Source organism: Musca domestica, unplaced genomic scaffold, assembly GCF_030504385.1.
Source record: "Musca domestica strain aabys unplaced genomic scaffold, Musca_domestica.polishedcontigs.V.1.1 18, whole genome shotgun sequence".
NCBI classification, from domain to species: Eukaryota; Metazoa; Arthropoda; class Insecta; order Diptera; family Muscidae; genus Musca; species Musca domestica.
The window spans coordinates 12,942,731-13,009,702 of record NW_026712238.1 but is presented as its reverse complement, the minus strand read 5'-3'; the positions used below and the strand labels follow the sequence as shown (position 1 = coordinate 13,009,702).

Below are 66,972 nucleotides of genomic sequence, written 5' to 3'. Positions count from 1 at the left end.
AAACGTGGATTTCTTAAAGAAAAATTTTTCAAGGACCTACGGACCAATAAACGTGGATTTTCTAAAGAATATTTTTTTTTGTGAAGGACCTACGGACCACTAAACTTGGATTTTCAAAGAATATTTTTTTCAAGGAAATACGGACCAATAAACGTGGATTTTTAAAGAATATTTTTTCAAGGACCTACAGACCAATAAACGTGGGTTTTTAAAGAATATTTTTTCAAGGACCTACAGACCAATAAAAGTGGATTTTCAAAGAATATTTTTTTCAAGGACCTACGGACCAATAAACGTGGATTTTTAAAGAAAATTTTTTTCAAGGACCTACGGACCAATAAACGTGGATTTTTAAAGAATATTTTTTAAAGGACCTACATAATCGCCGATTTTTTAAAAAATATTTTTTCAAGGACCTGCAGACCAATAAACGTGGATTTGTTAAAAAATATATTTTCAAGGAACGTGGATTTTTTAAAGAATATTTTTTCAAGGACGTGTATGCCAAGAAACGTGAACTTTTTAAAGAATATTTTTTCAAGGACGTGTATGCCAAGAAACGTGAACTTTTTAAAGAATATTTAAAGAATACAGGCCAATAATCGGCAATTTTTTGAAAAATATTTTTCAAGGACATATAGACCAATAATCGCCGATTTTATAAAGAATATTTTTTCAAGGACCTGCAGACCAATAATCGTGGATTTCTTAAAGAAAATTTTTTCAAGGACCTGGAGACCAATAAACGTGGATTTTCTAAAGAATATTTTTTCAAGGACCTGCAGACAAATAAACGTGGATTTTTTAATGATATTTTTTCAAGGACCTGCAGACAAATAAACGTGGATTTTTTTAGTGACATTTTTTCAAGGACCTGCAGACTAATAAACGTGGATTTCTTAAAGAAAATTTTTTCAAGGACCTGGAGACCAATAAACGTGGATTTTCTAAAGAATATTTTTTCAAGGACCTGCAGACTAATAAACGTGGATTTTTTAAAGAATATTTTTTCAAGGACCTGCAGACAAATAAACGTGGATTTTTTAATGATATTTTTTCAAGGACCTGCAGACCAATAATCGTGGATTTCTTAAAGAAAATTTTTTCAAGGACCTGGAGACCAATAAACGTGGATTTTCTAAAGAATATTTTTTCAAGGACCTGCAGACTAATAAACGTGGATTTTTTAAAGAATATTTTTTTCAAGGACTTACAGACCAATAAACGTGGATTTTTTAAAGAATTTTTTTTTCAAGGACTTACAGACCAATAAAATTGGATTTAAAAAAAAATCAAGGAACTTGAGGCTAATAAATTTGGATTTAAAAAAAAATATATCAAGAACCTTGAGGCTAATAAATTTGGATTTTTTTTTAAGAATATTTTTTCAAGGACCAATTGATAAATAATCTTGGATTTTTTATAGAATATTTTTTCACTACCTCCAGACCAATTATCGTGAATTTTTAAAAAAATATTTTTCAAGAAACTTGAGGCTAATAAATTTGGATTTTTTAAGGATATTTTTCAAGGACCAATTGACAAATAATCTTGGATTTTTTATAGGATATTTTTTCACTACCTCCAGACCATTTATCCTGATTTTTTTTAAAGAATATTTTCCCGAAGACCTACAGGCCAATAAACGTGGATGTCTTCTATAACCTCTTCAAAATACATATGTATCTCCTTACCTTGTAAACAGTTGGGCATAATGTCTCACATCGATGTCGGTTAAAGTTATGTCATGACTCAACATGGTTTCTGCAATAAAATAAAACCCTAAAATATTACAAACAAATAATCACATTTCAAATCCTACCACTTGCAATTTTCACCGTAAATTCCCGACATAATCCCAGAATATAGTAGGCATTTTCCATATGATGCAATTTGTCCATATCCACAAATATGGTATTCACTTGCTTGTTGAAAATTGGCAGAAACGTGAGTTGATTGGATAATTTGAAGGGTTCATTCAATAGCTTTCGGTGTTGTATCCATTCATTTCCTAGAATGATGAGATTTATCACAGAGTTTATATAGATATTAGCCATTGATCGTTGCTCACCCTCCAGGTTTATCAGACCTCTGCCACAGGCATTGTTCACACCCTGGTATGTCAATTCACTTTTATTGATGCACAATTTCGAGTTAAGTACATCCTTGATAATGACCGGATCTGCGGTTACTAACGACGGGTACGGTCCCATATAGACCAAAGCATTAAGACCAATTTCCTGGTGAACTCTGACGCCTTGTTCGATGATGGCTAAAATCGAGAAGAAAACATTAATAGTTTTTGAATATTTCTCAGAAAACATTCTAATCTTTTATGGTAGCATGTGCCAGCTACTTCGTCGGGGAAAAGCCCACAGACAAATTTTAATTTTTTTTTAAACGTCGAACCAAATTTTCAAATTTTAAGGTTTTATATATTATTCAAGTTTTTTTGTTTTGTCGGAATTACATTTAATACCAAAAAGTGACATTTAGTACGCATATCCAATCTACAGATCTCGATTCCATATACTAAGAGTGACCATAAAATTTCGGTAGACCATAGACCATACAAATTTCGGTATTCCAGCTCCATTCAATACCAAATTAAGTAACATTTAGTACTTTTCGTATAATTTTAGTACTCATTTTTCAAACCGTTCCATATCTCAAATCTAGGCAGAATCTATTAAGGCAATAAAAAAATTTAACGTTTATAGCTTTATCCCTTCATCCAAGCAGCTCCTTCTCTCAATCACAAACACCTACAGTGAAATCCATAGTAAATTTCAGGATTCTAGCTCTGTTCCTTTATTCAATAGAAAATTTGGTACTTTTCGTACGGATATAGTAAATCTTGTCAGAGCTATCTACATACCTCAATTCCAGGTACCACAGAGACCTCAATATCGAATTTCAGGATTCCACCTCTATTCCTTCATACAATACCAAATTTAGTACTTTCTTTTCGTACAATTATAGTACCCATTTCCTAAATGAACTCCACATCCGAGTTTCAAATACGAATAAGGACCTCAATAGCAAATTTCAGGTTTTCAGCTCTGTTCCTTCATTCGATACCAAATTTAGTACTATTTAGTACTTTTCGTACAATTATAGGACACATTTCCAAAACCATCTTTATCTCTTAAACCCAGACACCAACATGTATATAAAATTTCGTGATTTCGGCTCTATCCCATGACTTAATACCAACTTTAGTACAATTTCGTATTTTTCGTACAATTATAGTACATATTTGCAAAACACAGCTCCATTTCGCAATTCCAGAAATCCCTAGAGACTTCATTATCAAATTTGAAGATTTCAGCTATATTCCTTTACCCAATACTAAATTTAGTACCATTTAGTACCTTTCGTACAAATATAGGACGCCTTTCCAAACCACCGCCAAAACCTAAACACAAATACCATGGGTAATTCAGGATTTTATCTTTGTACCATTACGTACTTTTCGTACAATTAAAGTACTCATTTCCAAAAGTAACTCAGGCTACACAAGAACAGCGACCCTAATTCCAAATCTCAGATTTCAAGCACTATCTGTTCGCACAATGCCAAATAGTACTGAATATAGTACTATTTAGTACTTTTCGTGCATTTGTGGTACACACTCCCAAAAACCACTTCTTTATCACACACCTACCACCAAATAGTCACTCCAATATAAAATTTCACAATTTCAGCTTCATCCGTTCACCCTAAACCGCACTGTTCCATATTTAGTACCTTTTAGTACGATTCGCACACTTAGTACACATTTTCAAAACAATTTTCATCTATAAACCCTATTTTCCAAACTTGGTGGGTGCTCATACCAAATTTTAAATTTTTATGCTCTGTCCGCTCAAATAATACCAAATGGTAACTTCTTTAGAACTTCTGTACCATTCTAGAACTTTCCGTAACCTTAAAGTTGGAATTTTCAATTTATACCTTTCGGTATACCTGTCCCGCGCTCCATCGGTGACTGTCATTGTCAAATTTCACAATTCTAGATTATTTCGTTTGTGCAGTGCAATTTTTAATTCGATTTTTAGTACATTTTAGTACTTTTCATACACTTTTAGCACGAATTGAACTTGAGACTAAATTTCAAGATTCTGTAATTCTGAAAGTATATATGGATCTTCCTAGTCGATCTAGTCCGCCTGTCCGTCTGTCCGTCGGTCCAGGTTAATTTGTAATGACTCGATCTTCACGAAATTTAGAATGGAGGTGAGGCTAGAGCCAGAATAAAAGAATATTTCTTTTGGAGATGATCGCATAATTTTTAGGGGTTGAAATGGACCAAAAACTAAAAAATCCCTGACTTTGCAGTTGTTCTACATGTCACAATTATAGACCAATCGACGCGGAAATTAGCATGGGACTAGAGCCTATAGCTGGGCAGAAGCCTTCCAAATTTGGTCATCGGGCAATATTCAGTGGGTGAAATAGGCCATAACATTTGTGTTAAATAAAAGTCAAATTTTCCATTAAACCGCGAATATTTTTAATCCCGGCGAAATCACAAATAGACGAACATGTTAATTCCGACCGTTACGTATATATATATATATATATATATATATATATATATATATATATATATATATATATATATATATATATATAGCGAAATATATACAATGTGTACATACAAAGGAAGGGGATGTTAGCTAGAATGGCTGGACCGATTTTGACAAATTTTATAAATGCTCTCTTGGCATAAAACCGCGAATATTTTTTTTTCATCCAGGCGAAAACATAGTTCAATTCTGACCGTTATGTGGATGCCGATGGTAAATATATCGGATATATATAGCGAAATAGCCTTGCAATCCTTACGAAAATTTTCATAAGGGCAGGATTAGGCTCAGAAGGCCTAGGCCTATTTCAAAGATGACCGCAATATATTAAGGGGCACCAGCAACTAAAAGTTATAATTTGGACAGCGGATAGAATGGACCACTACCTTTGTGTGAAAGAAAACGGACTTTACTTACAGGCGATATTTGGTATACACATAAGCCAACTTCTGGCTTTTTGGTCTTGATTTCGTTGTCGAATATAGCCAAATATCGTAGACAAGCAAATAACATAGATGAGTTTAAATTGGGAGATACAGAGAGGCCTCTTGCTTTTAGGGGAGATCACAAAATATTTAGGGGTTCAAATGAAATAAAAACAGAAAAAATTTCCTGATCACACAATTGAAGGGTTAAGGACAGGGAAGAATTCTAGCATTTTGGATGACCATTGAATTATATGACCACAACGGAGTGCATAAATATTGGGCAAATGTCCCTGGTCAAAATGCTAAGGCCAATATCTGGGCAGTGCTCCATGACATAATTTCAAAAGCGAAATCTTCCAAAATGGATTTGGACATAAGGGGGCTTCTAACATATTATGGTGTTGTAGGGTATCAAATGGTCGGCTCCGCACGAATATAGCCGTTGCTTAATTGTTAAAAAAAAAAAAAAAAAAAAAAAAACAATTTCGAGATATTTCAAAATATTTTTTTTCCTTAATTTTTTTCAATTGTGATTTCCATTATCAACGTTGGTAACTTGGAAAATATTTTTTTAAAAAAATTTGTTCTACTTACTTTTTTGCGTCACCACATCTCCGAATCCGAATAGCATGTGATTTTTAACGCTTGGAAAGTATCTGGCCAATAATAGAAATCTTCGGTCGCGCCAACGAAGATACAGCCATGAGAGTATCAAACAAATTATTACCGAAACAAACAAGTGCATCGCGGTGAGTGAGCAAGTATGAAATGTTTTTTAAATTCGACAGCGTCGACATTACTTATATAATAAAATATTTTGTGACAGTTGTGATTTAAAAAAAAAAAAAAAAAAAAAAAAAAAAAAAAAAAAAAAAAAAACACTTTAAATTTAATTTTCATTTCATTGCATTAATTTAAAATTTATCGAAAGGCAATAAACTTTTTCAAAAGTTTAATTTTCGTTTAGTTATATATTCTTTTCATACCCTACACCACATAGTGGTAAGGGTATTATGTTATTATCCGATTAAGATGAAATTTTCCAAACACCATTTGTTTGGCCCAAGGAAAAGCGGAGATAATCGGTAAAAAATTAGATATACCTCCCATATATATCTTTGTCCGATTTGCCTTTTATTGTGCACCAAACGTGTAACGTCTACATACAACCAAATTAGGCCAGAAAATAAGTATGCCAAATTTAATCGAAATCGGTTCAGATATAGCTATAGCTCCCATATATATTGTTCATCCGATTTGTTATTTTTGTCCTCCGCAGCCGTACTATGCACTCTTTAACAACAATATTTGGGGAAATAAATCAAATGCAGCTCAGAAATACCTTTGCTAAATTTTATCGTGATCGGTTCAGATTTGGATATAGCTCCCATATATAACTTCGTCCGATTTACCTTTTATTGGTGCACAATAAACGTCTAATATTTGCCCAAATGGGATGGAATTTGGCACATACGACCGAATTAAGTCTAGAAGCTAGTATGTCTAATTTGGTGAAAATCGGTTCAGATATAGCTATAGCTCCCATATATATTGTTCATCCGATTTGTTATATTTGTTACCCACGGCCGTAATATGTACTCCGTAACAACGATATTCAGGGAAATATATCAAATACAGCTCAGAAATATCTTTGCCAAATTTTAGCGAGATCGGTTTAAATTTGGATATAGCTCCCATGTATATATTCATCTGATTTCAAATTAATTTTGCACCAAATGGTCAATAGAATTCCGAATTTAAAAGACACAAATGCTTCGGCATATTTAGTCCTTTGAAGTTTAAATTATAATTATAATCATAGCGTGTATGATTGAATTCTCCCATAACAACTTTAAATTGTTATGTGGAGCTCAACTAAATTAGCAAAGTGGTGTAGGGCATCATAAAGTCGGCCCGGCCCGACATTAGGACTTTCTTTACTGTTTTTTTTGAGATATCGTTTTTGTGCCCTCCACCATAGTATGGAGGGTATATAAAGTTTGTCATTCCCTTGGTGGCATTGTTGAAATAAGCATTTTATAGCCCACAAAGTATATACAGGGTGAGATAAAAAACTGCAACAATATCAAAAGCCATAATTTGTATATATTTTTTTAAATGTTATTGACTGAAAGCAAAAAAATGTGGGAAACAGCATCAAATTTTAGAATAAGTTCAGATTTGTTCGAATTGACCACCTTTGGCATGAATTATGGCCTTCAACCGACCAATAAAACCATCACACGCTCCCCAATTGTTGCTCTGCGGTATTTTGTCCCATTCCCTGGGAAGTGCTTGCTTAAGGTGATCGATACTTTGGTGTATTTTAATGCCAACCTTACTTTCAAAAATACTCCAGACACAAAAGTCCAACGGATTGGTATCCAGAGATTTTGGTGCTCATTTTGCGCTGGAAATGAAGCGAGGAACCTCATTTTGTAACCATTCTTGGCTGGCGCGTGCTGAGTGCAATGGTGCTGAGTTCTGTTGCAATGTCCAAGGTCTGCGGCCAAAATGTTTGTGTGCCCAAGGCTTTAATACACCCTCCAGAATATTTTCGCGATAATATTCGGCATTTATTCTGATGTCACGGTTGATTAGTACGAGCGGAAAGCGACCATCAGCCGCCCACACCATCACCATAACCGGCGCTTGAGTTCTGGTGGCCAACCGAAGGTGCACATTTTCAGCTGACCTCTCAATTTGTTTGTTTACAAACTGCTGGACAACGAATGTTTTCTCATCGAAAAAAACCAACTTCGGTTTGTGTTGTAGGGTATTTTATGGTTGGCCCGCACGACTTTAGCCTTTGTTTATTTGTTTTAAAGTACGGTTATGTTTCATTCACCCCTTGACGCGTTCTTTATGTCCTCTTATTTGCAATAATTTTTTTTTCAAAATTATGCCTTTTAAAAAATCAAATCAAAATAAAAAAATCATTTAAGTATAAATTAGATTGCATAATTGCTTAATGTATGCAGATCTGTCAATTTTTAAAATATTGAAATCAAACTGGAGGTATTGTACCCCATACGATGTAATGAAACAAATTCGGCATATAGACCAATAATCGTGGACTTTTTAAAGAAAATTTATTTTCAAGGACCTGCAGACCAATAAACGTGGATTTTTCAAGGAATATTATTTTCAAGGACCTACTGACCAATAAATGTGGATTTTTAAAGAATATTTTTTCAAGGATCTACGGACCAATAAACGTGAATTTTTAAAGAATATTTTTTTCAAGGACCTACGGACCAATAAACGTGGATTTTTAAAGAATATTTTTTTCAAGGACTGACGGACCAAAAAACGTGGATTTTTAAAGAATATTTTTTTCAAGGACCTACGGACCAAAAAACGTGGATTTTCAAAGAATATTTTTTCAAGGACTTACGGACCAAAAAACTTGGATTTTCAAAGAATATTTTTTTCAAGGACCTACGGACCAAAAAACGTGGATTTTCAAAGAATATTTTTTCAAGGACTTACGGACCAAAAAACGTGGATTTTCAAAGAATATTTTTTCAAGGACCTACGGACCAATAAACGTGGATTTTTAAAGAATATTTTTTTCAAGGACCTTCGGAACAATAAATGTGGATTTTTAAAGAATATTTTTTTCAAGGACCTACGGGCCAATAAACGTGGATTTTTAAAGAATATTTTTTCAAGGACCTACAGAAAATCATTTAAGTATAAATTAGATTGCATAATTGCTTAATGTATGCAGATCTGTCAATTTTTAAAATATTGAAATCAAACTGGAGGTTGTTGTACCCCATACGATGTAATGAAACAAATTCGGCATATAGACCAATAATCGTGGACTTTTTAAAGAAAATTTATTTTCAAGGACCTGCAGACCAATAAACGTGGATTTTTCAAGGAATATTATTTTCAAGAACCTACTGACCAATAAATGTGGATTTTTAAAGAATATTTTTTCAAGGATCTACGGACCAATAAACGTGAATTTTTAAAGAATATTTTTTTCAAGGACCTACGGACCAATAAACGTGAATTTTTAAAGAATATTTTTTTCAAGGACCTACGGACCAAAAAACGTGGATTTTTAAAGAATATTTTTTTCAAGGACTGACGGACCAAAAAACGTGGATTTTTAAAGAATATTTTTTTTTTTTGTCAAGGACCTACGGACCAATAAACGTGGATTTTTAAAGAATATTTTTTTCAAGGACCTACGGACCAATAAACGTGGATTTTTAAAGAATATTTTTTTCAAGGACCTTCGTACCAATATACGTGGATTTTTAAAGAATATTTTTTTCAAGGACCTACGGACCAATAAACGTGGATTTTTAAAGAATATTTTTTTTGTCAAGGACCTACGGACCAATAAACGTGGATTTTTAAAGAATATTTTTTTCAAGGACTTTCGTACCAATATACGTGGATTTTTAAAGAATATTTTTTTCAAGGACCTACGGACCAATAAACGTGGATTTTTAAAGAATATTTTTTAAAGGACCTATGGACCAATAAATGTGGATTTTTAAAGAATATTTTTTTTGTCAAGGACCTACGGACCAATAAACGTGGATTTTTAAAGAATATTTTTTCAAGGATGTGCAGACCAATGATCGTGGATTTTCAAAGAATATTTTTTTCAAGGACCTATGGACCAATAAACTTGGATTTTTAAAGAATATTTTTTTTAAGGACCTACGGACTAATAAACGTGGATTTTTAAAGAATATTTTTTTCAAGGACCTACGGACCAATAAACGTGGATTTTTAAAGAATATTTTTTTCAAGGACCTACGGACCAATAAACGTGGATTTTTAAAGAATATTTTTTCAAGGACCTACGGACCAATAAACGTGGATTTTTAAAGAATATTTTTTTCAAGGACCTACGGACCAATAAACGTGGATTTTTAAAGAATATTTTTTTCAAAGACCTACGGACCAATAAACGTGGATTTTTAAAGAATATTTTTTTCAAGGACCTACGGACCAATAAACGTGGATTTTTAAAGAATATTTTTTTCAAGGACCTACGGACCAATAAACGTGGATTTTTAAAGAATATTTTTTTCAAGGACCTACGGACCAATAAACGTGGATTTTTAAAGAATATTTTTTTCAAGGACCTACGGACCAATAAACGTGGATTTTTAAAGAATATTTTTTTCAAGGACCTACGGACCAATAAACGTGGATTTTTAAAGAATATTTTTTTCAAGGACCTACGGACCAATAAACGTGGATTTTTAAAGAATATTTTTTTCAAGGACCTACGGACCAATAAACGTGGATTTTTAAAGAATATTTTTTTCAAGGACCTACGGACCAATAAACGTGGATTTTTAAAGAATATTTTTTTCAAGGACCTACGGACCAATAAACGTGGATTTTTAAAGAATATTTTTTTCAAGGACCTACGGACCAATAAACGTGGATTTTTAAAGAATATTTTTTTCAAGGACCTACGGACCAATAAACGTGGATTTTTAAAGAATATTTTTTTCAAGGACCTACGGACCAATAAACGTGGATTTTTAAAGAATATTTTTTTCAAGGACCTACGGACCAATAAACGTGGATTTTTAAAGAATATTTTTTTCAAGGACCTACGGACCAATAAACGTGGATTTTTAAAGAATATTTTTTTCAAGGACCTACGGACCAATAAACGTGGATTTTTAAAGAATATTTTTTTCAAGGACCTACGGACCAATAAACGTGGATTTTTAAAGAATATTTTTTCAAGGACCTACGGACCAATAAACGTGGATTTTTAAAGAATATTTTTTTCAAGGACCTACGGACCAATAAACGTGGATTTTTAAAGAATATTTTTTCAAGGACCTACGGACCAATAAACGTGGATTTTTAAAGAATATTTTTTTCAAGGACCTACGGACCAATAAACGTGGATTTTTAAAGAATATTTTTTTCAAGGACCTACGGACCAATAAACGTGGATTTTTAAAGAATATTTTTTTCAAGGACCTACGGACCAATAAACGTGGATTTTTAAAGAATATTTTTTTCAAGGACCTACGGACCAATAAACGTGGATTTTTAAAGAATATTTTTTTCAAGGACCTACGGACCAATAAACGTGGATTTTTAAAGAATATTTTTTTCAAGGACCTACGGACCAATAAACGTGGATTTTTAAAGAATATTTTTTTCAAGGACCTACGGACCAATAAACGGGGATTTTTAAAGAATATTTTTTTCAAGGACCTACGGACCAATAAACGTGGATTTTTAAAGAATATTTTTTTCAAGGACCTACGGACCAATAAACGTGGATTTTTAAAGAATATTTTTTTCAAGGACCTACGGACCAATAAACGTGGATTTTTAAAGAATATTTTTTTCAAGGACCTACGGACCAATAAACGTGGATTTTTAAAGAATATTTTTTTCAAGGACCTACGGACCAATAAACCTGGATTTTTAAAGAATATTTTTTTCAAGGACCTACGGACCAATAAACGTGGATTTTTAAAGAATATTTTTTTCAAGGACCTACGGACCAATAAACGTGGATTTTTAAAGAATATTTTTTTCAAGGACCTACGGACCAATAAACCTGGATTTTTAAAGAATATTTTTTTCAAGGACCTACGGACCAATAAACGTGGATTTTTAAAGAATATTTTTTTCAAGGACCTACGGACCAATAAACGTGGATTTTTAAAGAATATTTTTTTCAAGGACCTACGGACCAATAAACCTGGATTTTTAAAGAATATTTTTTTCAAGGACCTACGGACCAATAAACGTGAATTTTTAAAGAATATTTTTTTTAAGGACCTACGGACCAATAAACGTGGATTTTTAAAGAATATTTTTTTCAAGGACCTACGGACCAATAAACGTGGATTTTTAAAGAATATTTTTTTCAAGGACCTACGGACCAATAAACGTGGATTTTTAAAGAATATTTTTTTCAAGGACCTACGGACCAATAATGGCGGATTTTTTTAAGGAATATATTTTTAAGGACCTACAGACCAATAAACATGGATTTTTTAAAGAATATATTTTTATGGACCTACAGACCAATAATCGCGGATTTTTTTAAGAATATATTTTTTAGGACCTACAGACCAATAATCCTGGATTTATTAAATATGTTTTTAAAGGACCAACATCGTGGATTTTTTTAAGAATATTTTTTTTCAAGGTCAAACATCGTGGATTTTTTTAAGAATATTTTGTTCAAGGTCAAACATCGTGGATTGTTTAAGAATATTTTTTTCAAGGACCAACCAACCAATAATCTTGGATTTTTGATGAAAATTGTTTCAGGATCAACATAATAGATTTTTTAAGAATATTTCTTTCAAGGACCAACATTGTGGATTTTTTTTTTAAGAATAGTATTTTCAATGATCAACTTCGTCCAATAATCTTGGATTTTTGATGAATATTGTTTCAAGGATCAATATATTAGATTTTTTAAAGAATATTTTTTCAAGGACCAACTTCGTAGATTTCTTAAAAAATATTTTTTTAAGAACACAGTGTGGCGCAGAGACTCCCAACATTAAAGGAGAATTATTAACCGAACGCAATGAGATATGATTTTTCAAAAAAAAAAATTCCATTTTGGCTGTGAAATTTTAAACCTCTCCATCATCGCGTCTCGCCATTACCGCTTCAAATCGTTACGGTGAAACGTATACATTATTAGTTGAATTAGTATCGAAAAAATAGTTTAATTTAATTCCAAATAAAAAGATATTATTTTAAAAATTCCAAAGCTCTTCTATGGCCGTTAAAAAACCTCCACCACTTCTATGGTCGATCGAAGGCCAGCAGATCTTCTATGGACGATATAATACCACCAGCTCTTCTATGGCCGATATAATACCACCAACTCTTCTGTGGCCGATAGAAGACCATCAGCTCTTCTGTGGCCGATAGAAGACCATAAGCTCTTCTGTGGCCGATAGAAGACCATCAGCTCTTCTGCGGCCGATAGAAGACCATCAGCTCTTCTGTGGCCGATAGAAGACCATCAGCTCTTCTGTGGCCGATAGAAGACCACCAGCTCTTCTTTGGCCGATATACGATTTTTAGTTCTTCTATGACCCATAGAGGACCCACAACAAAACAACACGCTCTTCTATAGCCGATAGAAGACCTCCACCTCAACAACAATTATTTATTTTTCATATTTAGTTTTCCTGATCAGTTTCTTCTTATTTTAATAAATTGGAAAAAGAATTGGTTCTCCACACCCGTCTTAAATCCCTGGCTTGATGGTAACGCAGAATATGTCAACTTAGTAAAATATCATATAGTATTGATTGATTAGCCTCCTGGGAGAATATTTCCCCGCACATTTGTGTCGGGTATTATTTTGTAAATCACCTCCTCTCAACAGTTAGTGGTGGATTATTAACCAAATGCAACGAAATATGATTTTCCCATTCAAAGTCTTCTATCTTGGCAGTTGTTGAAAACTTGTACCGCTTGATTATTTTAGCCATTGTTACTTTAAGACTCATTTCAGCGTAACGCATACCTGGAAAGAAAATATTATTTTTTACATATATTCTTCATCAAATTACACTTAAGTTATCTAAAAAAAGAAATCTTATTTCCATTTTATATAAAAAAAAAACCAAAAATTTGAATCAATGCTCAAAAAAAAAAAAAAAAAATTGTTCAAGTTGACGCCTAAAAGTAATATAATAAAGCCTTGGGCCCGCAAACATTTTTGCCACAGACCTTGGACATTCCAACAGAACTCAGCACCATCGCACTCAGCACGCGCCTCCCAAGAATGGTTACAAAATGAGGTTCCTCGCTTCATTTCCAGCGCACAATGGCCACCAAAACCTCCGGATACCAATCCGGTGAACTATTGTGTCTGGAGCATTTTGGAAAGCAAAATAATACCAACGTCGATCACAAAATGAGGTTCCTCGCTTCATTTCCAGCGCACAATGGCCACCAAAACCTCCGGATACCAATCCGGTGAACTATTGTGTCTGGAGCATTTTGGAAAGCAAAATAATACCAACGTGTCGATCACCTGAAGCAACCGCTTCGCCGGGAATGGGCCAAAATACCGCGTGGCAGCGTGTGAGGGTTTCATTGGCCGTTTGAAGGCCATAATTCGTGCCAAAGGTGACCAATTCGAACAAATCTAAGTTTATTCTAAAATGTGATGCTATTTCCAACATTTTTTGCTTTCATTTATTAAAATTAAAAAAAAAAAAAAAATAAAAATGTATATACCCTGTATACTTTTTAGTAGAGACCTACAGGCGTCAACTAAGAAATAAAACTAACCGAAACAATCCTGGTCATGTCTACCCATCTCTTTGCATGAATTTCCCTGAAAGCCTCGTCATACTTACCAATACAAGATCTCGTTCCTTTTGAAAACGGCATGTAGGTATATGGATGACGTTGCTCCACATTGCAGGGTAAAAAATTATCCGGATTAAAGGTATTGGCCTTTGGACCCCATATCTGCGGATCACGGTGTAGAAGAAAAATATTCAACATAACATTAAGTCCCTCGGGCAAAACAACCCCATTACTCAATCGTACGTTTCCACCAGAAACTTGTCGTGCAATTTGTGGTACTACAGGAAACAAGCGTAATGTCTCCTTGAGGACCATATCCAAATAGGGTAGCTGTGACAAATGTTCATAGGTCACTTCCATGTTTCCATCATCATTCTCGGGAAATCTTTCACAGATTTCGGAGAAGAGTTTCGACTGAACTTCCGGATGCATGGCCAGCATGAGGACTGTAAAATATATTGAAGATGAGGTGGTTTCAAATGCCTGGAATGAGGGGAATAATGTTTTCTTAATTGCGAATTTATGATTTTGGACGTCTCATACCCCACTAAATAAATGTATCATGCCCGAAATGATTATTTCGCGAGGGGTCTCATTATTTTCGAGGCTCTCATATAAACAATGGATGGCAGTGTACAAGTTTTCCAAATAGCCCGCATCATGTTGGCCAGTAGAAAAAGATTTCAATATCTGAAATGTATTGCAATTAAAACAAGTAAAAAAACTGTAAATTCGGCCGGGCCGAACTTTGAATACCCTCTACCATTTGGAATTTTGCAAATTTTCCAAAAAATAAAATCCGTGAAAAATTCTGCTAAAATTTTAAAAAGTGTATACGATGACGTGGAACTACATAGGCAACTTTTGCCACAAGCCATTACAATACTCAAATGCGAAACTTGGAAAAAATCGGTGAATAATGTAGCCGAATACCGGGAGTTACCATTATATGAGGGCTATACGAAGACGTGCGCCTTGGACGGACAATTTTCTGTAATAGGCTGTAGTATCCATTACGAACTTCAAATACCAAATTTGAAACAATTCCGGTGAAATATTTCGCTAAAATCATCTAAATACCGAATATCGGGAGGTGCCGTTCTATGGGGGCTATATGAAGACGTGGACCTGCACAGACAATTTTCTGTCATAGGCTGTAGTACCCATTACGAACTTCAAATACCAAACTTGAAAGAGTTCCGGTAAATAATGTCTTTAAAATCATCAAAATACCGAATATCGGGAGATGCCGTTATATGGGGGCTATACGAAGACGTGGACCAACATGGCCCATTTTCTGGGCCATGGTTTATACCCTCCAGGGTATAAAAAACATTTTTTTTTGAGTGAAGTTCTACTCACCTTGTCAATTTCGCCCTTTACATATTCAATGGTCTCCCGACATTCCCTGAATATGGTGCGGTGAGCCAAATTGAGCACCAATGGATTGAAATAAAAAAATTTAAATGTTATTTCACTTATATACTCCGTGATGCTATAATGGGGAGTAAACTATGTCTTAGCAATTGCAGATGAAATTGGAAATGTGGACTTTACTTACTGCGTTACAAGCTTGGCAATATGTTTTGTATCGATATTTTTCGCCCTGGCATTGTGACCCAACATTGTCTCTGCAATTGTTGAGTGTTGAGCAAAAAAATCATCATCGAAAAATTCTAGCCCCAAAAACTTACCAAATGTAATGTTAAGCGTAAATTCCCGACAAAATTTCAAAATATCACGGGAATTTTCCATATAGCCACACTGATCCATAGCCGCAAATAAACCGTTAACTTTTTGATTAAATATCGGTAGAAATGTAATTTGATTGGAAACTTTAAAAGGTGGATTCAGCAGTTTTCGATGCGGTATCCATTCCGAGCCTAAATGGAAATTATATTGAAAATATCATAGGTAACATTTGGCTAAAAAAAATCAAAAGTAAAAGTCAAGAAGCAAGACATCTGTAACGAAGTTTTGAAAGTTGTCATCGCAAAGTAACCTAAATAAAGGAGGCAAGTTCCCCACTCTTCTACATGTTTTTCTCTTTTTTTTTTTCAAATTTTCGGATTAGGGTTCCTTGGAGTCCAAGGATTCATTGTATATTGCAATTAAAGATACGACGATTATTATGAGTTATATTATTTTAAGTAGTTATGGACAATATTAAAATATTTAATAATTCATGCCTACAAAAACTGATCACAAATAGTAGCTAAAACGCCGATAACTACATATTTAAGGAGTTATGGCCATTCTGAAGGAGAAGGAAACGAGATAGACCCTTAGTTCCTTGTGTTAATATAAACATTTTATAAGAGTTGTAACTATTCAAAATGTTGACCCTTTTTGGGGGAGGTACGTGATGGAGTGGACCTATATTGTTCATTTTCCCACCTGTCCTAGCACTGACGCAAATATTAGGATTTGCAAAGTTGGAGCAAATTCGGATTATTATACCCTACACCACTAGGTGGTCAGGGTGTTATGTCTTTGTACATTTGTTTGTAACACGCAAAAGGAAACGAGATTGACCCATAGTTCCTTTTGATGATCTGCATAGAATCACATTCTGAGTCGTCCGTCCGTCTGTCCATGTATTTTTGTAAACAAAGTAGAGTTTGCATTTATTGCCCTATCCAGATGAAATTTTGCACAAATCATATGTTTGGCCCAAGGACGAACCCTATTGAAATTGGAGATAATCGGTAAAACTTTATATATAGCTCCCATATATACCTTCGTCCGATTTGCCTTATTGTGCACCAAACGTGTAATATCAGTCCGAATGGTATGGAATTTTTCACGTACGATCAGATTAGACTTGAAAATAAGTATGCCAAATTTGATCGAAATCGGTTCAGATATAGCTATAGCTCCCATATATATTATTCATCCGATTTGTTATTTTTGTCCTCCGCAGCCGTGATATGCACTCTGTAAGAACAATATTTCGGGAAATATATAAAATACAGCTCAGAAATACCTTTGCTAAATTTTATCGAGATCAGTTCAGATTTGGATATAGCTGCCGATTTACCTTTCATTGTGCACCAAACCTCTAATATTTGTCCAAATGGGATGGAATTTGGCACTTACGAACGAAATGAGTCTAGAAGCTAGTATGTCAAATTTGGTGAAGATCGGTTCAAATATAGCTATAGCTCCCATATATATTGTTCATCCGATTTGTTATTTTTGTCTTCCGCAACCGTAATATGCACTCTGTAACAACAATATTTGGGGAAATTTATCAAACACAGCTCAGAAATACATTTGCCAAATTTTATCGAAATCGGTTCAGATTTGTATATAGCTCCAATATATAACTTCGTCCGATTTACCTTTTATTGTGCACCAAATGTCTAATATTTGCCCAAATTGGATGAAATTTGGCACTTACGACCGAATTGAGTCTAGAAGCTAGTATGTCAAATTTGGTGAAGATCGGTTCAGATATAGCTATATCTGCCATATATATTGTTCATCCGATTTGTCATATTTGTTACCCACAGCCGTAATATGCACTCCGTAACAACGATATTCAGGGAAATATATCCAATACAGCTCAGAAATATCTTTGCCAAATTTTATCGAGATCGGTTCCGATTTGGATATAATTTGGATATTAATTGTGCACCAAATGGGCTTCGGCATATTTAGTCCTTTGAACTTTAAATTATAATTATAATCATAGCGTGTATGATTGAATTCTCCCATAAAAACTTTTAATTGTTATGCGCAGCTCTACTAAATTAGCAAAGTGGTGTGTGTAGGGTGGTGTGTGTAGGGTCTTTAAGACTTTCTTTACTGGTTCTTTCTGTTTCTGTGCAGAAAATATATTTTCTGATGATTTCGACCTTTGGTGGAAGATGTAGCAGAAAGAGTGGAGCGATAATGCCTATCTCCGAACTCGATCTAAGTTTGACAAAAATATTACGATGTGCCAAGTTTGGACCAAATCGGATGCTCCCTTCGAGAGTTATCGTGCGCACCAGCCAGACAGACGGATGAACGGACGGACAACGCGAGATTGACCTCATATATTCTGAAACGGATTTGCTCCAAAGAGACCTAGAGTATAACAAGTGATAACAAATTATACATGAAAACGCCTAAAACTAAATATTTAAGGAGTTATGGCCATTTTCGAATATTCAATAATTGATTTAGTAGAGTTTTACGATGTATAATTTTGAAGAAATTTTTGACTTGATACAATCACGTATTTCGGAAAAAAATCGCAAATAAGACTCCTTTGTGTACTGAATTTCTTGGAATTTTCTATTAAAATCATCCTCGCATTGCCAGATACGCCTTAGGTTACTTTGCGATGAAAACATTCAAAATGCCAATACACTTGTCTCCAGTTTTTACTCCACTTTTATAAACTACTTCATTTTCCGATAACTTATTTTTAGTGTAGCACAGTGTAATTGACAGCGATAGACATCACTTACCCTTCATGGTTATTAATCCTTTGCCAAGGGCATTTATGACACCAGTGTACGTTAAATCACTTTTATCGCGACATAGTTTTGAGTTCAAAATATCCTTAATAATAACGGGATCTATTGTGAAATAACACGGAAACGGTCCCATATACATCAGCATATTTCGACCAAGTTTCTGGTGGCCGGTGATACTCTCACTAATGATGGCTGGAATAGAGAAAAAACAGGTAAAAAAACATAAAGTTCCACCGGGCCGAACTTTTAATACCCACCACCCTAGGGTAAAGGAAACATTTTATTATGAATTTGTCAACTATCAAATCTTCTAAAATACAAAATTTGAAACAACTATTTGGGTAGATGTGACTAGGATTATCAAAATACCGAATATCGGTGGGTATCGTTTTATGTTCGCTATAGGAAAACGTTGAACTAAATATACAATGTTCTGCCACCGGGCTAGAACCCATTATGAACTAAAAATACCAACTTTTATCAAAACATCGAGTATCGGTAGGTACCGTTATATGGGGGCTATACCAGAACGTGGACCTACACGCACACTGTTTCGCCACACGAACTACAACCCATTACGAACTACAAAAACACCAATTTTTGGACAAATCCGTTAAAAAATGTGAAATAATCACTAAAACACCGAATATTGGGATGTACCCTTGTATGGGGACCTATACATACAATGTTTCGCTATACGAGCTAGAATCCATTATGACCTATATCGAAAGGTATAATTTGTTTTTCTCCGAAGGCAAAACATTCGTTGTTCAGCAATTTGTAAACAAACAAAATGATCGTGTTTTCTTACCAAAGAGGTCAGCTGAAAATGAGCACCTTCGTTTGGCCTTCAGTATTCTAGAGAGGGTATTAAAGCTGGGCGCGCAAACATTTTGTCAGCAGACCTTGGACATTCCGACAGGACTCAGCACCATCGCACCCAGCTCGCGCCACCAAAGAATGGTTAAAATGAGTTTCCTCGCTTCAATTCCAGCGCACAATGGCCACCAAAATCTCCGATTACCAATCCGTTGGACTATTGTGTCTGGAGTATTTTGGAAAGCATGGAGGGCACTACAAAATACCAACGTGTCGATCACCTCAAGCAAGCGATTCGCCGGGAATGGGCCAAAATACCGCAGGGCAACATTCGTTCGTGCCATAATTCGTGCCAAAAATGACCAATTCGAACAAATCGAAACGTATTCTAAAATTTGATGCTATTTCCGATATTTTTTTGCTTTCATTCAATAAAATGTGAAAATTATGGTGTTTGACATTGTTCCAGGTTTTTTATCTATGACTTTTCGGTTTTAGGTCCATTTGGGGCAAATCCGTTTCAGGACATGTGGAGTTGAACCAAAGATGTTCATCTGTCCGTCTGACTGGTGAGCACGATAACTCTGATGGGAGTATCCGATTTGGTCCAAACTTGATACATCGTAATATTATAATTAAACTTAGATAAAGTTCGGAAATGGGCAATATCGGCCCAGTCCTTTTGGTACCTCCCTCACAAAACGTCGAAATTTCAAATGAAAAAAATTTTACTGCTTAGAATAAGAAAAGTAATCCGATTTTGCTTCAACTTTGCAAATCTTAATATTTTCAGGTGCTAGGTCAGGTGCGAAAATGGACAATATCGGTCCACACCATAAAGTATCTCCCCCCAAAAAGTGTCAAAATTTTGAATAATTATACTCCTGTGATATGTGATGTAAGAATCCGATTGTCTTCAAATTACACAAATCACAATATTTTTATTATCCCAGGGTCTGATGTGAAGATTGGATATATCGGTCCACTCCTTCTGGTACCTCCCACATAAAGGGTCAAAATTTTGAGTACCTTTAAAACCCATAAAACGCAAAATTAACATCCGATTTCATTCAGACTTGGATCTAGCCGAAACATTAGACCGAGTTTAACCTCTGAACAATACGTTGAATTTGTTTAAAATCGGTTCAGATATAACTATAAATCCCACAGATGTGTTTCACCGAATTTTAATTCAAGTCCTCTCAAATTCACAATAGGTACTATACAGCAATAATATTTATAATAGTAGTCATATGTTGATTCCATCCGATTTTAAATTCAAACCGCTTTAAGGAAGTAACAAAATTTTCAAGGTAAACGTCTATTCCCCTTCATTCTTAAACGTATCTTACTTGGTCCATAGTGGTGTAGGGGTGCCAAATAGTCGGTCCATCCAGACTTTTGATCTTTCTTCATAGGGTCATTACTTACATTTCTGTGTCGTTATAGGTCCGAATCCCAGCAGCATCTGCAATTTATACGACGGAACTTTTGTGGCCAACGAAATAACTTTTCGATCATTCCAACGATGTAACAGCCATAAAAATATTGGACAAAATATCACGACAATTAAAAACAAGTGCATTATGACAAGTATTGAAATGAAATGCTTCGATATGAGAGCATTTACATCATTTATATAGGCAAGACAGTGTTTGAATACATGATAATAGATTAAAAGTTGACCGCAACAAGATGTGCAACGTAACGAGTTGCATTTCGTAAAAAAATCAAGTAAAGGAGAAGCTAAGTTCGGCCGGAGCGAACTTTTAGTACCCTCTATCATTTAAAACGAATTTGGAATTTTTCAAAAAATAAAATGCTTAAAAAAATTCTGTTAAAATTTTAAAAATATTGAATATAGCCATTTTATTGGGGTCTATACGACGTGGACCCCAACATATATAGGCATTGTTTGTCATAAGACATATCCAAATTCGAAACTTGAAATAAACGGTGAATAATATAGCTAAAATCATCAAAATATCGTATATAGGGAGGTATCGTTATATCGGAACTCTGCGAAGACCTGGACCAGCATAGATAATTTTCTGTCAAAGGCTGTAGGATCCATTATGAACTTCAAATACGGCATCTCAAACAATTTCGGTAGGTATTATACCTAAACTGTCAAAATACCGAATTTAGGGAGGTACTGTTATATGAGCCCTAGATGAAGACCTGGATCTGCATAGACAATTTTCAGTCACAGACTGTAGTTCCCATTACGAACTCTAAATACGTAATTTGAAACAATTCCGGTGAAAAATTACGCTAATATCATCAAAATACCAAATATTGGGAGGTACCGTTATATGGTGGCTATACGAAGTCGTGGTCCTGCACAGATGCACAATTTTCTGTCTTAGGCTGTAGTATCCATTACGAACTTTAAATACCAAATTTGAAACAATTCCGGTGAATAATGTCGCTAAAATCATCAAAATACCGAGTATTGGGAGGTATTATTATATGGGAGCTATACGAAGACGTGGACCTGCACAGATAATTTTCTGTCTTAGGCTGTAGTATCCATTTCAAACTTCAAATACTAAATTTGAAACAATTCCTGTGAATAATGTCACTAAAATCATCAAAATACCGAATATTGGGAGGTACCGTTATATGGGGGCTATACGAAGACGTGGTCCTGCACAGACAATTTTCTGTCTTAGGCTGAAGTATCCATTTCGAACTTCAAATACTAAATTTGAAACAATTCCAGTGAATAATGTCGCTAAAATCATCAAAATACTGAATATCGGGAGTTACCGTTATATGGGGGCTATATGAAAACGTGGACCTACATAGCCTATTTACGAACTTAACCTGCCTACTGGTAAACTATGCATGCACGAAAAATTTATATATTTTCGAAAGATAGTGTGATTACAATAGACAGCCGAACATCCATACATCGTCTTAGAATTTTACACTGTTTCAGAATATATACTTTGTAGGGTCTATTATGAATATTTCGAGGAGTTACAAATGGAATGACAAAGCTAATATACCCTCCATAGAATGGTAGAGGGTATAAAAATTATTTAATTAAAAGACTTAGTTTTGTGCATATTTTGCTTTCAGAGACAGAGCAATGAGAAATGTTTATACCCTACACCACATAGTGATAGGGGTATTATGTCTTTGTGCATTTGTTTGTAACATGGAGAAGGAAGCGAGGTAGACCCATAGTTCCTTTTGGTGATCTATATAGAATCACATTCTGAGTCGATTTATGCATGTTCGTCCGTCCGTTTGTCCATGTATTTTTGTGAACGAAATGCAGGTCGCATTTATTATCCGATTGAGATGAAATTTTGCAAACAACATTTGTTTGGCCCAAGGAAGAACCCTATAAATTGGAGATAATCGGTAAAAAATTAGATATAGCTCCCATATATATCTTCGTCCGATTTGCATTTTATTGTGCACCAAACGTGTAATATCATCCCGAACAATATGGAATTTTGCACATACAACCAAATTAGGCCTGAAAATAAGTATGAGAAATTTGATCGAAATGGGTTCAGCTATAGCTATAGCTCCCATATATATTGTTCATCCGATTTGTTATTTTTGTCCTCCGTAGCCGTAATATGCACTCTGTAACAACAATGTTTGGGGAAAGATATCAAATACAGCTCAGAAATACCTTTGCTAAATTTTATCGAGATCGGTTCGGATTTGGATATATCTCTGATATATAACTTCGTCCGATTTACCTTTTATTGTGCACCAAACGCCTAATATTTTTTCAAATGGGATGCAATTTGGCACTTACGACCGAATTGAGTCTAGAAGCTAGTATGTCAAATTTGGTGAAGATCGGTTCAGATATAGCTATAGCTCCCACATACATTGTTCATCCGATTTGTTATATTTGTTACCCACAGCCGTAATAGGCACTTCGTAACAACGATATTCAGAGAAATATATGAAATACAGCTCAGAAATATCTTTGCCAAATTTTATCAAGATCGGTTCAGATTTTAATATAGCTCCAATATATATCATATATCCAAATGCTTCGGCATATTTAGTCCTTTGAACTTTAAATTACAATTATAATCATAGCAAGTATGAATGAATTCTCCTATAAAAACTTTTAATTTTTATATGAAGCTCTACTAAAATAGCAAAGTGGTGTAGGGTATCATCAAGTCGGCCCCGCCCGACTTGAAGACTTTCTGTACTGTTTTTTTTTTTTTTAATTCAGTTAATTTGCAAATAAATTAGACGACAGGAATAATGAAGAAGAAAATAAAATCGTTTTGAAATGTTTTCAAAACGTCACAGAACCTAATACAGGTCTCTCTTCACCGAAAACGATAATTACAAGTACCGGCAAATACCGACGAAAATGTTTAAATAATTTTTTCGTCCAGCTAAATACAGTCGAACTTAATTAAAAACACATGAGATTTTATTAGAGTTATAATTATTCAGAATTTTGACCCTTTGTGGGGGAGATAGACCGATATTGGAGTAGACCGATATTTTCAATGTTCGCACTTGACCTAGCACTGATGCAAATATTAGGATTTGCAAAATTGGAGCAAAATTGGATTATCCTTACTCTCTCTGTGCAGTAAAATATTTTCTTTAAAATGTTGACATTTTGTGGGGGAGGTACCACAAGGTGAAGACCGATATTGCCCATCTCTTAAATCGATTTAAGTTTGACAATAATATTACAATGTACGAAGTTTGGATCAAATCAAAATCTACCTTCGAGAGTTATCGTGTGCACCAGACAGACGGACGGGGGGACGCACGGACATCGCTAGATAGAAAGACAGATGGACGGACGGCCATTGCTAGATCGACTCCAAATGTCTTCAAATAGATTTGGTCCAATGAGACCTAGGGTCTAAAACCAATATTTCAATGAGGCACGTTTCCTCTCTAGCCATATGGCTGGGGGTGGAAAATGTTTCTCTATTCCTTATGGTCTTTTCTGAAATTGCTAAGGCTTGGGAATTCTAGAAGTTATATTAATTTTTTATGGAACCGCTCCATTGAATTTAAATGTAAAATTTTGTAATCTTCGAAATTCTGGCAACCACCATTAAGTGATGCCCACTGTACACTGACGCAACAGGTATGTAATTACATTACAAAGTTTCAATTAATTAACAGGTATGTAAATTAATCTTTACTTCATAACGTTGATTGTTGGACCTGCGAGTTAATTACTTAATTATTTCAAATTACATATATTTTTCATGAAGAAGGTGTGAATATTATATCTGAAAAAAAACTAGCTGATCCCGTTCGCTTTGCTGGCGTATAGTTTTAGTGTTTAATGCTAATTACATTACAAAGTTTCAATTAATTAACAGGTATGTAAATTAATCTTTACTTCATAACGTTGATTGTTGCACCCGCGAGTTAATTACTTAATTAATTTGAATTTCAAATTACATATATTTTTCATGAGGAAGGTGTGAATATTATATCTGAAAAAAAACTAGCTGATCCCGTTCGCTTTGCTGGCGTATAGTTTTAGTGTTTAATGCTAATTACATTACAAACTTTCAATTAATTATTATATCTGTTAGCATTCTTTCAAAAGGAGTGATTCGAAAAATCACATCGCCATGTGTGATCTGATGCTGTTTAATTAGGATATTAGGAAAAATCGGATACTGATTTCACATTTTAAAAGGGTTAATTTTAGGCCCTAAGTCTCTTTGAACCAAATCAGTTTCAGGAGATTTGGAGTAGATCCAGAGATATCCGTCCGTCCGTCTGTCTGGCTGGCAGGTGCGCACGATAACTCTCGAAGGGAGTATCCGATTTGGTCTGAGCTTGTTAAATCGTATTATTATTATCAAACTTAGATCGAGTTCGGAGATGGACCATATCGGTCCACTCAATCTGGTGCCTTCCCCACAAAGCGTTGGAAATGTCACAGCAAATAATTTATTGCACAGAAAGAGAAAGGATAATCCGATTTTACTCCAACTGTGCAAATCCTAATATTTGCACTCAGTGCTAGGTCAGCTGCGAAAATGGACTATATCGGTATACTCCATCAAGTACATCCCCCACAAATGGTCAAAAATTTAACACTTATAAATTTTGGAATAATTGTCCGATTGTCTTCGAATTTTACATATTCTTATATTTTCATTAACACAAAATCGGGTGTCAAGATCGGTCCACTACTTCTGGTACCTCCCCCAAAACGGGTCACAATTTTGAATAATTATGTCTATCATAAAATCCGAAATAAGCATCCAGTTCTCTTTATATTTCACACATACAAACATTTTTGCTAACACAAGATCTGTTGTGAAGATGGTATATCTCGGTACACAACTTCTGGTACCTCCTCCACTAAGGGTCAAAAGACTAATATACATAAAATTCATAAAGCGATTCTATTCAGACTTGGTACATCTCAATATTTCCATCAACACAAGATGTATAATAAAGATGGTAGAGATCCCATTCATAATTCCTTCTCGTACCTCCCCCACAAAGAGTCAATTTTTTGAATAAACAAAGCGATTATAGAATTCGAAATCAACATCCGGCTCTCTTCATATTTCACACATACCAATATTTCTACTAACACAAATACGGTGTGAAGGTGGGATATATCGGTTCACTCCTTCTGGTACTTCTTCACCCTCAAAGGGTCAACATTTTGAATAATTATAACTCTAATAAAATGTGATGTAAGAGTCCGATTATCTTCAAATTAGACACATCACTATATTTTTATTAATCTAAGGTCGGGTGTGAAGATGGAATGTATCGGCCCACTCCCATGAAGCTCATAAAACGCGAAATAAATATCCGATTCCATTCAGATTTGATACATCTCAATATTTCCATGAACACAGGATTTGTTATAAAGATGGTAGAGTTCGGATCATGTCTCCTGGTACCTCCCCCACATAGGGTTCAAGATTTTGAAAAAAAAAAAAAAAAACGCTGAAAGAATGCGAAATAAGCATCCAAATTTCTTCAAATTTCACACATTCAAACATTTTTATTTACACGAACCCTTTCTGGTACCTCACCCCCAAAGTATCACAATTCTCAATACTTGAGAAACGAATCAGCGATTTTTTACAACTTGCTTCATCTAAATATTTCAACCAGAAACCTGAGATGAATATGGAATTGTTGAATTCTCATAAAATTGGATACACATGTTCGATTTTCTTGTAATTTTGCCCATACCAATATTCTTATCTGTATTAAATGAAGTATGGAAATGGAATACTTCGGTCGACTATAACAGGTTCCTTTTGCACATTTCAATATTTTCTAAAAATTATCACATATTTCATTTAAATTGAAGGAAGTAGTCGATATAGTCCACTCTTGTAACGTCGCAATCAGAAAAATACCGAATACGGGGATGTACCGATATTTAGGAGCTATACGAAGTCGTGGACCTGCATACGAACATTTTTGGCATAGGCTGTAGTACTCATTACAAACTTCAAATATGAAAGTTATCAAATAACGAATATCGGAAGGGAGCGTTATATGGGGGCTATACGAAGACCATAGACAATTTTCTGTCATAGACTGTAGTATCCATTAGGAACTTTGAATACAAAATTTGAAACAATTCCGGTGAATAATATCGCTAAAATCTCTCGAAATACCGAATATCGGGAGATATAGGGGCTATACCAAAAGTCCTGTAGACCAAAGACATGTCTGCGTAAAATTATCAACCTACTTCAATTCGCTTGGAAGCTAGAGTGATTTCCACAGACGGACATCGCAAATTCGACATAGAATTTAATGCTGATCAAGAATATATAGACTTTGTAGTGTCTAAAATGTATATTTCGAGGTTTTACAAACGGAATGAGAAACTTAATGTACCCTCCATACTAGGATGATGGGTATAAAAATGCGTCTTATTGGCATTCGCCTTCAAAACCGCCAATTTCAAACTCATCCTTCCGCAACTTCCAATTTATTGAAACAAATGCATGAGGAAGGTATCCTTCCTTCAAGGAATTTCGAAACAATTACAGTCTATGTTATACAGAAAAAAATTGGGTTCAGCGATACGAAATAATCGAAAAACTTATATAAAAACATTGTTTTTAATATTACATATATATGAGAGATTAATAAATGACCAAAGATTAACAACAACATTTACTTTAAATTATTTTGCAATGTTTCTCCTCTCCACATTAAGTGGAGGACATTTGGCCAATTGCATTGATATGTGATTGTATAGAACTAAATCTTCCATCTTGGCTGTCGTTGAGAATTTATAACGTTTAATTATTTTGCTCATTGCAAATTTCAAATTCATTTCGGCGTAACGCATGCCTGGAAAGAAAAAGAGTACGAATTTAAATATCAGAGAATGTTTATATATCCATCTCTAGCTCCCTCTCTCTTACCGATACAAAACCGTATTCCCTTGGAGAATGGTATGAATGCATATGGATGTCTTGTTTCGACTTTGGATGGCAGGAAATTATCTGGATCGAAGATATCCGCCCGGGGACCCCACACATCCTTGTTACGATGTAAATTATAAGTATTCACCGTTAACTCCAGACCTTCTGGTATTATTACACCATTACTCAGTTTTAGATCTCCCCCCACGACAAGACGTCCAAAATGTGGGACTGTGGGAAATAGACGCATTGTCTCCTTTATAAACATATCCAAATAGGAAAGTTGCGCCAGATGTTCATAGGTCATCTCGAACTCGCCATCATCGTTGTCAGGAAACATTTCACAGATTTCGGCGTAGGCTTTTTCCTGATACTCCGGATGCATGGCCAACATGAGCATGACGAAATACAATGTTGATGAGGTGGTCTCAAAGCCCTGCAATGAAAATTGGGGTTTGTTTTAGGGTTTATAGATTATTTTTTACAGTACATACCGCTCCGAATAAATGTATCATACTTGAGATGGCAAGATCCTGTGTAATGTCATTTCGATTTAGGGCATCGAGTAAATTTTCGGCAACCGTATCAACGCCATCTACATAATGTGGGTCATTTCCAAGTTCTCCTGAGTAGTATTTGAATGTCTGCAATACAGATAATGTTAGTGATATTTAAGGTCATAACTATAATAACAATCTATATATCTATATTAAAACAAGTAAGCAAAGGCTACAGTCGTGCGGGCCGACCATGTGATACCCTACAACCCTACAATATATTAAAAGGTCCCTTATGTCCAAATCCATTTTGGAAAATTTCGCTTTTGAAATTATGTCACGGAACACTATCCTGATATTACCCTTAGCATTTTCACCAGGGACATTTGCCCAATATTTACGCACTCCGTCATACTGTTAGTTGTTGTGGTCCATTTTACAGCTAAATATAATCCATTGGTCATCCAAAATGCTTGAACTCTTCCCTGCCTTTACCTCTCTTCTCAGATGTGTCGACTGGCTTCAATTGTGTGATCAGGAAATTTTTTGTGTTTTTTTTTTTTTGATTCATTTGAACCGCAAAAATTTTGCTATCATCTCCAAAAGCAAGAGGCCCTCTGTACCTCCAAATTTAGACTCACCTACATGATTTGTTTGTATACGGTATTTGGCTATATTCGTCAACGAAAACAGCATAAAAATGCCAGAAGTTTGCCTTTTGTGTATTTTGGATATTGCCTGTAAGTTATTTTCAGCGTTTCGGTAGAATGGAAATGTTAGTATTTTTTCACACAAAAGTAGTGGTCCATTTAACCCGCTGTGATAAACTCTAACCTCATACGAGATTTCGTGTCCTTTGGTTTATATTTGTCACCTTTATAACGCCTGCAAAATCAGGAAAATTTTTAGTTGTTGGTCCATTTTAAACCCTAAATATATCATTGAAAACAATAGACCTTGCCCTTCTGAGCCCTATCCTTGGGAAAATTTTCGTGAGGAACAGACGATAATTGGCTTTCTGAATTGAAAAAATTTGTCAAAATCGGTCCAGCCGTACTTGGATTATAAGCATTCTATCTAAAATCCCCTTTCCTTGTATATACATATTGTATATATTGCTCTATATATATCCGATATATTTACTATCGGCATCTACGTAACAGTCAGAATTGAACTGTCCGTATATTTGTGATTTCGCCGGGATTAAAAATATTCGCGGTTTAATGGAAAATTTTACATTTATTTATCATAAATGTTATGTTATATTTCACCCACTAAATATTATCCGATGACCATCCAAATTGGGAGGCTTCTGCCGAGCCCTAAGCTCTGGCCCCATGCTAACTTCTGCGTCGATTGGTCCACAATTGCGACCTATAGAGCAACTGAAATATCAGGAAATTTCAGTTTTTGGTCCATTTCAACCCCTAAGTATTATGCGATCATCTCCAAAAGCAATAGGCTTCTGTTCTGGGCCCAGCCCCACCACCATTCTAAATTTCGTGAAGATCGGGAAACCAATATTTCGAGGTGTTACATAATTTCTGGCCCAATCAAACTTATAATACCCACAACACATAGTGTTGTAGGGTATAAAAATTGTAAAGTAAATGACTGATTGACTGACCTAACGCTTCATCAACGTCCAAAAAAAATCACATGAAGATATAATCTTGAATTTTTGTTTGAGGGCACTTTTGTTCCAAATGGGTCAGATAAGACTGTGTTATTGAGAAATTCGTACTAAAACTTCACGAAAAATATTAAAAGGTACTAAATATGGTATTGTATTTGAGGAGGCAGTAGAGCTAGAAATCATAGATTTGGAAAAAGGGTCAGTGATGGAGTTTACGATGGATGGGGTTTTTGGAAATTCGCACTATGAGTGTACGAAAAGTTCTTAAATGTACTACATTTGCTACCATTTTGTATCATGTGAACTGTTAGAGCTAGAAACTTAAAATTTGGAATAGAAGTCAGGGTGAGGAGTAGCTTCGATATAAGAAGTGTGTACTCATGTATACATGTTGAGATGAAAAAGTAAGTGGACGTAAGAAAACAGCTACATCAGCAGAAATGGTTCGAAAAGTAAATAGCGAAGCGATCTCGTCGCAGTGGCCGAAAATGGCTTGTGAGCTGAATATATCGCTATATTCCATTCGGCAAATATTGAATGAAAAATGAGCTCGCAACAGAAAGAAGATAGACTCAAAAGATCTAAAGAGTTGCTTCGCTTGGCCGAAAGTGGTGAATTGCCGATGAGAAAACATTCGTTGTCCAGCAGTTTGTAAACAAACTGAATTGGTCACTAGAACTCAAGCGTCGTCCATGGTGATAGTGTGGGCCGCCATAAGAGCCGCTCCGCTCGTATTTATCGACTGTGGCATCAGAATAAATGCCGAACATTATCGCGAAAATATTCTGGAGGGTGTATTATAGCCTTGGGCACGCAAACATTTTGGTCGCAGACCTTGGGCATTCCAACAGGACTCAGCACGAGCCACCCAATTTGGTTACAAAATGAGGTTTCTCGCTTCATTTCCAGCGCACAATGGCCACGAAAATGTAATAAATCCAGAAATGTGATATTGAGGTCTCTGCTGGTATTTGGAATTGAAATATGGAGGAGGTTTTGGAAATGTGTACTTTAATTGTACGAAAAGTACAAAATTGTACTAAGTTTGTTATTGGGCGAAGTGATTGTGCTGTAATCTTCAAATGTGGAATGTAGGTCCCTTTTAGTATGTGGAATTGAAATTTGGCTGTTGTTTGGAACTGCTTCCTATACTTGTACGAAAAGTACTAAATAGTACTATATTTTGTGTTAGGTGAGCTAATAGAGCTGAAAGCCTGAAATTTGATATGGATGTCACTGTTGGTGCCTGTGGTTCAGAGAAGGCCCTGGTTTTGGAATGCGTACAATAATTGCACTAAATGGTACTACATTTGACAATGGGGAAATTGCAGAGGTGAAATTCTGAAATTTGATATTAAGGTTGATATTGATTTTGAGATATGGAGATTGTCTTGAAAATTCATACTACAATTGTTCGAAAAGTACTAAATAGTTATACCCTACAACACTATGTGTTGGGGGTATTATAAGTTTGATTGGGCCAAAAATTATGTAACACCACGAAATATTGGTTTCCCATATAGGAAGGTATATATGGATCATCCTAGCTCGCCGAGCTGAGTCGATCTAGCTATGTATGTCCGTCTGTCCGTCTGTCTGTCCGTCTGCCCATGTTAATTTGTAATCACTCTACAGGTCGCAATTATGGCCCGATCTTCACGAAATTTGGAAGGGCGGTCGGGGTTGGGGCAGAATAGAACCCTATTTCTTTTTGAGATGATCGCCAAATGTTTAAGAGTTGAAATGAACCAAATACTGAAAAAATGTCGGATTTTGCAGTAGCTATACAGGTCGAAATTATATACCAATCGACGCGGAATTTCGCATGTAGCTAGAGTTTAGGACGGGGAAGAAGCCTACCAATTTGGGTGGTCATCGGATAATATTTAGCGGGTAAAATAGACTATATATTTTGTGTTGAAAAAATTCAAAATTTTTCATCAAACCGCGAATATTTTAAATCCCGGCGAAATCCCAAAGCCATGACAAGCTTACTTCTGACCTTTACATCGATGTTAACATCCAACAAATCGGATATATAGCAAAATATGTGCGATATATATGTCTATCAAAGAAGATATGCTTGAAAGATCGCTTATATGTCGATAACGGCTGAACTGATTTCGACAGTTCTCATTAATTCAGAATGGCCTCTTGGCAGGAAAAAAAAAAAACGTCAAAAAATCGCATACAAATATCTCTCTAAAGATGAAAATATTCATTTTGTAAAATTTTCTCATATTTTTTCAATTTTGTCATATTTTTGGCATATTTTCATTTTTTTGAATTAAACATTTGGTAATATTTCTACAGCTAACAAAACTAAGTAGTTAGGATATCAGGATATCATATACAGATCGCATTTATGGCCCGATCCTTACGAAATTTTGTATGGGGATAAGATGAGGGTCAGAATTGAAGCCTACTCTTTTTGGAGATGATTGCCATATATTTAGGGGTTGAAATTGACCAAAAAACTGCAAAATTGTCGGCAGGTCGTAATTATCGCCCGACCATCACGCACATTTGAAAGGGGGTTACCGGACATTGCAAAAGCCAAGCAGTTTTGGATGGCCATCCAAAAATATTCAATGTGTGAAATAGTTTGCCAACTTTTGTAGACGAAATACGAAAATGTCGATTCCAGTGACTTTTTGGAGAATTCACAAATACAGGAAAGACGCACTTCTGACTATTTCGTTGAAGAATATAGTCAAATGTCTGTATCTCATATAGATGCGTTTCAGTCAAAAACCAATAATAAATGTTAATCTTTTGCCACTTCTAAGAAATTATAGGTCTTTGGGAAATATTGGTTCCAGATCTAGGAAGACCATTTAAGTGCAACATCTACCAATAAATTGGAAATGAGCAAATTAGTTTAAGTTCCTATTATTCGAAAATTAGAGAACGAAACCTGATGGTTTTCTTTTATAATTTGTCACAATATCTTGTGGAATTCTTTCGAGTATCTCGCCTATATAAACTGTATCGTTTATTATAGTGTTGTAGGGTATTCAACGGTCGGCCCCGCTCGACTGTAGCCTTTGCTTACTTGTTTTAAATTGGGGTTTGGGTGAAGGAATAGAGCTGAAATCCTGAAATTTGACATCTGTCGGTGTCTGTGGTTTAGATATAGAGGTGATATTGGAAATATCTACTACGATTGTTAAAAAAGTACTAAGTGGTACTTAATTCGGTATTGGGTGAAGAGATAGAAGTGGAATAAGGAATTTTGATATTGAGGTCTCTTTTGTTGATGGAATTGAGATATGGAGGTGGTATTGGAAAATGTGCTATAATTGCACAAAAAGTACAAAATGGTACTAGATTTGGTATTGGGTGAAGATATAGAGCTTAAATCCCGAAATTTGATAGGTTGGAATCTGTGGTTAAGATATAGACGTAATTTTAGAAATGTGTATTCTAATTGTACGAAAAGTTCTAAGTGGTACCAAATTTTGGCATTGGGTGAAGGGATAGAGCTGGTATCCTAAAATTTGATATTCAGGTTTCTATTGGTATCTTATGTTGAGATATGGAAATTGTATTGAAAATGCGTACTTTAACTTTACGAGAAGAACTAAATGTTACAAGATTGGTATTGGGTGTAGGGATAGAGCTGAAATCCCGATATTTGATGTGGACTTCACTGTTGGTGTCTGTAGTTGAGAGAAAGAGGTGGCTTTTAAAATGGTTACAATGAACGTGCGAAGAGTGCAAAACGCCACAAAAGGTGTGTTATGTGCTGGAATAAATATGAAATTCTGAAATTGGGTATCGAGGTCACTGTTGGTGTTTAGGGTGGAGAGAAGGATATATATTTGTACATGCGTATTCTATAACTGTACGAAAAGTGTAATAATAAACCAGTGATTGGGTGTTAGGATAGGGTTCTTCAGCCAAATGTTGTTATGTTGTGACCATATACAAAGGGAATCTTATACACAGTTTGAAAGATATTTTTATACCCTCCACCTTGGAAAGGAGGGTATATTAACTTTGTCATTCCGTTTGTAACATCCTTAAATATTCGTTGTAGACCCCATAAAGTATATATATTCATAATCAGCATAAAATTCTAAGTCGATTTAACGATGTCCGTCTGTCTGTCCGTCTGTCGGTCCGTCCGTCTATTGAAATCACGATACAGCCCACATTATTTGATGTAGAGCAGAGCAATTTGTATTGTATCTAGGATGGTTGGTATTGAAAATCAGATATATCGGTCCACGTTCTGGTATAGTCTTCATATAACGGTACCTCCCAATATTCGGTATTTTGATGATTTATGCCACATTTTTTCACGGATTTGTCTGAAAATTGGTATTTGAAGGTCATAGGGTCCCTGTACGTGTGGCAAAACATTGCATGTATAGGTCCACAATTTGGTATAGCCCTCATATAAAGGTACCTCCCGATATTCGGTATTTTGATTATTTTTGCCACATTTTTTCACTGATTTGTCTAAAAATTGGTATTTGTTGGTCATAGTGGGTTCCAGCTCCGGTAGCGAAACATTGCATGTATGGGTCCACGATTTGGTATAGCCTCCATATAACGGTACCTCCCGATATTCGGTATTTTGATAGTTTTTGTCACATTTTTTTTTCACAGATTTGTCTAAAAATTGGTATTTGTGGGTCATAATGGGTCCCAGTTCGAGTGGCGAGTCATTGTAATTACAGGTCCACGTTTTGGTATAGCCCCCATATAACGGTACCTCCCGATACTCGGTAATTTGATGATTTTTGCCACATTTTTTCACGTATTTGTCTGAAAATCGGTATTTGTAGGTCATAATGGGTTCTAGCTCCGTTGGCGAAACATTGCATGTGCAGGTCCACGATTTGGTATAGCCCCCATATAACGTTACCTCCCAATATTCGGCATTTTAATGGTTTTTGCCACATTTCTTCTAATGTTTCCTTTAGCCTAAGGTGGAGGGTATTAAAAGTTTGGCCCGGCCGAACTTAATGTTTTTTTACTTGTTCGATATTAGGAAGGAGCTTTGAAATTTGATAGAAATCTTTGAATAGCATCCAGAATCATTAGAACAGAAAATAGGCCATATCGGTTCACTTTTTGGAATAGTCTCCCTTTCACGAATGACTCCGTTTTCAAGTCTTGTTTATGTTTTGGTCATATTTTCCATTTGGAAACAATTTTGGGATTGTGATTTCTTATTGTACAAGAACGCTATTTAAAAATTGAATTTTGTCGCACATCTAAAAAGTTCAATTTTCAACGTGGACCCCAACATAAAACAAAGTACATACAAAAAAATTGGTCGAAATACTTACCTCAACCACTTCGCTTCCCATAAAATCCATTGTTTTTCGTTGTTCCTTAAATATCGTTGAATGGGCCAATTTTAGAACATAGGGGTTTTGATAAATAATTTTGTATGAGATATCGGAAATATATTCCATGATCCTAAAATAAAAATTATATGTTAATAATAAAAACAATATTTTTGTATTTTAAACATTTTTACAATAAATTTAAAATCTTCTGTTCCAGAATCTGCTAGAATCTACTTGTTTTGCAATTGTTTTCAATAACATAGGAGAAAATTCGGTTATGGTAGCGTACACTTCTGCATTCTTGCAGTTCTGGAACAGAGCAAAAGTAAACTTATTTTTATGTATATTAATTTTTGCTGGAAATGGCTTTGACCTGCGGGAATTCTCAATTAATTTGAGTATTCTCTCTTCAGATTTTTTTTTTTTGCAAATGAGTGTTAAATCTCTTTTCTATATGCTTTTTTCTTCTTACCGAGATATCAGATGTGAATAGTCCTTTATATTGATTGTCGACTTATCCAGATCACGGCCAAGCAAAGATTCTGCAAATCAACACGATAATAAGAAGAAACTTGTTGAAAAATTAAGAAATAAAACCTTACCGGTTGTATTGCTAATTGTAAATTCACGACAATATAACAATATTTCTTCTGAATTCTTCATTTGGCCACATTTATCCATTTGGGCAAACAGTGCCGGGATCTTTCTATGGAAAATTGGTAGAAATTTAATTTGTTTCGAGAATTTAAAACCGGTGTCCATTAATTTTCTGTGCTGTTGCCATTCTTTTCCTGAAATTTTAACATTTTTTGTCAGTTATTAGTATTTAAAGTAAAATGTTTATTCCGATCCTACCTTGCATAGTCAGCAGTCCTTTGCCCATGGAATTCTTCATTCCGGCATAGTTTAGAGGACCCTTGTTGACGCATAATCTCGACGTAAGAATATCCTTAACAATTTCCGGATCACCAGTTACAAACTGGGGAAATGGTCCAATGTAGAAGAGAAAATGTTGCCCAAGCTTTTTACAGTTCTCAGCACCTCTCCTGATAATACCTGTGAATGTAAAGTACATATATATTAAGTTATAGAATATGATATAATTTTATCAAGCTAACAAAAATTACAAATGTAAAACAAGTAAGCAAAGGCTACAGTCGAGCGGGGCCGACCGTTGAATACCCTACAACACTATAATAAAGGATACCGTTTATATAGACAAGATACTCGAAAGAATTCCACAAGATATTGTGACAAATAATAAAAGAAACCCATCAGGTTTCGTTCTCTAATTTTCGAATGATAGCAACTTAAACTAATTTGCTCATTTCCAATTTATTGGTAGATGTTGCACGTAAATGGTCTTCCTAGATCTGTAATCAATATTTCCCAAAGACCTATAATCTCTCAGAAGTGGCAAAAGATTAACATTTATTATTGGTTTTTGACTGAAACGCATCTATATGAGATACAGACATTTGACTATATTCTCCAACGAAATCAGCGTTAACGAAATAGTCAGAAGTGCGTCTTTCCTGTATTTGTGAATTCTCCAAAAAGTCACTGGAATCGACATTTTCGTTTTTTGTCTACAAAAGTTGGCAAACTATTTCACACATTGAATATTTTTGGATGGCTATCCAAAACTGCTTGGCTTTTGCAATGTGTGGTAACCCCCATTCAAATGTGCGTGAGGATCGGGCGATAATTACGACCTGCCGACAATTTTGCAGTTTTTTGGCCCATTTCAACCCCTAAATATATGGCGATCATCTCCAAAAAGAGTAGAAATATGAGAAAATGTTACAAAACCGATATTTTCATCTTTAGAGAGATATTTTTATGCGATTTTTTTTCTTTTTTTTTTCTTTCCTGCCAAGAGGCCATTCTGATTTAATGAGAACTGTCGAAATCAGTTCAGTCGTTCTCGACATATAAGCGATCTTTCAAGCATATCTTCTTTGATAGACATATATATCGCACATATTTTGCTATATATCCGATTTGTTGGATGTTAACATCGATGTAAAGGTCAGAAGTAACCTTGTAATGGCTTTGTGATTTCGCCGGGATTTTTATATTCACGGTTTAATGAAAAATTTTGATTTTTTTCAACACAAAAGAAATGGTCTATTTTACCCGCAAAATATTATTCGATGACCACCCAAATTGGTAGGCTTCTTCTCCGCCCTAAACTCTAACTACATGCGAAATTCCGCGTCGATTGGTCTATAATTGCGACCTGTATAGCTACTGCAAAATCTGCAATTTTTTCAGTATTTGGTCCATTTCGACCCCTAAACATTTGGCGATCATCTCCAAAAGAAATAGGCTTCTATTCTGATCCTTCTATTCTGATCGTGTAAAATTTCGTGAAGATCGGGCCATAATTGCGACCTGTAGCGTGATTACAAATTAACATGGACAGACGGACGGACGGACATACATAGCTAGACCGACTAAGCTCGGCGAGCTAGGAAGATCCATATATACTTTCCTATATGGGAAACCAATATTTCGAGGTGTTACATAATTGTTGGCTCAATCAAACTTATAATTCCCCCAACACATAGTGTTGTAGGGCATAAAAAATGTATAAAAATACTAATGAATTTAGATCTGAAATTGCTCTGATTTGAGAGACATAGTTAGAATATTAAACAATTATTCGAAATATCAAGGTTCGTTTTCTAATTTTTCATAACTAAGTAATGTGTTAATATCCTTTCGAGAAATCTAGAATCAAACTCTAAAAAGGGGCTAAAGTAAGGCAACTATTTTTATATCCAACACAATGTGTTGGGGGTATTATCAGTTGGATTGGGCCAAAAATTATGTAACACCTTGAAATATTGGTCACCGATATAGGAAACTATATGTAGATCTTCCCATCTCCCCGAGCTGAGTCGATCTAGCTATGTATGTCCCACCATCTGTCTGTCCATATTAATTGGTAATCACGCTACAGATCGCATTTATGGCCCGATCCTCACGAAATCGGAAATTGAGTTGGGATTAGGGTCAGAATAAAATCCTATTATTTTTGGAGATTATCGCAAAATATTTAGTGGTTGAAATGAACCAAAAAAAAAAAAAAAAAAAAAAAAAATATTTCTTGATTTTTCTGTTGCTCTACAGTTCACAATTATAAACCAATCGACGCGGAATTTTGCGTGGAGTTAGAGTTTAGGGCTGGACAGAAGCCAATTTGGGCGATCATCGGTTAACATTTAGCGGAAAAAATAAACTTTAACGTTTTTGTCAAAAAATACGAAAATTTCCACTAAACCGCGAATATTTATTTATAAGTCAAAGCCTGCAGGACCGATTTTCATAATTCTCATCAATTCGGAATGCTCTCTTGCCAAAGGAGGATAAAATCTAAGAAGATCGCGTAAAAATATGAAAAAAAAAAACAAGTTAAAAACAGCTATGTTCGACCGGTCGAATTTTTTTACACTCCTCCATTGGTTTGGCCGGTCGAATTTTTATACCCTCCACCATTTGAAAGAAACTGGAAAATTAAAAAAAAAAAAAAAAAATTCAGCCGTAATTTATGTCATAGTCTGTAGTAACTGTTCCGAACTTTATATACGAAATTTGAAACAATTCCGGTGAATAACGTCGCAAAAATCATCAAAAAATACTGAATATCGGGAAAATCGTTATGTAGACGATATATGATATCGTGTACCTACATAGACAATCCTCTTCCAGGGGGTAATGTACTCACAAGGAACTCCTTCTGGATTTTAAGACAATTCCATTGAAACATTTGGTTGTAATCATCAAAATACCGAATATCGGAGGGTACCTTTATATGAGGGCTATACAATATCGTGGACCGATACAGCCCATCTTTGAATTTGACCTGACAATTCCATTGAAAAATGTGGCTAAAATCATCAAAATACCGAATATAGGGGCGTACTGTTATATGGGGGCTACACGATATCGCGGACATGTAGATAATTCTCTTGCAAGGGGTAAAGTACTCACAAGGAACTCCTTTTGTGGATTTTAAGACAATTCCATTGAAACATTTGGTTGTAATCATCAAAATACCGAATATCGGAGGGTACCTTTATATGAGGGCTATACAATATCGTGGACCGATACAGCCCATCTTTGAATTTGACCTGACAATTCCATTGAAAAATGTGGCTAAAATCATTAAAATACCGAATATCGATGGGGGTACCGTTATATGGGGGATGTACGATATCGCGGACCTATGTAGACAATTCTCTTTCGGGGGGTAAAGTGATCGTTAAGAACTGCTTGTGCAGAATTTCAGATAATGCCTTTGAAAAATGTGGCTAAAATCATCAAAATACCGAATATCGGGAGGTATCGTTAAATGGGGGTTATACGATATCGTGGACCGATCTAGCCCATCTTCGAACTTGACCTGCCTGCAGTCAAAAATTCGTAATTCGTTTTGACTGTGGCGTGATTGCAACGCAACGGCTGATCGACAATATATATATATGTTGTTGGGTCTAAAATTATTACTTCGATGAGTCACAAACGGAATGACGAACTTAATATACCCTCCATACTATGTGTGGTGGAGGGTATAAAAATTGAATATTTTTGATAACTTTATTCAATTTTTGCCATTTTCATTAGCAAATTATTTTCATTCTGCGAGCTTGGCTTTAACTTTCTATCAAATTTTCATTTTTATGCTAATATCTGTAGAATTCAAGGGATTGCACATATCTTACTTGGAATTTGACATACGTAAAGAAAAAGTCTACATATTTAGTTTACGAAGCACTTAAATACTTCAAACCATGATTGATCATGTAAAGTAGCTTAGCACTGATATCTGGTGGCCTTAAATTCGGAAAGTCAAATTCCTGTTGATAACTTAAATCGCGTTTTTCTCTCAACTGAATTTTTTGAGATTTGACATTCTTCTTGTGAATGAGCGACATGTTTACATTGAAAACCCTATAAATTCTTCCCATTTTAGTTCAAATGTTTCTATTTGTTTTTCCATTTCTATAGCTCATTAACAAAGCTGTTAATGAATTTGCAATTCTTAATATTTAATTCAAAAAAAAAAAAAAAAAAAAAAAAAAATCCCGAAGCCAACGTCTTGAAATTTCACTGATTTATTTTAAAATAAATTATAAATAAATACATTTTAAATTAAAAGTAATTTCAACAAAACACAATTTTAATTACATTTCAAAAGTGAAAGATTTTGAAATTCAAATTAATGTAACTGGAACATTGAACGGAACCTTATAATCGGTGATTGATTAAAAAAAAATATAATATGTATACATATAGTAAAAAAACACCTGCAAATTCCCGGTTTTTAAAATATTTTATTTTTATTAATTAAATGTTGACATTAACTGCTATTTTAATCGAGTTCATGGCTTATTTTTAACGTTAAAAGATATAAAAAAAAAATTATTTGTATGTGTTACAAAATCAAATCATCACATTGTCTTGAATTACCGACCTGATTATATCGGGTTGAATGCACTCGAATTTCGAGGTCATAACCTTGGTATCCACCCATCCATACCAGATTTTGTGTTAGAAACAAGTCAAAAAGCTGTGAGTTCGGCCCGGCCGAACTTTGAATACCCCCCACCATTTGGTACAAATTAAACAATTTTCGAAAAGATAAAATCCGTTAAAAATTCTGTTAAAATCTTAAAAATACCGAATGTAGCCGTATATTAGGGTCTATACGACGACGGGGACCTGAATAGGCAACGTTTGTCATAAGCTATTACAATATTCAAATGCGAAACTTGAAAACAATCATCAAAATACCGAATATCGTAGGGTTCCGTTATATGGGGGCTATACGAAAACGAGGACCTGTCATAGGCTGTAGTATCCATTACGAAGTTCAAATACCAAAATTAAAACAGTTCCGGTAAATAATGTCGCTAAAATCCTCAAAATATCGAATATCAGAGGGTACCGTTATATGGGGCCTATACGAAGACATGGACCTACATGGTCCATTTTCTGTCTTTAGCCGTAGTATCTATTACGAACTTCAAATACCAAATTTGAAACAATTCCGGTAAATAATCGAGAGGTACCGTTACATGGGGGCTATACGAAGACGTGGACCTACTTGGCCCATTTTCAATACCAAAAGTCCAGCAGACATAATACACATTTGAGTTCGTTCGGAAGCTAGAGCGATTTCCACAGACGGATATACGGGCGGATATTGATAAATCGACATAGAATTTTATGCTGATCAAGAATATATATACTTTGAGGGGTCTAAAATGTATATTTCGAGGTGTTACAAACGGAATGACAAACTAAAACCATACTATGGTGGAGGGTATAAAAATATTGGAATGTGCGAAGTTTAGAAAGTGTCAGATGCTAATTTTGCATTTTATGAGAAATATAATTACACAAAATTGTAACCTCTTGTGGGGGATGTACCGAAAGAGGGAACCGATATATCCCATCTTCGCACTACTTTGGGCATTGATAAAAATATTGAGATGGACGAAATTCGAAGACAATCGGCATCTTCTTCCACATTTTATAAGAGTTATAACTATTCAAATTGTAACCCTTTGTGGGGGAGTTATTTGATGGAGTTGGCCGATATATTCCATTTTCGTACTTGACCTAACTCTGTGGTTTATATTTACATTGTGAGATGAAAAAACTGCAATCATTTTCAGACTTGTCATTTCTAAACCACTCGTCCGACAGCTGTTAAAATTATTCCAGTGACAGCTCATTATATTGTCTTCAAGCGTACAAAAGCATTTCGGTGAGAATTTTTCCAGAAAAAAAGTTCTTCGTGATGGAGTCCGAGCGTGATAGAGTGATTTCTTTATATTTGGCTAAAAAAGCCACAAGTGGCTATCGTTAGAACACTCCAGCATTTAAATGTGAATAAATCTTTTGTGTCTCGTACCAACGCTCGTTACCGCGATACTGGTAACGTACCTCGACGTCAAGAAAGCGGACAGAAGAAAACAGCAACATCAGCAGAAATGGTTCGGAAAGTAAAGAAGCGACTTGATCGAAACCCGCGTCGTAGTGACCGAAAAATGGCTCGTGAGCTGGACATATCGCAATATTCCATTCGGCAAATATTGAAAAATGAGCTCGGGGTAAAGCCATTGAAATTCCCAAAAGTGCAAGAACTTACACCGCAATGGAAAGAAAGTAGACTCAAAAGAGCTAAAGATTTGCTTCGCTTAGCCGAAAGTGTTGAACTGCCGCATTTGGTTTTCTCCGATGAGAAAACAAAACATTGTCCAGCTGTTTCGAGCTTCAAGCGCTGAACATATCGCAATATTCCATTCGGCAAATATTGAAAAATGAGCTCGGGGTAGAGCCATTGAAATTCATAAAAGTGTTTACTTGCCAAAGAGGTCAGCTGAAAATGTGCACATTCGGTTGGCCACCAGAACTCCAGCGCCGACCATGGTGATAGTGTGGGCTGCCATAACAGCCGATGGTCGCCCTTCGCTCGCATTATTCGACCGTGGCATCTGAAAAAATGCCGAATATTATCGCTAAAATATTCAGGAGGTTGTATTAAAGCCTTGGGCACGCAAACATTTTGGCCGTAGACTTTGGACATTCCAACAGGACTCAATGCACCATCGCACTTAGCAACCGCCAACAAAGAATGGTTACAAAATGAGGTTCCTCGCTTCGTTTTCAGCGCACTATGGCCACCAAAATCTCCGGATATCTCCAATGCGTTGAACTATTATGTCTGGAGTATTTTGGAAAGCAGGGTTGGCACTAAAAAATACCAAAGCGTCGATCACTTCAAGCAAGCGGTTCGCCGGGAATGGACCAAAATACCGCAGAGCATCATTCGGGCAGCGTGTGACGGTTTCATTAGCCATTTGAAGGCCATAATTCGTGCCAAAAGTGACCAATTCGAACAAATCTAAACTAATTCTAAAATTTGATGCTGTTTCTGACAGTTTTTGCTTTCATTCAATAAGATATAGAAAAAAAAATTAAAAATAATGGCGTTAGGCGTTGTTGTAGTTTTTTTTTTATCCCACTGGTTATATTCAAAATCAACATTTCTATGTTGGCTAACACGTGATCAGCTTTGGCTGCCATTGTTTTTTTTTTTCATTAAACATATTGCGATGAGTGTGCCTTCTAATGTCTTTATTGGGATTTTGAATAGCATCATATTTTTAGTTCCAAGACGCAGTAGATTGTCGAATGCCATGATATTTTATGTGGTCACAGGAACAAATTGAGTTAAATATAATTTAACTCGTTTCGATTTTTAATTTAGCTAGCATTTTTATTTTCTTTTTACTTTCCCATTATTCTACGACACACTCCTCTTTATTTTCGTGGAATTCTGAATTAAAATTGTCAAATCTAAAGTTGTCATAATGCCTTAGCTTTTCCAGTATATCATGTTAGAATCAATTCAACTATGACAATGGCCATTTCTTTTTGATATTATTTTCGTACAGGTATATTTAAAGCTATTCTGATGTTTGTTAATAGCCTTCAAACGAAATCTCCCATATGACCTTTTGTTTTAAACTTGAAATCATAAAACAGGTCACAGCATATAAAATCATTTTTTTTTTATTTTCATAGAGAATTAGAAAGAGTTCGTTGTGTCGCAACTAGTTTGTGTAGGCGCGTGGGTAGACACACGTTGCCAGTTTGAGTCAAATCGTGGAGACATGACAAAAGTTCTCTCAATATTTATACCCTACAACACTATGTGTTGGGGGTATTATAAGTTTGATTGGCCCAAAAATTATGTAACACCATGAAATATTGGTTTTCCACATAGGAAAATATATATGGATCTTCCTAGCTCGCCGAGCTGAGTCGATCTAGCTATGTATGTCCGTCCGTCCGTCTGTCCGTCTGTCCATGTTAATTTGTAATCACTCTACAGGTCGCAATTATGGCCCGATCTTCACGAAATTTAGAATGGAGGTGGGGCTAGGGTCAGAATAGAACCCTATTTCTTTTGGAGATGATGGCATAATGTTTAGGGGTCGAAGTGGACCAAAAACAAAAAAAATCCTTATTTTGCAGTTGCTCTCCAGGTCGAAATTATGGACCAATCGACGCGAAAATTAGCATGGGGCTTGAGCTTAGGGCTGGGCAGAAGCCTTCCAATTTTGATGGTCATCGGGTTCTATTTAGTGGGTGAAAAAGACCATAATATTTGTGTAAAATAAAAGTCAAATTTTCCATTAAACCGCGAATGTTTTTAGTCCCGGCGAAATCATAAATAAACGAACAGATCAATTCTGACCGTTGCGTAGATGCCGATAGTAAATATGTCGGATATATATAGCGAAATATATACAATGTGTATAAACAAAGGAAGGGGATGTTAGCTAAAATGCTTATATCTCGAGAATGGCTGGACCGATTTTGACAAATTTTGTCAATTCAGAATGCCCTCTTGACATAAAAGAATAAAATTTAAAAAAATCGCATAAAAAGATGCCAATAATGATGTTAATGTAGATTTTGTAATATTTTTGTGACATTTTTTTAATTTTTTATATTTTTTATTGCATGCGATTTTTTCAATTTGACTTATAATATTGAAGTGTACATTTTGTTAATATTTTTTCACCTTACAACACAGGTTTGGGTTATTATTATATAAAGATTGCAATTATCGTCCGATCTTCACGAAAATTTCCACAAGGGTAGGGATTGACTCAGAATAGCTAGGCCTATTGTTTTCAAAGATGTCCGCAATATATTTAGAGGTTGAAATGGACCAGCATCTAAAATTGTTCCTGATTTTGCAGCCGGGCACAAGGACACAAATAGAAACCAAAGGACACGAAGTCCCGCATGAAGTTAGAGTTTAGGACAGCGGGTAGAATGGACCACTACTTTTGTAGTCCATGCTAGTAGTATAAGTAAAACTAGCATTACTTATAGGCGATATCCGAAATACACAAAAGGGGAACTTTTGGCTCTTTTATGCTGATTTCGTTGACGAATATAGCCAAATTTCGTAGACAAGCAAATCGTATAGATGAATCTAAATTTAGAGATACAGAGGGGCCTCTTGCTCTTGGAGATGATCGAAAAATATTTAGGGGCTCAAGTGAACCAAAAACAATAAAATCCCTGATCACACAATTGAAGCCAATCGACACGTCTGAGCAGGGAGGAGGAGACGGAGTGCGTAAATATTGGGAAAATGTCCCTGGTCAAAATGGGAAGGGTAATGTCTGGACAGTGCTCCGTGACTTAATTTCAAAAGCGAAATCTTCCAAAATGGATTTGGACATAAGAGGGCTTCTAACATAGTGTGGTGTTGTAGGGTATCACATGGTCGGACCCGCACGACTATAGCCTTTGCTTACTTGTTTTAAAATAAAACTATTTAAATTTAATTTTAAATTAAAAATAATTTCAACAAAACATAATTTTAATTAAATTTCAAAAGTGAAAGATTTTGAAATTCAAATTAATGTAACTGGAACATTGAACGCAACCTTGCTTTCCCAAATACTCCAGACACAATAGTCCAACGGATTGGCAACCGGAGATTTTGGTGGCCATTGTGCGCTGGAAATGAAGCGAGGAACCTCATTTTGTAACCAGCGGCCAAAATGCTTGCGTGCCCAAGGCTCCAGAATATTTTCGCAATAATATTCGGCATTTATTCTGATGCCACGGTCGAATAATATGAGCGGAGAGCGACCATCGGCTGTTATGGTGACCTACACCATCATCATGGCCGGCGCTTGAGTTCTGGTGGCCAACCTAAGGTGCACATTTTCAGCCTCTTTGGCAAGTATACACTTGTTGGAATTTCAATGGCTTTACTCTGAGCTCAATTTTTAATATTTGCAGAATGAAATATTGCGATATGTTCAACTCACGAGCCATATTTCGGCCACTTCGACGCGGGTTTCGATCAAGTCGCTTCTTTGATTTTCGAACCTTTCTGCTGATGTTGCTATTTTCTACCGTGCACTTCCTTGACGTCGGGCTACGCTACCCGTGTCACGGTTACGAGACACAAAAGAAGTATTCACATATAAATGCTGGAGTGCTCTAACGATAGCACTTGTGGTTTTCCAACCAAATATAAAGAAATCACACTATCACGCTTGAATTCCATCACGAATAACATGTTTTCTGGAAAATCCTCACTAAAATGCTTTTGTACGCTTGTAAAAAATATAATGAGCTGTCACTGGAACAATTTTAACGGACGAGTGGCTTATAAATGACAGCAGTCTGAAGGTGGTTGCAGTTTTTTTAAAACTGCAATATTAGGACAGGTACGAAAATGGAAAATATCGGCCAACTCCATCAAATAACTCCCTCACAAAGGTAAACATTTGAAAAGTTATAACACTTATAAAATGTGAAAAAAGATACCGATTCTCTTCAAATTTCGCCCATCTCAATATGTATTTTTACCAATGCCCAAAATAGTGCCTTCCGGTTAAAATTTTGAATAACTATATCTCTCAAAGAATGCAAACTTAGCATCTGATTCTTTCTAAACTTCGCGCATTCCAATATTTCTTCTAACACAAAATCTGGTATGGATGGATGGATACCAAGGTTATGACCTCGAAATTCGAGTGCATTCTACCCGATATAATTAAGTCGGTAATTCAAGACAATGTGATGATTTGATTTTGTAACAAATAAAAATATTTTTTTATATCTTTTAACGTTAAAAATAAACCATGAACTCGATTAAAATAGCAGTTAAAGTCAATATTTAATTAATAAAAATAAAATATTTAAAAAAACGGGACCAATTCGAATAGTTCTAAACATATTCTAAATTTTGATGCTATTTCCCTCATTTTTTGCTTTCAATCAATAAAATTGAAAAAGAAAAATTAAAATTATGGCGTTTGACTTTGTTGCAGTTTTTTTATCTCACCCTGTATATTTCATTTTCGTACCTGACCTAACACTGTGGTTTATATTTATATTCAAAAACAACATTGCTATGTAGGCTATCACGTGATCAGCTATGGCTGTCATTGTTTTGTTTTATAAGCCACATTGTGATGATTTTGAATAGCATCATATTTTTAGTTCCAAGACGCAGTAGATTGTCAAAAGCCATGATATTTTATGTGGTTACTGGAACAAATTGAGTTAAATATAATTTAACTCGTTTCGATTTTTAATTTAGCTAGCATTTTTATTTTCTTTTTACTTTCCCATTATTCTACGACAAACTCCTCTTTATTTTCGTGGAATTCTGAATTAAAATTGTCAAATCTAGTTCGTATAATGCCTTAGCTTTTCCAGTATATCATGTTAGAATCAATTCAACTATGGCAATGGCCTTCTTTTTAATATTATTTTCGTACAGGTATATTCAAAGCTATTCTGATTTTTGTTAATAACTTTCAAACGAAATCTCCCATATGACCTTTTGTTTTAAACTTGAAATCATAAAACAGGTCACCAAATATAGAATCATTTGTTTTATTTTTATAGAGAATTAGAAAGAGTTCTTTGTGTCGCAACCAGTTTATGTAGACTCGTGGGTAGACACACTTTGCCAATGTGAGCCTAATCGTGGAGACATGACAAAAGTTCTCTCAATATTTTAAGATGTGACAAAGTCCTGGTCAAAAATCAACTGTAATTGTTGTAAATGGCACCGAGGTACAAAATGTTTTTTTTTTTTTTTTTTTTACAGAACATGATTTATTTTCATTTTTTTTTTTGGCAGTAAACATAGCTCCAGTATTTACTGAAGAATTTGAGGTCAACTCCTAAGTATTATTTTTTTAAATTTTACAATGAGGATTTTTTATTTTGTTACTTTTAACCATGTGGCTACAGATAATTTGATACGAAAAAAATATTTGAGACCCCATGTCTCTATTTACGTAAATCAATTTTGTAACTTTTACTGACCCGCCCACCCTCATAAAAAATTAAGTTTGAAAATAACAAGTAAAATAGTCAGTCGGTAATAAGTCGGTCTTGCCGACAGATGTATACACCCAGCCTTGAGTTATGATTATTAAAACTATTGACTCTCCTAAGGGGACATAAGGTTGATAAAATTATCACAACATGCCAGATTTGGACAATATCGACTACTTCCTAACATTTATATGAGATATGTGAAAATTTTTGGAAAATGCGGAAATATGCGTGAGGTAACAGATAAAGATATTAATGTGTGCAAAATTTAAAAGAAATTATAAATAATTTAATAATAATAATTTAAATAATTATAAAGAAGCACCGACATGTTCCGCATGGTTATGACAGATATAAGTATTGGAAATTTTGACAGTATTGGACATTTGAAATTTGGGTGAGGTATCAGAAGGGGTTGGCATCGTCCTAACAACAGATCTTGTGTTAGCAAAAATATATGTACCAACAACGTATGGTATAACCTTTTTTTCTGAACATAAGTTCCGACTCCGCTCAGTTTATATATATAATTCATGAATTCCAAAATTTTGATCCTTCGTTCGGGTGGCACCATTTCAAAATTCTTAACCTTTGTGGTGAAGGTACGGCAATGAGATAAAAAAATTAATCTTTTCAGGAAAGATACCAAAAGTAGTGGTAGGGTATTGTCCAATAGTACCAATTCTTTCAAATTTTTCTGGACTGGAAAAATAAGATCAAAGAACTAAAAAAGTTCCAATTTTTTAATTTGGAATAAGACTGCTGACTTAAATTTGTACCCCATAAATTTCATACATGTTGTAATTTTCGAAAAAAAAACGATATTTTCCAAAACATGCCAGAAATTAAATTTCTTGCATATTTTCTAAAACTGCTTTCTTTTTCGAAAATGTCAATATATACCACAAACAATTACAACTCAGCAAATTGTTTATTTTTACACCCTCAAATGGTATGTTTGATGCAGCCAAAGTGTGTCTCATTGAAATAAATGGTTAAGGCCCTAGGTCTCTTTGGATCAAATCCGTTTTAGGACATTTGGAGTAGTTCTAGGGGTGTATGTCCGTCCGTCCGTCTGTGTCTGGCAGTTGCGCACGAGAACTCTCGAAGGGAGTATCCGGTTTGGTCAAGAATTGGTACAACGTGATATTATTGTCAAACTTAAATCGAGTTCGGAGATGAACAATGTCGGTCCACTCCTTCTGGTACCTCCCCCACAAAATGTCAATATTTTCAAAGAAAATAATTTACTGCACAGAAAGAGTAATGAAAATCCGATTTTCCTCCAAAATTTGCAAATCCTAATAATTTTACATCGGTGCTAGATCAGGTGCGAAAATGGTCAATATCGGTCTACTCCATCAAGTACATCCCCCACAAAGGGTCAACATTTTGAATAATTATATGTCTTGTGTGAGTGATTGTCTTCAAATTACACACATCATAATGTTTTTATTAATCAAAGTTCTGGTGTGAATATGGAATATATCGGTCCACTCTTTCTGGTACCTCCCGCACAAGGGGCAAATATTTCAAATATTCATGAAGCTCATAAAACTTGAAACTAACATTCGATTCCATTCAGACTTGGCACATTTCAATAATTCCATCAACACAATATAAATGTTAAAATCGGACAATTCAATCTTTCACTTCTCCCACAAAGGGTCAAACTTTTGAATAAAAAAACGATCATAAAATCCGAAATAAGCATCCGATTCTCTTCAAATGACACACATCACAATACTTTTATTAATCCAAGGTCTGGTGCGAAGATGAAATAAATCGGTCCACTCCTTCTGGTACCTCCCCCACAAAGGATCAAGAACGCGAAATTAATCTCTGATTTCATTCAGACCTCGTACATCTCAACACTAGATTTGATGGTAGAGATTGGACCATTTCTTTTGGCACCTCCTCCACATTTGATAAGCATCCAACGCTCTTCAAATTTCACACATTTTTATGATTGGTGATTTGGCATAAAATTGGATATAAATGTTCGATTTGTAATTTTCACCATACCAAAATTTTTATCTGTATTAGAAAATTGAATATTTCGGTCGGCTATATCTTGCACCTCACGCGCATTTTAACATTTTCTAAGAATTATCACATCTCTCATATAAAGTGAACCAATATAGTCCAAACCTGGCAAGTCGCAATATTTATATCATATTTATTAAGGTCCGATACGAAATGGACAGTACTGGCCCATTTCTTCGAAACCTACTCCATAGCGGGTCAAACATTTGAATAATCATAATAGAGGTCGAAATGTATTTAAATAATTGAACATTGGCTGAGGGTATATCCTGTCGACAAAACTGAGTGATATTTCTTAACTTGTTATATCAGTATTAGGTAAGATACGAAGTGGACACTCTTTTACAATCTCTTTAATAATTTAATATGGGCTGAGGGTATACATCTGTTGGAAAAACAGAAATATAGCTTAAATTTCATTTTTTCGAAATTCGAAAATTCAAATGCAACGGACACTGTATAATTGCCAAGATAAGTGTAAGCGGAAGAAATTTATGCACCGTTTTACTCTTGTTACTACACTAGTTAGCCCCGCTATTCTCTTTTATTATAAAAACATGTTCACTTATCCGTGAACATTCTTGGCAGGGGCAAAAATACGTATAAAATATAAAAATTATAAAAAGTTTAATAAATCTAAGGGAACAGACATTTTAATAGAAAATAAATTAAGTTATGGCACCCAGGAAACTCCTCCATCTTTCCAGCCGGTCTATCTTGAACGTCCCACCTCCTTTGTCTGCCGGCTTTAATTTCCAGGCTGAATCCGTTTTATTCATCGTCCTCTTTCTGTCATCGTTCTCTGGCAACGCCATCTTACAGTCCTTAGACAGTTTATCGCCCCAGAGTTCATAATTTCTTGTCTCTCCAGCCTGCCTTTTTCTAGCTGCATGATTTCCACCAGGCATCTTCATGGCAACTTTCGCTTCCTTCAGCACCTTATTGCCCCAGCGATACAGACGGATATCCTTGTTCTTCTTCATCTCGATTGTAAACATTTTATCTTCGACCTCTGCTTCCAACGCCAAATATTGTTGTTCCAAAAACTGAATAACGTGACTTAACTTTTGTGTTTCTCTTGGTTTTCTTGTTTGCTGTTCGTACAGCCTTAATCCATTTCTGTCAAATTTCCTTAAAATAACCCTTGCGAAAAATATTTCGGTGTTTTCCAATTGTATATTGATGGATTTAAGGCCTTGAATGCTATTCTTTGTTGTGTCCAGCATCTGCTTCACGCTCTTCTTGGACTCACTATCCATTGTTGGCTGATCCAAAATGTCATCCACCATCTTATTGAATAGCACCCTCTGATTGTCGTATGTTAATTTCAACAACTGTAGCGCCTCCTCATAAGAGTTGTCCTGCGTCCTTAGATGTTGTATTATATGACTCGCCTCTCCTTTTACCGCCGACTTTAGCCTATGCATTTTTTCCACGTTGGTGTAGTACGGTGCATCGTGTACTAGGCTCTTGAAAAGATCATGAAACGATTCCCATTCACTTATATCACCACTGAATGTGGGAACTTCAATTTCCCTTTTATTGATCATGCTGTACGGCTGGTCCACCCTTTCTGCTATTTTTGACTGAGATTCTCTGATCGCTGCTAACATTTTTGATTTCTTCATTAACAGTCGTCTCCATTGTTCCTGAATTTCTGGATCGATTAATATCTCCCTTTCCGCGGTCTTCACAATATTTCCGATAAAATTAAATGCTGTCTCTATATCCTTTTCCGTCTCTAGGCTATCCATCAGTATCATGGTACATTCCACCTCTCGTATGATCCCTCTAGCCTCTAACTCGATCTTGGTCGGTGCCGAGCTCTCCAACGAATCGTCCTCCCGGGAGTATGGCCCCACAGCCACATCCCTTTTGTCTGACTCCCTTATGTTCAGATTTGAAGCCCCCTCGTCGCTTTTGCTCGCCAACACCGCCGTTTCTTCCATATCTCGGATGATCGCTCTGGCCTCTAACTCGATCTTGGTCGATGCCGAGCTTTCCAACGAATCGTCCTCCCGGGAGTATGACCCCACAGTCACATCCCTTATGTCTGACGCCTTTTTGCCCAGATGTGAGGCCCCCTCATCGTGTTTGCTCGCCGTCACCGCCGTTTCTCTTGCCGCAATCTCCTTTTGACTCCGCATACTAGGGAAATTCCATTGAATGCTCCTTGCACCCAATTCTTCCCTTTCCTCTGTTTCGGGACGTAGGTTTTGAGTCTCCATTCCTTTATCATCCTTATTGTCTGCCGCCATCAATTTATTGTGTGCTCCAGTTTCTTCAGCTTCTGTTGAGTCTTCCGAAAGCAATTATTGAGATCTTAATTCTCCTGTTTTAATTTCATCAATTGCTTTTTAAATTTCCTGCATCAATTCTCGGGTGTAGCCGTATTCATCTTTTTTGTAATAGTCAAGATATTTAAACGGTCTCGACATTAATATCTCGTGATTTTTTAGGAAAATGTCCCATATTCCTCTAGCAGTTCTTTCCATTACGGACACTCTACAAGTGCGCATTGGATCTTTCAGCTGCTGCTTAATTTTCACCAGAATGTCGACTATGTCTCTTCGGTTTTTTATCAGGGTTTCAGTTTTGTCCATTTTGTTATACGTTTCATTTATTTTGCTGATTCTTTTATTATTATTATTTTATGTTAAGGCTCGATGGACCAGATGTAAGCGGAAGAAATTTATGCACCGTTTTACTCTTGTTACTACACTAGTTAGCCCCGCTATTCTCTTTTATTATAAAAACATGTTCACTTATCCGTGAACAATAAGAAAAAGCTATGTTTTCCAAATTTTAAGTAAAAAAATAATAATAGTTTAGCACCATTTATTATCACTATTCCCACATAATATTTTTCTGCTTTACGTACTTTTTTAAAACACTTAGCTGTCACTTTTTTCATAATTTTTAATGTTGTATTTTTTTTTTTTTTTTTTTTCTTTTCTTTTTTTCATTGGTCAGATAGCTGAGCACTTTGTCAATATTCACTTCAAAAAATTTCAATTTCTTTGACACTGAAATCGGTTTTCATTTTTCTTTTTGGTAACGTTTTCTTCATTCTCGTTTTTTCATTATTTCATTAATTTGATTACACAAGGCATGTTTTCTTGCGAAAAAAATACTCACATTTTGGCGTTACTACGGGTCCAAAACCCAAAATCAGCTGTGATTTATATGCCGGGACCGATTTGGCCAATGTAAATAAACGGCGATGATTCCAACGATGATATATCCACAGGAATATCAGAAAAAATATCGCGAATATAAAAAACGGGTGCATGATTCAATGGCTGTTAAGCAAATGTTGCGATTGATTGAACATCAGTAAATTAAATAACATTCGTTAGAATGCCGTATACAGTTGTGTTCAGAAAAATACGATAACCAGTTAAAAAAAAAAAAACGAGGGAGCAAGATGTTAACACAACAACGATTAAAGCGTATTAAGGATTAAGGACGGTTTTTTCCTTAGTCCTCATAAGGTACAAATATTGTCGATCAGCACAACAATTAACCTAATTCCATGTGTCTGTTAAAGAAAGGAACATTTTTTTCTACATCACATGCGATATTTTCAGTTTGACTTACAATGCTGAATTGTACTTTTTATAATTTTTATACCCTCAGCCATATGGCCGAAAAGTGACTCATCGAAATAACGGCTTTAGACTCCAGGTCCCTTGGAACCAAATCCGTTTCAGAACATTTGGAGTCGATGCTGGCTGCGATTTGATCCAAACTTGGTAAATCGTAATATTATTATCAAATTTAGATCGAGTTCGGATATGGGCAATATCGGTCCAGTCCTTCTGGTACCTCCCCCAAAACAGGTTGACATTTTCAAAGAAATGTTTTACTGCACAGAAAGAAAAACGTAATCCGATTTTGCTCCAACTTTGCAAATCCTAATATCTGCATCTGTACTAGGTCAGGTGGGAAAATGGAAAATATCGGTCCACATCATCTAGTACCTCCCCACAAAAGGTCAAAATTTTGAATAATTTGACTTCTTTTTAAGAGTCTGATTGCCTTCAAATTATACACATCACAATATTTTTATTAATCCAACATCTGGTGTGAAGATGGAATATATCGGTCCACTTCTTCTGTTACCTCCCCCACAAGGGGTCAAAAATTTGAATATTCATGAAAATCATAAAACGTCAAATTGACATCCGATTCCATTCAGACTTTGCACATCTCAATATTTCCATCAATACAAGATCTGTTATAAAGATGATAGAGATCGAACCATTCCTTCTGGTACCTCCCCCACAAAGGGTCACGATGATAATATCCGAAACAAGCATCCGGTTCTCTTCATATTTTACACACCCCATTATTTCTACTAACAAAAGATCTGCAGTGAAGATGGGATATATCTGTCCACTCCTTCTAGTATCTCCCAACAATAGGTGAGATGAAAAAACTGCAACCAACTTCAGACTTCTGTCATTTCTAAGCCACTTGTCCGACAGCTTTTAAAATTATTCCAGTGAAAGCTAATTGTATTACTTACAAGCGTACAAAAGCATTTTAGTGAGAATTATCCAGAAAAAAAGTTATTCGTGATGGAATTCAAGCGTGATAGTGTGACTTCTTTATATTGGAAGAAGTGGCTGTCGTTAGAGCACTCCAGCATTTAAATGTGAATAAATCATCTGTGTCTCGTACCATCGCGCGTTACCGTGATACATAGCCCGACGTCAAGGAAGTGGACAGAAGAAAACAGCAACATCGCCAGAAATGGTTCGAAAAGTAAAGAAGCGACTTGATCGAAACCCGCATCGCAGTGACCGAAAAATGGCTCGTGAACTTAACATATCGCAATATCCATTCGGCAAATGTTGAAAACGAGCTCGCCATTGAAATTCCAAAAAGTACAAGAACTTACACCACAACAACTGCCGAATTTGGTTTTCTCCGATGAGAAAACATTCGTTGTCCAGCAGTTTGTAAACAAACAGAATGAACGTGTTTACTTGCCAAAGAGGTCAGCTGAAAATGTGCACCTTCGGTTGGCCACCAGAACTCAAGCGCCGGCCATGGTAATGGTGTGGGCCGCCATAACAGCCGAAGGTCGCTCTCCGCTCGTATAAATCGACCGTGGAATCAGAATAAATGCCGAATATTATCGCGAAAATATTCTGGAGGTTGTATTCAAGCCTTGGGCACGCACTTATTTTGACCGCAGACATTGGACAATCCAACAGGACTCAGCACCATCGCACTCAGCACGCGCCACCCAAGAATGGTTACAAAATGAGGTCCCTCGCTTCATTTCCAGCGCACAATGGCAACCAAAATCTCAGGATACCAATCCGTTGGACTATTGTGTCTGGAGTATTTTGGAAAGCAAGTTTGGCACTAAAAAAATACCAAAGTGTCGATCATCCCATGCAAGCGCTTCGGCGGGAATGGGCCAAAATATCGCAGAGCAACATTCGGGCAGCTTGTGACGGTTTCATTGGCCGTTTGAAAACCATAATTCGTGCCAAAGGTGACCAATTCGAACAAATATAAACTTATTCTAAAATTTTATGTTATTTCCGACATTTTTTGGCGTTTGACTCTGTTGCGAATTTTTTTTCTCACCCTGTATGTGTTCGATTTCCTTTAAACTTTGCACATACAAATATTTTTATTAGATGAAGTGGAATTTTTCGGTCCGCTATATCTGAGTTTTAGTTTGTATAATCATAACTCAGCAAAACCGGCTGATACTATTTAACTTGAAAATGTTGCCCTTTTGTGGAGGAGGTACAAGAAGGAGTGGACCGATATTGGCCTTCTCCGAACTCAATCTAAAATTGATAATAATATTGCGAGGTACCAAGTTTAGACCAAATGGGAACTTCCTTCGAGAGTTAGAGTGCGCACTGTACTGGACTAGATCAATTCCAAATATTCAGAAACGGATTTTGTGCAAAGAGACCTAGGATCTTAGACCATTATTTCGATGAGACACGTTTTGGCCGTTTCAAATGATACATACCCTCGGTAGCCATATGCCTGAGGGTATAATAATCGATTCATCACCCTTTCATTTCATCATTTATTTCATCGACATAACAGAATGATCGACTTGCTATAATTTTCAACACAAGTGTACAATTTTGCGTGAGCATAAAAACATGAATGACATTAGCCCATCTCTTCGATTTTTTAACAAATTCTTGTTCAGGTTTATAATATTATTCATATTATACTATGAAATATTTTTTGGATTATTAATAATATGAACAGAACTGACGTAGTTGTGACGTTGTTGTTCTTAAAACAGATTTTTTTTCCATTTGTAACGGACTATGATGACATGAATTCGTTGTTTACAACGTTACAATTTCCGCAACCTACTGGCATGTTTGTAGACAATCTGTTAGTAGAGCGATGGTTATGATTGGTTCTCTGCTCAAGCAAATTAAGATACATTTTTGAGTAATGGAAATTTTCGATTAGAATTTATGAACCTAGCCAAATTCTCAAAACATTTACATTTTTGTGTTTCTGTTTAGCGCCGCTTGAAGAATGGAAACTTTTTAAGAACAAAAATGTCACAGGCCGGCCGGTTACGAGGAATGAGGGGACTACGTTTTGTGTTATGTGAGACACACATATTTCTTGCACAATCAACCTGTAGCTGTCTTATTATGGAGGATTGCTTAGCAGATTTTTTTCAAATTTATACTTGGACTTCTTTTAAATTCTTTTCAAGTCTACTAAGAATAATGTTCACATACATTATTTTTTATTATATTTTTATTTGTATTTTATTATTATTTTGCGAAAATCTATATCCATAAAACTCAATTTTTATACCCTCAGCCATAAGGCTAGAGAGGGTACATTTATATTGATACGGCCTCATTGAAATACTATTTTTAGACCCTAGGTCTCTTTGGACCAAATCCGTTTTAGGACATTTCGAGTCGATCCAGTAATGTCTGTCCGTCCGTCTGTCCGCCTGATGCGCACGATTACTATCGAAGGGATTATCCGATTTGATCCAAACTTGGTACATCGTAATATTATTGTCAAACTTAGATTGAGTTCGGATATGGGCAATATTGGGCCACTCCTCCTGATACATCCCCACAAAAGGTCGAAATTTTCAAAAAAATATTTTACTGCATAGAAGGAGTAAGAAACATTGTACTGCATAGAAGGAGTCAAGTGCGAAAATGGAGAAGATCGATTCACTCTTTCAAGTACTTCTTCCACAAAGGTTCTTATAAAATGTGATGTAAGAACCCGATTGTTTTCAAATTACCCACATCACAATATTTTTATTAATCCAAGGTCTGGTGTGAAGATGGAGTACATTGGTCCACTCCTTCTGGTACCTCCCCCACTAAGGGTCAAAATTTTGAATATCCATGAAGTTCATAAAACCAGAAATTAGTATCCGATTCTATTTGGATTTGGTACATCTCAATATTTCTATCGACACAAGATCTATTATAAATATGGTAGAGATCGGATCAGTCCTTCTACTACCTCTCCCACAAAGAGTTAAAGTTTTAAATAAGCTAAACGATCATAAAATCCGAAATAAGTTTCCGGTTCTCTTCATTTTTCACACAAACCATTGTTCGATTTCCTTTAAATTTCGCACGTACCAATATTTTTATTTGTATTAGATGAAGTGGTGAGCTATATCTGGTACCTACATTTTCCAAAAATTTGCACATATCTCATTTAAAGTATACGAATTCAAAATATTGCACGTTGTAATATTTATATCATACTAAGGTCAATAAGGGACTCACCATTTTAGATTTACACAACCGAAAGCATAAATACAACCTCTGAGTTGTTGTTTATATCTAATTTACATATAAATTCGACATTTTTATTCAGATACTAGCTGAACGCCGGTGCGATTCTCTACCCTTTTGATTTTATATGAATTTAAAATTATATTTTTATTATATTTTGTGGGTTTTAAATAAAAGAAAAATTCAAGATTATAAGAAAACGTCTTTATTGTAATGCTTTAGGACACACATTGTTTTTGTACCCTCCACCATACTATGGACGGTTTATTAACTTTGTCATTGCGTTTGTAACTCCTAGAAATACTAACGTCAGGCCCATCAAATGTTTGCGATGTCCGTCTGTCTGTGTATCTCTCTGTCTGCCTGTTGCAATCACGCTGTCTTTGGAACGAATTGAATAATAGGTTTTTTTTTCCGGTCCACGTTTTCGTATAGCCCATATAACGGTACAACCCTTTATTCGGTATTTTGATGATTTGAACGACATTATTTTACCCGAAGTGTTTCGAATTGCGCATTTGAAGATCTTAATGAGAACTACAGCCTATGACAAAAAATCGCATACTCAAGTTCACGTCTCCGTATAGCCCCATATAACGGTACCTATATTCGGCATTTTGATTATTTTAGCGATATTTTTCACCGGAAATCAAATTTCGCATTTGAAGTTCTTAAAGGGTATTACAACCTATGACATAAAATTGTCCACGTCTTATTCACAGGAATTGTATCAAAATTCGTATTTGAAGTTCGGAATCGGTACTACAGTCTATGACAAAAAATGCTTATGTATAAATCACATATAAAGGATTCCATTTTCCTATGGATTTTTTTTTTGAAATTTTTTAAGTTCCTTCAAAACGGTGGAGGCTTTTAAAAGTTAGGGACGGCCGAACTGAGTCGATATAGCTGTGTATGTCCGTCCGTCCGTCTGTCCGTCTGTCCATGTTAATTTGTAATCACTCTACAGGTCGCAATTATGGCCCGATCCTAACGAAATTTAGAACGGAGGTGGGGCTAGGACCAGAATAGAAGCCTTAGCATGGGTCTACAGTTAGGACTGGGCAGAAGCCTCAAAATTTTGATGGTCAACGGGTAATATTTAGTGAGTGAAATAGACCATAGCATTTGTGTTAAATAAAAGTCAAATTTTCCATTAAACCGCGAATAGTTTTAATCCCGGCGAAATCACAAATAGGCGAACAGGTCAACCCGGACCGTTACATAGATGCCGACAGTAAAAATATCGGATATATATAGCGAAATATATACGATGTATAGATACAAAGAAAGGGGATGTTAATTAGAGTGCTTATATCTGAAGAATGGCTGGACCGATTTTGACAAATTTTGTCAATTCAGAATGCCCTCTTGGTACAAAAGTATAAGATCTAAAGAAAACATCGCATGAAAAGAAGTCAATAATGATGTTAATATAGATAGACCTTTTTTTATTTTTTCATATTTTTTATCGCATCCGATTTTTTCAATTTGACATAAAATATTGAAGTATTTTGTAATATTTTTTCACCTTAAAACACATGCTGGGGTTATTTTTTACTGATTGCAATTATCGTCCGATCCTCACGAAAATGTTCACAAGGGTAGGGTTAGGTTCAGAAGGGCTAGGCCTATTGTTTTCAAAGATGTCCGCAATATATTTAGTTACTTTTGTGTGAAAAAATACTAACATTACTTACAGGTGATATCCGAATTTATGCTGATTTCGTTGTCGAATATAACCAAAATATTGTAGACAAGCAAATCATATAGATGAGTCTAAATTTGATGATACGGAGGGTCTTCTTGTTTTTGGAGATGATCGCAAAATATTTAGAAGTTCAAATGTACCAAAAACAGAAAAAAATTTCTGATCACACAATTGAAGCCAATTGAGAGAGTTACGGACAGTGAAAATTCTGGCATTTTGGATGAGCATTGGATTATGTTTAGCTGTAAAATGAACCGCAACAACTAACATCACGACGGAGTGCGTACATATTGTGCAAAATGCTAAGGGTAATATCTGGGCAGTGATCCGTGCCATAATTTCAAAAGCGAAATCTTCCAAAATGGATTTTGATATAAGGGTGCTTCTAACATATTGTAGCGTTGTAGGGTATCACATGGTCGGCCTCGCACAACAATAGCCTTTGCTTACTTGTTTTTAATATGTGAATGTTTGGCGAAAATCTATATCCATATATACCCTCAGCCATATGTCATTTGATACGGCTAAAACCTGCCATTCTTATAAAATGTAATGTAAGAACCTGATTGTCTTCAAATTACACTCATCACATCATATTTTTATTAACCCAAGGTCTCGCGTGAAGATGGGATATAACAGTCCACTTTTTCTAGTATCTCCCCCAAAAAGGGTCAAAATTGTCAATGTGCATGAAGCTCTTAAAACTTAAAATTGACATCCGATTCCATTCAGACCTGGCACATCTCAATATTTCTATCAATACGAGATCTGTTAGAAAGATGGTAGAGATAGTTTCAGTGCTTCTGGTACCTCCCCCACAAAGGGTAAAAGTTTTGAATAATCAAAAGGATAACAAAATCCGAAATAAGCATACGTTTATCATTATTTCTACTGACACAAAATCGGCTATGAAGATGGCAACATCGGTCCACTCCATCAAGTACCTCCCCCACAAAGGGTCAATTAATTAGAACCCTTATAAAATGTGATGTAAGAACCCGATTGTCTTTAAATTACACTCATCACAATATGATTATTAACCCCAGATCTGCAGTGAAGATGGAATAAATCGGTCCACTCCTTCTTGTAGTTTTGGCCATACCAATATTTTTATCTGAAGAATGAGAATGGAATACTTCGGTCGACTATGTTTGGTACCGAACAATGGCCATCATTATAGATCTTATTAAAACTTCCGATACTAATTAGATGTCAATTGTAAATATTTGACCATTTTATTTTTTTATACAAACTCCAATTCTTTAAAATCTGACCTGGGGCTGGATTTTTGTTCTCTGAAAAAAATTAGAAGAAAAATATTTCCTTTCTAAAATTTTTCATTTAAAATTTATTTTTTTTTATAAAATTTTTCTTTTCACATTTTCATAGATCAAGAATTGAGCCCCTAGCCTGCCTCCTCTGTTAAAAAGATCTTCAATCTTTTTCCACTCGTGTACAGAAATGTTTCATATTAGTAGGCATCTTAAAAACACAAGCTTTTGGACGGAGAGTTTAACCAAACATGTGCTCGTGGGTCAATGCGCAGAAGTATTTGGAGATGATAAAGCATTTTGTGAAGATGCCAAAATTAGAAATAGTGGTTTTGTTTATCGACACGTCATAGCATGCTGTTCAATATTTATTTTTAAATAATATTTAAATGAGAATACAAAACGTTCCAAACAAAATATAGTTTGCGTGGGACATGCTTGTGTTATACCCTACCCCAATAATGTATATATCTATCTACAAAATCAAGTTCAAGATTTGTTGGCAAATTAAACAGATATAAGATGGCAGTGTAGGGCATATCATTAATATTAAAATTAAGAATCTCCATATAAAAAGACTAGACATGCAAACATTTTCAAAAAAAAATCAAATTAACATAACTAGATTTGAAAAGATTACTGAACTCAACTTTACATTATGAAATGTATTTAAGTAGTGGGATAGGTTTCAAAATTTCAATAAAAGCACATAAAATATTTATTGCAGGTTTTTTTTTTTAATTAAAACAATCAATTGTTGGACCTGTCTACACCAGTTTGGTGTTCACGTTCACGTGTTCTGTTGTTTGATTTACTTCCTCAAAGTTTTTGGTGATTTACAAAGCACACTTTGGGGTTTATAAGATATGTGTCTGTCCAGGAAATGTTAATTTTTCTATACCCTCAGTCATTTGGCTAAAGAGGGTATATATCATTTGATACGGCCAAAACGTGCCTCATACAAATAACGTTTTTAGACCCTAGGTCTTTTTGGACCAAATCCGTTTTAGGACATTTGGAGTCCATCTAGTGATGTCTGTCCGTCCCTCTGTCTGGCTGGCTGGTGCGCACAATAACTCTCGAAGGAAGTTTCCGATTTGGTCCAAACTTGATACATCGTAATATTATTATCAAACTTACATAGACATCGGGGATAGGCAGTGTCAGTCCACTCCATCGAGTACCTCCCCCAAACAGGGTTCAAATTTTAAATAATTATAACTCTTATAAAATGCGAGATAAGAATCCGATTATCTTCAAATTACACACATCACAATATTTTTATTAACCCAAAGTTTGGTGTGAAAATGGAATATATCTGTCCACTCCAACTGGTATCTCCCCCACAAAGGGTCACATTGTTGAATAACCATGAAGCTCATAAAACGCGAAATTAACATTCGATTCCATTCAGAATTGGCACATCTCAATATTTCCATCAACACAAGATCTGTTATAAATATGGTAGAGATCGCAACATTTCTTCTGGTGTCTCCCCCACAAAGGGTCAACGTTTGGAATAACCAAAACGATCATAAAATCCGAAGCAAGCATCCAATTCTCTCCATATTTTACACATTCCAAGATCTGCGGTGAAGATAGAATGTATCGGTCCACTGCTTCTGGTACATCCCCCACAAAGAGTCAAAATTCTGAATATTCATGAAGCTCATAAAACGCGAAATTAACATCCGATTCCATTCGAACTTGCAAATCTCAATATTTCCATCAACACAAGATCTGTTATAAAGTTGGTAGAGATTGGACTATTCCTTCTGATTCCTCCCCACAAAGTTTTGAATAACCAAAACGATCATAAATCAGAAATATGCGTCCGGTTCTCTTAATATTTCACGCATTCCATTATTTTTACTAATACAAGATCTGCGGTGAAATTAGAATGTATCGGTTCACTCCTTCTAGTACCTCCATCACAAAGAGTCAAAATTGTGAATATCTATGAAGCTCATAAAACGCAAAATTAGCGTCCGATCCCATCCAGACTTGGTACATCTCAATATTTCCATCAACACAAGATCTGTTATTAAGATGGTAGGGATCGGACCATTTCTTCTTGTACCGCACCCACCAAAGGTCAACAATTTCAATAACCAAAACAATTCATAAAATCCGAATAAAGCATCCGGTTGTCTACAAAATTCACACATGCCAATATTTTTACTAACACAAGCTCTGCTGTAAAAATAGAATGAATCGGTCCTGTCCTTCTCGTACCTCCCCCACAAAGCGTCAAAATTTTGAATATCCATGAAGGCCCATAAATCGTGAAATTAGCATCCGATTCCACATTGACTTGGTAGATTTCAATATTTCTATTAACGCAAGATCTGGGGTGAAGATGCTAGGGATCGGACCATTTCTTCTGGTACCTCCCAACAACAATTTCAATAACAATTCATAAAATCCGAAATAAGCATCAGGTTGGGTAGAAATTTCGCACATGCCATCATTTTTACTAACACAAAATCTGCTGCAAGAAAGGGATATATCGGCCCACTCCTTCTGATACTTCCTCCACAAAGGGTTCAAATTTTTGAAAAAAAAAAAACGCAAACATTTTTCCACCTCTCTTCAAATAAATTTTGGATAATTATATAATTATCGGTTTAACTTACCTTTGTATTAAAGGACATTCCATTGGTTTACTTCGGCCACACAAAGAGAACCGCACAACCCATTTCCATATGGAGCTTTTATTCGAAAATCAATATATTCCATATCGACACTTTTGATAAATAGCTTTCGATTAAACTGTTCTGCGCATGTTTCCGTTCTGTTGTTCTCATACCCTCCACCGTACTATGGAGGGTATATTTAATTTGTCTTTTCATTTGTTACTTCGTGAAATGCTCACGTTAGAGCCTACATAAATATAAATATTCTTTGATCGGCGTAAAATTGAGTCTATTTAGCGATGCCCATCTGTCGTTTGTAATCACGTTGTCTTTCGAACGAATTTAGGTAGCAGACTAAAATTTTGTACTTATGGTAATTTTGTCAGGTGTCAGATCAAGTTCGTAAAAGCACCATGTCGTTCAACATTTTCGTTTAGTATTTTTTTTTTATTTTTATACCCTACAACACTATGTGTTGGGGGTATTATAAGTTTGATTGGGCCAGAATTTATGTAACACCTCGAAATATTGGTTTCCCATATAGGAAAGTATATATGGATCTTCCTAGCTCACCGAGCTGAGTCGATCTAGCTATGTATGTCCGTCCGTCCGTCTGTCCGTCTGTCCGTCTGTCCGTCTGTCCATGTTAATTTGTAATCACTCTACAGGTCGCAATTATGGTCCAATCTTCACGAAATTTAAAATGGAGGTGGGGCTAGGGTCAGAATAGAACCCTATTTCTTTTGGTGATGATCGCATAATATTTAGGGGTTGAAATGGACCAAAAAATGGAAAAATTTCCTGATTTTGCACTTGCTCTACAGGTCGCAATTATAGACCAATCGACGCGGAATTTCGCATGTAGCTAGAGTTTAGGGCTGGCAAGAAGCCTACCCATTTGGGTGGTCATCGGATAATATTTAGCGGGTAAAATAGACCATATCTTTTTTGTTGAAAAAATTCAAAATTTTTCATTAAACCGCGAATATTTTAAATCCCGGCTAAATCACAAAGCCACGACAAGGTTACTTCTGATCTTTACATTGATGTTAACATCTAACAAAACGGATATATAGGAAATATGTGCGATATATATGTTTATCAAAGAAGATATTCTTGAAAAATCTCTTATATGTCGAGAACGGCTGAACTGATTTCGACAGTTCTCATTAATTCAGAATGGCCTCTTGGCAGGAAAGAAAAAACGTCTAAAAAAATCGCATAAAAATATCTCTCTAAAGATGAAAATATTGATTTTGTAAAATTTTCTCATATTTTTTCAATTTTGTCGTATTTTTGGCATATTTTCATTTTGAATTAAACATTTGGTAATATTTCTACAGCTAACAAAGCTAAGTAGTTAGGATATCAGGATATCATATACAGATCGCATTTATGGCCCGATCCTTACGAAATTTTGCATGGAGATAAGATGAGGGTCAGAATAGATGCCTACTCTTTTTGGAGATGATCGCCATATATTTAGGGGTTGAAATGGACCAAACAACTGCAAAATTGTCAGCAGGTCGTAATTATGGGGGTTACCGGACATTGCGAAAGCCAAGCAGTTTTGGATTTTTGAAAATTTTTGAAAAATATTCAATGTGTGAAGGAGATTGCCAACTTTTATAGACAAAATACGAAAATGTCCATTCCAGTGACATTTTGGAGAATTCACAAATACAGGAAAGACGCACTTCTGACTATTTCGTTAACGCTGATTTCGTTGAAGAATATAGTCAAATTTCTGTATCTCATATAGATGCGTTTCAGTCAAAAACAAATATTAAATGTTAATCTTTTGCCACTTCTGAGAGATTATAGGTCTTTGGGAAATATTGGTTCCAGATCTAGGAAGACCATTCACGAGCAACAGTTTAAGTTGCTATTATTCGAAAATTAGAGAACGAAACTTGATGGTTTTCTTTTATTATTTGTCACAATATCTTGTGGAATTCTTTCGAGTATTTCGCATATATAAACTGTATGGTTTATTATAGTGTTGTAGGGTATTCAACGGTCGGCCACGCTCGACTGTAGCCTTTGCTTACTTGTTTTTTAATTAATATTTGTTTTCCAGATCACTTTTTCCCTGGGCCGATTAGGGTGTTTATTTTCTATTTAACACACGCTCCTATTCTATTTGATTGATTTCTTTTGGCTGAATATTTAGAACTTACATGCTGGCGATGAGAGAGCGTAATGCTGAGAAAATTTACAATGCTGAGAAAATTGTGATCTCATCGAAGTTACGTACATAGCAACATGTGTTGTGTGATGTTGAAATCTAGTTTTACAAATGCCAATCATTTCCATATTATCGCTTATGTCACCCAAGAAATGTTGGTAACTCGAAGCCAAAGTGGCAACATAAGTTTTCCCATGGTGGATGGCACGCCATATGAACGGAGTAAACAGAAAACCGAACAGCCTACAATTTTGCCGTCAAAGGTCTTAAAAGTTTAATTGGATCAATGTCCGATTATCTTCAAATTTGAAGACAAATGTTTGGAAATAGAATATAACAAGTAATAAAAGGCTATAGTCGTGCGGGGCCGACCATGTGATACCCTACAACACTACAATATGTTCGAAGTCCCCTTATATCTAAATCCATCTTGGAAGATTTCATTTTTGAAATAATGTCAAAGAGCCTCGCTCAGAGGTTACATTTAGTTTTTTGGCCCGGAGAATTTGGCAAAAGTTGTGAAAGTTTTGGTCCATTTTACAGCTAAATGTAATCCAATGGTCATCCAAAATACTAGACTTCTTCCCTCTCCTTAACACTCTTCCGATGCGAAATTCCGTGTCGATTAGTTTCAATTGTGGCCTATAGAGCGAATACAAACATAGAAAAAAATATTCTTTTTTACTCCATTTGCATCTCTAAATGTACATCTTAAGAACAATAGGCTTTAATTCTGACCCTACCCCTAACACCATGCCAAATTTCGTGACGATCGGACAATCGCTTGTCACCATGACAAGCATATAATACCCTCAAAACGTTGTGTTGAAGGGTGTAAACATTTAGCAAAAGACCATTCCGAATTGATGGGAATTGTGAAAATCGGTCCAGCGGTTCTTGATTTATATAGCAGATAAAATAAGATCAATTCTTTTACATATATATTGTACCCATTTTGCTATATAT

At 35.4% G+C, this 66,972-nt stretch overlaps 2 protein-coding genes across 4 annotated transcripts; both read right to left on the bottom strand.

Annotated features, from left to right (window-relative positions):
• Nucleotides 1-13,131: 13,131 nt before the first annotated feature.
• Nucleotides 13,132-21,235, bottom strand: LOC101896469 (probable cytochrome P450 313a4). Of its 3 annotated transcripts, none has more exons than XM_005187011.4 (8): nt 21,049-21,235; nt 18,790-18,990; nt 16,024-16,212; nt 15,891-15,960; nt 15,692-15,824; nt 14,873-15,019; nt 14,377-14,812; nt 13,132-13,535 (listed from the first exon to the last, which is right to left on the bottom strand). In XM_005187011.4, the coding sequence occupies exons 1-8, from the start codon at nt 21,200-21,202 to the stop codon at nt 13,378-13,380; spliced, it is 1,488 nt and encodes a 495-aa protein (XP_005187068.3). In that variant the 5' UTR covers nt 21,203-21,235; the 3' UTR covers nt 13,132-13,377. The 3 variants fall into 3 exon arrangements, with proteins under 3 accessions (XP_005187068.3, XP_011293989.2, XP_058976926.1); XM_011295687.3 differs by having other exon boundaries at nt 15,692-15,737; XM_059120943.1 differs by lacking the exon at nt 18,790-18,990.
• Nucleotides 21,236-27,635: 6,400 nt separating this feature from the next.
• Nucleotides 27,636-53,701, bottom strand: LOC101896830 (probable cytochrome P450 313a4). Its single transcript, XM_011295688.3, has 8 exons — nt 53,549-53,701; nt 36,308-36,508; nt 36,055-36,243; nt 35,925-35,994; nt 35,450-35,582; nt 28,508-28,657; nt 28,014-28,449; nt 27,636-27,939 (listed from the first exon to the last, which is right to left on the bottom strand). The coding sequence occupies exons 2-8, from the start codon at nt 36,345-36,347 to the stop codon at nt 27,770-27,772; spliced, it is 1,188 nt and encodes a 395-aa protein (XP_011293990.2). The 5' UTR covers nt 36,348-36,508; nt 53,549-53,701; the 3' UTR covers nt 27,636-27,769.
• Nucleotides 53,702-66,972: the final 13,271 nt, after the last annotated feature.

Coding starts and splice junctions, on each gene's coding strand:
- LOC101896469 (XM_005187011.4), bottom strand. CDS start 21,202: ATGCACTTGTTTTTAATTGTCGTGATATTTTGTCCAATATTTTTATGG. Junction 18,991..21,048: donor ACCTATAACGACACAGAAAT/GTAAGTAATGAC, acceptor TCTCTATTCCAG/CCATCATTAGTGAGAGTATC. Junction 13,536..14,376: donor AGGAACGAGATCTTGTATTG/GTAAGTATGACG, acceptor TTTTCTTTCCAG/GTATGCGTTACGCTGAAATG.
- LOC101896830 (XM_011295688.3), bottom strand. CDS start 36,347: ATGAAGAATTCCATGGGCAAAGGACTGCTGACTATGCAAG. Junction 35,995..36,054: donor TACAATTAGCAATACAACCG/GTAAGGTTTTAT, acceptor GTTGATTTGCAG/AATCTTTGCTTGGCCGTGAT. Junction 28,658..35,449: donor TGGGAAGCGAAGTGGTTGAG/GTAAGTATTTCG, acceptor TCTGTATTGCAG/ACATTCAAATACTACTCAGG.